The sequence below is a fragment of the Myotis davidii genome, unplaced genomic scaffold, assembly GCF_000327345.1.
Source record: "Myotis davidii unplaced genomic scaffold, ASM32734v1 scaffold818, whole genome shotgun sequence".
NCBI lineage: Eukaryota > Metazoa > Chordata > Mammalia > Chiroptera > Vespertilionidae > Myotis > Myotis davidii.
The window spans coordinates 62,314-125,110 of record NW_006289814.1 but is presented as its reverse complement, the minus strand read 5'-3'; the positions used below and the strand labels follow the sequence as shown (position 1 = coordinate 125,110).

At 42.0% G+C, this 62,797-nt stretch overlaps 2 protein-coding genes across 2 annotated transcripts in view; both read left to right on the top strand.

The window, feature by feature from the left end:
• PATL1 (protein associated with topoisomerase II homolog 1 (yeast)) overlaps window positions 1-17,118 on the top strand; it is a 34,474-nt gene extending 17,356 nt beyond the window's left edge. Inside the window, exons 9-19 of the mRNA XM_006762514.2 lie at window positions 643-732; window positions 3,243-3,423; window positions 4,137-4,260; window positions 4,729-4,826; window positions 5,390-5,449; window positions 6,427-6,575; window positions 8,285-8,444; window positions 12,310-12,465; window positions 14,893-14,984; window positions 15,073-15,222; window positions 15,549-17,118. Of these exons, the coding sequence (XP_006762577.1) occupies window positions 643-732; window positions 3,243-3,423; window positions 4,137-4,260; window positions 4,729-4,826; window positions 5,390-5,449; window positions 6,427-6,575; window positions 8,285-8,444; window positions 12,310-12,465; window positions 14,893-14,984; window positions 15,073-15,222; window positions 15,549-15,570 (1,282 nt within the window). The 3' untranslated portion in view covers window positions 15,571-17,118. The remainder of the gene's footprint in view (window positions 1-642; window positions 733-3,242; window positions 3,424-4,136; window positions 4,261-4,728; window positions 4,827-5,389; window positions 5,450-6,426; window positions 6,576-8,284; window positions 8,445-12,309; window positions 12,466-14,892; window positions 14,985-15,072; window positions 15,223-15,548) is intronic.
• A 9,737-nt stretch (window positions 17,119-26,855) lies between these two features.
• Window positions 26,856-61,243, top strand: OSBP (oxysterol binding protein). Its single transcript, XM_006762513.2, has 14 exons — window positions 26,856-27,049; window positions 31,668-31,876; window positions 33,559-33,809; window positions 39,419-39,617; window positions 39,859-39,961; window positions 40,258-40,312; window positions 40,511-40,642; window positions 45,078-45,323; window positions 45,607-45,727; window positions 54,047-54,150; window positions 56,888-56,983; window positions 57,764-57,945; window positions 58,706-58,926; window positions 59,021-61,243. The coding sequence occupies exons 1-14, from the start codon at window positions 26,856-26,858 to the stop codon at window positions 59,161-59,163; spliced, it is 2,256 nt and encodes a 751-aa protein (XP_006762576.2). The 3' UTR covers window positions 59,164-61,243.
• The last annotated feature ends 1,554 nt before the right edge of the window (window positions 61,244-62,797 follow it).

Sequence of the window (62,797 nt, the reverse complement as noted above, 5' to 3'; positions counted from 1 at the left end):
GCAATTATAATCCATATGAACAACTGTAAACCTACTTTTGCCCCACCCTGTATATATCACTAAGGGTTCTTTAGAGAAACAGAACCAAGAAGTTGCCATATATACATATTACAAGGTGGAGCAAAGGCAGGTTTACAGTTGTGAGTATGTGAAACAGAGTTTATTCTTGTAGTACTATTTATTAGTTATTGTTTTACTTTCCATATGAACAACTGTAAAGCTACTTTTGCTCCACCTTGTATTTTCAGTGTCATTCCCAAGTGGTTGTAACTAAGTACATTAAATCTAAAGCAGCAGTCACCAACCTTTTGGACCTCATGGACTATCAGTGGTCCGTGGACCACCAGTTGGCGACTGCTGATTTAGAGACTTCTGTTTGACAGAAGCAAAGAGAAAAAGGATTATACTGCTTTACTGTTAATTCACTCAAATTTATGATCACCTGCTCAGGAGTTGAGAATTGGCCATTGTAGAAGACATAAGAACATATGGCTATCTTTTTCTTCTAAAAAGTCTCCTTAGAATAGACTTTAACATTCCCTTGGATGAACCTGTATGAAGTAATCTTGTACTAACAACATTCTTGAAAACTTCAAATCATAAGGACATCAATAATAAAAAACCTTTTCTGTTTTTTCTTAGATCTCAGGCCCCAATGTTTAGAGCAGACACCACTCATCTTCATCCACAGCACCGTCGACTTTTGCATCAGAGGCAGCAACAGAATAGAAAGTAAGTGCTCACCCTCCTCCTTTGCAATTTTTTAATTCAGCTGTTCATTTTGACAGTGTACATGGTGCTACTAGTTTATTTTTTTAAATATATATATATTTTTAAATTTTTTATTACAAAGGGTATGTCATATGTGTCCATTTCCCCCCTCCCCCCCCCCCCCCCAAATATATTTTTCTTGAGGGAGAGAGGGATAGAAACATCAAGGATGAGAGAGAATCATTCATCAGCTGTCTCCTGCACGCCCCCTAGTGAGGCTCAAGCTGCAACCCAGGCATGTTCCCTGACTGGGCATTGAACCGTGACCTCCTGGTTCATAGGTCAATGCTCAACCACTGAGCCAATGCTGGCTAGTCAAGGAGCTACTGATTAAGTTTACTTTTTAAGTAAATTTAAATAGTATTGAATTTATTTTACTGGTAAAGTCAACATATAAGCTGTCATTTTATGTTTGTGATACACTAGCTTCAAATGATAACATTATGTCAGCTAATTTCCAAGTTACTATAATTCTGTTGATCAGAAATACAGTTTAGATCTGATATTTTTTTCTTATAAGCCAACATTTTATACTCTTACCAAGTTCTTACCATATTCTTACCTACCTTTTGTCTACCATCTCAGCTCTGAGATAATCTTGAATTATAGTAGTTAGCTTTATATTTGGGTTTGATGTAATGCCAACAGTCACTCTTTAATCTTGGCTATAATTCTTTAATCCTCATCCAACAAATGCAAATACATATTGATATATGTGACCCCAGCTATATGTCAGGCACTGTCGGGATTGAAAGAACAAGGCATATAAAACCCTGCCTTAGTGGAGCTTATGTTATAATCATAAAATAAAAAATTAAACAAAACTTAGGTTTCTTCAACCTTCAGTTATAATGTTTTCTATGTGTAATCCATTCTCACATTCAAAGGAATTGTAGAATATTTTTTGCAAGAAAAAACTGTATGGGCTCTTAAAATATTAATTTTAAAAATACTGTATTAAAATATTAAATTCTAGTGCCTATTGTTAACTCTATGGGACTGTACACTTTAGAATTTGATAAGAGGGTAGATCTCATGATAACAAAAGACCACACTAACATGCAGTTCCCATGTTATATGGCTCATAAAAATGAAATCTCAAAAAGCTCACTTGTAATTAGAAAACTGCAGATTAAAATTAGATAACCATTTTACATCTCCACCTGGACAAAACTTGAAGTATCACTGCCTGTTATTATCGGCAAGATTGGAGTGTACAGCCTCTTAGGAGAGAATTTGGCAGTAAATAATAAGGTTGAAAATGTGAATACACACCACATCTTAGTAGATCTATTTTTAATAAATACCTGGGTATATTATCAACATGGATAAGTATGAAAAGCAGTGTTGAGTGAGAAGCATTTATATAAAATTGAAAGGCACACTGAATACTAATGTATAAAATTTAAAGATGTACACACAAGTAACCAAAGAACTAATGTGCATATATGTATAGCCCATGGACATAGAAAATAGTGCAGTGAAGGTCTGGGGAGTGGGGAAGAGGCTGTGTGGAGGGCGGCAAAGAAGGAAGGGAAATGAGGAACATCTGTAATACTTTCAACAATAAAAAATAAATTTAAAAAAGGGGAAAAGAGTAAAGAAACAATTCATGGAGGGTACATACCAAAGTCGTTCCTCTAGAAACTGGGCTGGGATCTATCCAGAGAAGTACAAGAGGGCCTTCAGCCTTAAATGTAATGCTTAATATTACTTTTTAAAAATCTGAGGCTGTGCCGAAACCGGTTTGGCTCAGTGGATAGAGCGTCGGCCTGCGGACTGAAAGGTCCCAGGTTCGATTCCGGTCAGGGGCATGTACCTGGGTTGCGGGCACTTCCCCAGTGGGGGATGTGCAGGAGGCAGCTGATCGATGTTTCTCTCTCATCGATGTTTCTAACTCTCTATCTCTCTCCCTTCCTCTCTGTAAAAAAAAAAAAAAAATCTGAGGCTAATTTGGCAAAAAATAGATTTTTTTTATTATGTCTAGGTGGAAGATAAATGAATGTTTATTATAGCATTTTCTGGATATTTCTCTACATTTGAATTATTTCATGATTTTCAACAGGTTTAAAATAAGTATATAGACTTATAATCAAATTGGCCTGTGTTCAGATCTCTTACTCTGACCAGTTGAGTGGCTTTGGACAAATTACCTGATCTTTTTCGGCCGTAGTTTATTGTCTTAAGTGGAAAAGTAAACCTACTACCTCATAGGGTTATTGTAGGGCTTATACAAAAGTCTGTAGATGAAAGTACTTAACATCTGGTAAGGAAGTCAGATCTTAGTTTTATTTCCTTAACTGTGTATTGCGTAGCTCTTGCCTCTCAAATTTTGTAAAGATTCAGCTCTCTTTCACTTCTCAGCAAAAGCAAAGGGGAATCTTTTTTTAATTGGCCTTGTTTATTCCTGTATTATTATTAGGCATAATAAATGCCGCTTGAAGTGAATGTGGTATATGTTCGTTTTTCAGTCAGCATCGGAATCTCAATGGTGCAGGAGATAGAGGAAGTCACCGGAGCAGTCACCAAGATAATCTCCGGAAGGATCCGTATGCCAATCTCATGTTGCAGCGAGAAAAGGACTGGGTCGCCAAAATCCAGATGATGCAACTGCAAAGCACTGATCCCTACCTGGATGATTTTTATTATCAGGTGAATACTCTGTGCTAGTTTTGAGGGTCATAGTTTAGTTCCCTCCTCTGGTGAAACACTCATTTAAATATTGGTAGAATTGGACATTGATAGAATTTTCTTTTGAAGTAGTCTTCAAGTGGATAAGAATGACTAAATTCTGTTCTCTTTTCAAGCTAGAGCGCCTCTCACTGTTCACTAAAAGGTTTTCATATATGCCATCTATTTTTTACACATAGAGGCTCTCAGACCAATATTTTCAAATCTCTTTGGCATCAGTAATCTGGTTCTTTCAATTAAGAATATTGGCAGTCTTTCTTGGCTGGTGTGGCTCAATTGGTTAGGTGTCATCCCATGCAGGTTGCAGGTTCGATTCGCCATCAGCCCAGGTTGCAGGCTCAATCTCTGGTAGGGGGTGGGCAGGAGGCAGTCAATTGATGTCTTGCTCTTACATTGATGTTTCTCTCTCTCCCTCCCTCTAAAAAGTCAATTTAAAAATCTTTAAGAAAAAAAATAAGAATATTGGCAGTCTAACTTTAAAGATATTTCCATTAATGATTACCTTTTTTTAAGGCTGGGATTTTATAAAGGAAATTTATAGCAGTTTAACAAAAATTAGAGACCAATACATTTACAGAAGGCAAGTTGTTGCAGTCACCAGTATAATTATTTAATGGTAAAGAGCTGCCATATTGTGTGCTTGTGTTGCAACTGAAATTCTTGTCACGGGGCAGAATTACTTTGAAAAACTGGAGAAACTGTCAGCTGCTGAAGAATTACAAGGTGATGGTCCTAAAAAGGAGCGCACCAAGCTCATTACCCCTCAGGTGGCCAAACTGGAGCACGCCTATAAGCCAGGTAAGCTCTTATCCCCTTAATGTAATAAGAGAAATTTGGCAGGCTACTGATATGATAAAATATAAGTAACTGCATAGGTGACTGGATAGAGATGTTTAAAACTGATTAATTAAGGTACTATTGTCCTTAGTAAATACCGAGATCAACCTTTGTTCAAGTGTGGAATAAATGGTTTGGTATGGACCTTTTAGGTCCTTTTCTACTTGAGATTCCATAACTTTGTAATGCCTTTTTAAATTCCTAATAGTGCTAAAATAGATAAGGGAGGAACATTTCAGATCTCAATTTGATTATTATTGCAACAAAAAAATGGAAAAGGGAAAATTTTGATAAGAGCTTGCTTTAGATAATACTTGGATTTTTATAGTAAATTATTAAACTATGAGTAAAGAACAGAGAATATAAAGATCTCAGAAAGCTGTCTGTCTGCACAGCTGAGTTTTTGTTGGAAATGTTTTGTCCTTGCAGTGCAGTTTGAGGGCTCTTTGGGAAAGCTTACCGTCTCTAGTGTGAATAATCCCCGGAAAATGATTGATGCTGTTGTGACATCTCGGAGTGAGGATGATGTAAGTGTCAGCAGAATTGTGTGTTTAAGAAATTCTGGGTTATCACTACTTCTCTTGGGGTCATTGTGGAATGGAATCAAGCATAATGGAGTTCTTTATAGTCTAACCTGAAGCTTCTGATCTGACCTATCATGGCATTCTGGTTTTCTTCAAATGTGCTGAGATTCTAACACCTTCATCTCTAAGGCAGCCAGGCAGGACCCGGGGTGGCAGGAATCTTTTCACTGGGTAACTGGCTGCAAATAGCATCAGCTATTTTTCTCCAGTATTTAAATTATCATTTTCTATGTGTTTTAAGATTTTTCTATAATATCTTCATCTTCTACTGCATTCTACAATTACCTTTTGCCTATCTATGAGTTCAGTTTAATGGTTTGTGTGTGGATTGATTCAATCAACTTTATAAACTTTGTCCACATCATTGTTTTTAGAATATTAACTTTCAAGGAGTCAAGATTGTCTTCTCAAAGTATTTTCACAAATGGAACTTACATATGCAGACTAAGAAACTTATTTTTAATAGCGGTAAACAGTCCACATTAAATAGTCTTGTCTTTTTTTAGGAAACAAAAGAAAAACAAGTTCGGGACAAGAGACGAAAAACCCTTGTCATAATTGAGAAAGTAAGTTTTAGAATTTGTTGCTATGGTTTCAAATAAGGAACTGTCAAATGTATGTACTATAAGTAGAAAAGCAATCAGTGCTCTGTAATTTTAATTAATGGATATATTCTTGTTAAGTACCTATTATGTGCCAAGCACACCAGAAAGGTGTTCTTACCTGTGGCCTCAAGGAAGGCTCTCATGATCACAAATACTGGGGTTTTGTCCAAACTTGTTCAGGTCACAGCTGAGTACTAGGGCAGGTCACCTTTCTAGGACAATTGGAATAAAAATGACATTGTTCCATATATGAAATAGTTGAATCAATTGAATCAGTTTACATATATTGGCACTCCCTGGGTGTTGGGTGCTAAGAAAAACAAGGTAACACACCAGCAGTTGTTTTGTGAAGTGTAAATACTACGTTGCAAGGCCATAGAGCATAGTGGTTAAGAGCACAGACTCTGGAACCAGGCTGCACATCATGCCTTTTTCACTTTTAATTAAGTCTGTGACTTGAGGCCAGTTATTTAACCTTTCTGTGCTGTCCTCAGTTTCTTCATCTATAAAAATGGAGATGATGATAGTCTCTTTCTGATTGGGCTGTAGTGAGTATTCGGTGAATGGGTACTTACATGCCAAGTGCTTAGAACAGTGTCCAGCACCCAGTATAAAAATGATTAATCCTTTTTTTCTTTTTTTTAAATCAATGTAAGGCTTAACTTGAAGCAGTGATACAGGTTGTTTATGTTACAGAGCTGTTGGAAATTTTAGAATGTGTAATCATTTCACTATCATTACCTTCTGGATTAGAGGTCAAGGAAACATGAAGAATGGTGTTTGAAGAAATTTTAAAAGTTATTTCACTGTGTTTTTCTGGATTTAAAAGAGCACTTTTGTTCTCTCAATTTTATTACAGTGAGCTTTTATTCCTAGATCTTTAATTGGTAGTCCTAAACTCTGAGGTGATTTATCTAATACTCTGACCCTGACTTAAGACCTACAGTTTGCTCCTGGATGTGGAAGATTATGAAAGGCGTTACCTCCTAAGTCTAGAAGAAGAGCGACCTGCCCTGATGGATGAAAGAAAGCACAAAATTTGCAGCATGTATGACAACTTAAGGGGAAAATTACCTGGACAAGAGAGGTAAGAATTGTGCACTTTGAGGAAGACATGAGACTAGCTGGACTTCCTACTCTGCTAAACTGAACTTTATACATTTCTACCTTTTCTCCTTTACCATCTCAGTAAGCTCCAAGTCTGTTCTTTTGGCCTAATTGAGATGCCACTTCATATAAAGCATTTCGTAATCCTTCCCAGCCAGGAAAAAAAAAATCTCTTTATCCTGAATTCATTTATTCAACAAATACTTATTAATATCTATTAGGGACTGCTGGGTGCTGGAGAGAAAGTGGGGAATATTATTTAGTTTCTATTTTTGAGCTTATGGATTGTACTTGGTTAATGCTTACTAGCATGCTCAACCTTGTAATCTTTATGGATTTTCTTTCCTACTAAGTTGAAAAGTATAAACATTTAAACTTCCTTGGGATTTTCATAGAGTACTCATACACTATGGAAACGTGTCAGTCTTTCAGTGAAGACTAAGCTCCTTAATATATCTTTTTTTTTTCTGTATCTCTATTATCTCTCTCCCACCCAGTATCTGGAACAGAATCTTGCTAATGGTAAATGTTCTATAAATCCCAAATATTTGTTTGATGAATGCAAGAGGACTGTCTAAGCCAGAACATACACCAAACAGAACATAAGAATAAGCACCTTCTTTTCTGGAGTTTGGGCTGACAGGGAACTGGTTGGATAAATGTAGGTTTATCCATGGATTGGAATGTTATGCAGCCATTAAAACGTATGTAGTTGAAGTATATTTATTGATGTGGAAAAGTGTTCACAAAAAGTTGTTGGGAAAAGTGAAGCAACAAAGCCATATGAATTCTATGAACCCAATTTTAGTTTTAATTATTTTTTTTGTTAATCCTCATCTGAGGATATTTTTCCATTGATTTTTAGAGAGAGTGGAAGGGAGTGGAGAGAGAAGCATCAATGTGAGAGTCACATCAATTGGTTGCCTCCCATACGTGCCTGGACCAGGACCTGCAACCGAGGTACGTGCCTTTGACTGGGACCTTTCAGTCTCCAGACCAACTCTCTATCCACTGAGCCAAACCAGCTAGGCCTGGACACATTTTTTTTTTTTCTTAATATATTTTTACTGATTTCAGAGAGGAAGGGGAGGAAGAGAGAAAGAGAAACATCAATGATGAGAGGGAATCATTGATCGGCTGCCTCCTGCACGCCCCCTACTGGGGACAGAACCCACAACCCGGGCATGTGCCCTTGACCAGAATCGAACTTGGGACCCTTGAGTCTGCAGGCCAATGCTCTATCCGCTGAGCCAAACCGGCCAGGGCTGGACCCATTTTTTTGTGAAAGATAAAAGTGTTATACCCAGCGAAAAATTTCTTCAAAATGTTAAAACTACCTCTCAGATTATGGAATTTTAATTTCCTTTTTGCTTATATAATTTTCAGATTTTGCTGATTAACTATGTTATTTTATAGTTAGTTAAAAGTTAATACAGGAAATTAATGCATATAGTTTGACCAAATTTTTTTAACATACAGTTTTTGAAATAATAGTCTACATTTGGGAAACTTGAAAAATTACTTTTTATTATTTGATTGAGAGTTGGAGAAGTAATTCTCACTATTTTGTAGTACAGATAATTGTATAGTGAAAATGAATGCAGTATATTAATTTAGTAACATGTAAGAGGGAAAAAGGTTTTTATATTGTTCTTGCTGACCTAAGTTAGCATTTTTCTTCCCCTGCAGGCCAAGTGATGACCTCTTTGTACAGATCATGTGTATCCGAAAAGGGAAGAGAATGGTTGCCCGCATTCTCCCTTTCCTCTCCACAGAGCAAGCAGCTGACATTCTCATGACAACAGCCAGGAACCTCCCATTCCTTATCAAGAAGGATGCACAAGATGAGGTGATCCTCATGTGGAAAGGAGGGATGTCTTTCTTTGGGTTTTCATAGTATGATTTCTAGAATCCAAATTTATTTTCCTCCCCATTCTTTTTGTGTTGCTTCTCTAACCTTTGGCAGTGTGACTTGATTATTTAAAACAAAACTTTACTCCAGACCTATTTTTTAATTCCGTGTTTCATCCCACGTACCATGTTTCTAAACATAAAACAGCAATTCCTTCTTATTTAACATAGTTATAAAGCTGTGATCTGTATCTGAATTACTTGGGAAGCAAATAATTTAGCCCTATCCCAAATATGCTGAATCAGAATTTACAGAGGAAAGATCAGGGACTCTGTATCTATAACAAGGTCCCAGCTGAATATGATGCTACTAAAGTTTGCAAACTTACGATCTTGGGTACTTTGCTAGATATAAAGTAGCACTCATTGGGATGTTGTCACCAGCTCAACATTTACCTGTAGACTGAGTTGAATGGCATCCTGCCCACAAGAATCAGGCCAGTACTTTTAAGTAACTTTTATCACAATCTAAACTAGGTTGGATATTGAAACATAATTATCAAGTTTACAAGTTAACTCTTCGTGAGAATTATTTTCTGCTTATTCCTGTCATAACACTTGAAAGATTAGCAGAATTTAGAACAGTCTTAGAAGTTCAAAACAAGAAATTAATAGGGTAGCACAAAGGGCTAATATTATTAACTGTGAGCTTCAGAAAAATAGAATTAATGATAGCGAACCTGTTAGAATAGACTACAGTTAAGTAACAACCATCTGGTAATAGTCCCAGGAAACATGATTTCAAGATACTTTATCAATGGTGTAACATGAAAGAGTTGAAAATTACTCCTTTTGAAATGAGTTGAAAAAATACCTTCTTGAAATTTTAGCATCTGCAGAAGAAATGAATGTGAAGTTTATGTCTCATCATTGGAAAAAGTGAATTGAGACAAGACAAGTACATTTTTTAAAGAATTCAAGAATGAAAAACGGGTTGGAAGTTAAGGATTTGAGGTTTATCCTAGAAAATAGAAGACAAGAATAAAAGTAACTGCAACTTTACAGCATATAAATTATAGGCAAGGAGACAGGCATTCATTCATCATAATCTCAGAGGAACCCATAAATAGAAACAAGTTGGGAAAGCAGAAACCAACTTGAAGGGGCTCCCATTGGTAAAAGTGGGATTATTTTTATCTTAAAGAAAAATTACAGAAGTGGGTTGAGGTAGACATATTTAATAAGCTTATAATGATACCAAGAAATATATCAATCATCCTCAGAGATTGCTAGGCCATCAACTTAATATTCTGAAAACTGATAAGTAAAGGAAAAGAAGCTTTCATTCTGCCTTTCCATTATAACCAGAGAGTCACCATATTATAATAGAAAGTTCTTTATAGAAGAACTAGAGGCCCGGTGCATGAAATTTGTGCACGGGAAGGGGGATGTCCCTCAACCTCACCTGTATCCTCTTGCAATCTGGAACCCCTTGGGATGTCGGGCCTAAACCGGCAGTCGGACATCCCTCTCACAATCCTGGACGCTGCATGCACCAGTGACCATACTTTTCATACAGGTCAAAGGCATCTTGCTATTATATGGGCAGCTACATCTTTTTGCCCTGATTATAAAAAGTAGTATATAACATGATCTTTCTGAGTTAGTAGTACCATTTTCCCTATCTTGTGGGTGGAAAAACTGAAGCAGAGAGAAGTAATTGACTTTGTCACACAGTTGTTTCAGAATCAGGGCTGACTACAAAATGTGCAAGCCAGAGTCCATGCATTTCATCACTGCATCATCGTGTTTTTCCAGTGTTAGAGTAGCCTTGCCAGGTTTTAATTTTTAAATTTAAGAGACTGTTCCCAATACATAGGGTAGGATCCCTACGCCTGGCCAGTGATCAGGGCCATCTGTGGGGCGATCGGCAGGCAGGGCGATCGGGGGCATTGGCCAGAGGCTTGGTGCCACCCACCGGCCAGCCCCACCCCCCAATCACTGCCGCCAGTCACCTCCCTCTCAGGGGGCAGACACTCAACACAGAATGCAGGAGCTGCGTGGAGGGCAGCTCCTGCGTTGGGCATCTGCCCCCTGGTGGTCAGTTTGCGTCATAGCAACCGGTCGTTCAACCGTTTGGTCAATTTGCACATTAGGGTTTTATTATATAGGATTCCAGCTACTAAATGCAAAAATATGATAACATTAGGAAATCATTTTACACCCCCAAATGGAAATGCAGTCAATCTGGACTGCAGTCATTACTGATACTAAAAGCATTAGGTAAATGGTGGATGGAGGACTTTACATGGGTTGGAGCGAGCTAACACCTGAACCCACTGGTCACTGTTCACAGCACTAAGAGGGAACTACCAGATGCTGTGTGCATCTTGACATGATGCAGTAGAAAGCACATAGTTCTACCAGCCCTCCATCAAACCTCCCCACCACCCCCTTTGAACCTGAATCTAATCAGACCTTTAATTCCGTTAGTTTATATGGGGAATATAGAAGATTCTGTTAAATGATACCACCCAGGTGCAAATAACCAGATCCAAAATATGGAACAAATGACCCAGTTTCTTCAACAAATAAATGATATGGGAAGAGGAGATGGGCAGTGACAGAGGACCTGTTGTTAACAGATTTTCAAAGCCTTACCAACCAACCAAGTGCTGTCAATGAGTGGATCTTATTTGAACTATGATTAGAATAATTCAGCTGCTAAAAGACATTTTTGAAATAATTGGAGAAATTTTAATTTGGAGTAGATATTAGATGATATTGAGGAATTAAATTTTGCTAGGTGCAATAATATCATGAGAGGTTTTGTTAGAGACACAAACTGAAGTATTTATAGATGAAATTTTAAAGGAGGAACAGATTGAATAAAATTCGGCAAAATGTTGGTTTAATTATTGAAGTTGCATGATGGGTAGGTACAAGGACTTCATTATACTGCTCTTTATACTTTTGTGTATATTTTTAAATGCTTTGATTTTTAAAGCTTTGTTTATTTAGAGTAGTGGATCACAAAAAAGTAGCCTACTCTCCATCCTTGGCTATTATATAAAGTAAAACCAGCCATCATTTTTTTATACCAGGGGCATTGAGTGCTGGAAGCACTTTTGATTTCCTTTCATGTGTTGTAACCTAGTTATGTTGGTAGCTCTGTATTTTAACTTTTCAGTTCAGGCTAATGACCAGAAGGAATGAATGGCTAGCAAGGTAGAATTCAACATCCTTGGGTTCTGTTTCAGGCTACTAGCTCTGTAACTCTGAACACTGAGCTTAGTCAATTAGCTTTTCTAATAATCTATAAAATTACTATATAATTTCTCTGTTTCCTCTTTGAGCTTTTATAAAGATAAACCAAAATAGAATTAAGTCTGAAAATACTTCTCAGTAATTCTGTAGTACTCCCTCTTAGACACAATATATTGAAATCGCCTAAATATTCATCTCTGTGTTTTTGATCCCTGAGGGTCTGTCTGTCCTTTTAACTTTTGTTCTTAGCCTATGTTCCTGGTACATTGTAGGAATTTAAATATTTGTGAGATAAATTAAAATACTGATGTTTTATCATGAATCTTTTGTGTTTGAGAAGTGATTTTATTCCCTGGGTTCACACAAGTCATGATATTTCATATGCAAATTGAATTGAAAAAGTTCTCAGTAGATACCTTAGAATACTTTGTTAGGATTCTAGTAGTATCTGCTAGACTTGTCAGCCCATATTTGTTAAATCTCGCCTCAGGCAGTTGAGTATGCAGCTGAGCAAGCACCCATCTATCCAGGCTCACCCACTGAGGGTGACTGAAGTAACAGTTGCCAGGATCTAATGTTTTATTTTTTCTCTGTAGGTGCTGCCGTGCTTATTGAATCCCTTTTCCCTCCTCCTCTATCATCTTCCGTCAGTGACTGTCACCAGCCTTCTGCAACAGCTAATGAACCTACCTCAGAGTGCAGCTGCACCAGCACCTTCTAATCCTCACCTCACTGCTGTTCTCCAGAACAAGGTGGTCTTGCCTTTTTCGTCCCTGAACTTTACAAGTCTTGTAAATTTGAGTTACAGATAACACTAATGGCCGCTGTGGGTATGGCAACTTGTTAAAAATGTTTCCTTCATCTGGATTTACATTAAGTTTCTAGTAACAGAAGTCAGAATTAACAGTGGTTTCAACAAAATAGGATTTTATGTATCTCATGTCAGTAAATCTGGTGTAGTGGCTCCATGCGTGGTCAGGGATGCAAGCTCATTCGGTTTGCCTTCTCTGCTATCTTAGTAGTGACTGCCATACTCATGACTCCTCTGGGTCCATGATGATTGTAGAATTCAAGGCTCCACTTTGCATCAGGAAGAGAGGTGGGTACAGATGGCTGAAACATGTGGATTAGCTGTCTGTCTTCCTTACGGGCCTTTTCCAGGAGTTTTTACCAACAATTACTTAAAATCTCAATGGACAGTCTCCGTCACATGCCACACCTAACTGCAGAAAGGGTGGAAACATCTTTTAGTTCACACCATTGTCATCACAAAATTAGAGTTCTCAAATAGGAGGAGAAAAGTATATTACAGTGGGCAAGTAGCAGCCTTTGTTACATGACTTTACATAGAAGAACATCCCATTTCATATTTCATTTACATCAAATTAAGTATCCAGAGACTCATAGGGGAAGCATAAACAGAAGAAGGAGCATGAGCTTTTAAACAGAGCAAGTTTTCATTCCTTGCCTGCCACTGTCTAGATTTGCGACTCTGAATAGATTATTTCATTTTGCTGAGCCATAGGTTCCTGGTCTGTGATGATGTCTACTTCAGTGTTGATGTCCACTTCAGGATTTTCCTATTACTGAGATGCGAGAACAGCTATGAACAGTTCATTGTAATGCCTCATTCATAGGCACTCATTAAGGGCCATCTGTTAGAGTAAAGTGAAAAAGTAGGCTCTTTCCTTGCCCCCCAAAACTGTCAAAGCATGTCTCTGGAGAGGGAGCAGTTGCAGTGCCTCAGGGACTTCAGATGGGGTTCTTGCATGATCAGTTATGTGCCCTCCATGTAATTTGGTTTCCTGGTACTAATTTTGATAAAGGCAGTAGAAAATTGTGAGAGCAGCTGAGATTGTATAGCCCAGTGTTGTTTTTCATAAATGAAGGGAACTTTTGGGGAAAGACAGTGTTATCCTCTATGAGAGGAACTCAGAAAGGTGGGATGGAATCTCAAAATATCCCCATCTTCTCTTTATGATCCATCATAACTGTGACTCAGACATTAACCCAGTACTTCTGGTCCCTATTGCATTTTCATTCTATGCCCCTTTAGACTGCATGTTTCCTGCTTTTACCACTACCCCATAAGTAAAACAGATCTTTATATATTTTAATTTCCAAAGCACGTTGTGGAAATCGTGATAATCCTAGATATGGTGAATATAAACTTCTTTTAATTTTTTTAGACTCTTACTAGCATCCTATCTATACCTTTATATTTCCAGATAGGTGTGTCCTTTTTTAAGAAAATCTTTTCTTGCCCTGACCGGTTTGGCTCAGTGGATAGAGCGTTGGCCTGCAGACTGAAAGGTCTCAGGTTCAATTCCGGTCAAGGGCATGTACCTTGGTTGCGGGCACATCCCCAATAGGGAGTGTGCAGGAGGCACTGGTCAATGTTTCTCTCTCATCGATGTTTCTAACTCTCTATCCCTCTCCCTTCCTCTCTGTAATAAACCAATAAAATATATTTTAAAAAAAAGAAAAGAAAATCTTTTCTTTGTGCCGAAACCGGTTTGGCTCAGTGGATAGAGCGTCGGCCTGCGGACTGAAAGGTCCCAGGTTCGATTCTGGTGAAGGGCATGTACCTGGGTTGCAGGCACATCCCCAGTAGGGGATGTGCAGGAGGCAGCTGATCGATGTCTCTCTCTCATCGATGTTTCTAACTTTCTATCTCTCTCCCTTCCTCTCTGTAAAAAATCAATAAAATATATTTAAAAAAAAAAAATCTTTTCTTTGTATCCTGATCATTTCAGTTATGCTTCTTTGTACATTTCCCACAGGTTTTACCACCTGTTTTTCTTAATTCAAAATATCTTGCTCTTTTTAATGTTTTTTATTTTGTCCATGAACTTTAATTTTCGGTATCAAAGTTTGTCTTCATTTAACTTCCCTTTTTAATTTATTTATCCATGGCAAGGAAAAGTTATCTTTTTATCACAGCGTGGGGTTGGGAGGCAGTGAGAACTGTAGGACACTGGGACTTTTGTTTCCATTGGTTATGTGTTTTGCTGCCATGCAAGGAGAAAGGCACAGCGTCTCCCCTCATGGTTGTCTGATCTTTGCCCAGTCTCACTGAAGAGCACAGCGGTAGTCATTTGATTTAGTGCATTTCCCCTGCGTGGTGGCGGAGAGGAGGAGATGCAGTATTGAACTTGATTCCCTTTCTCCTGTTGTAGTTTGGCCTGTCACTGCTCCTTGTTGTCCTGAGCCGTGGGGAAGACCTACAGAGTTCAGACCCTGCTACAGAATCAACAGAAAACAACCAGTGGTTAGTCTGCGCTGTATTTCTTTTAAATTCTTTTAGGTAATCTTTTCATTCTTTTTCTTACATTGTTATTATCGATTTTTCCTTTCAGGATACAAGTGATGTTCATGGCAACCCGAGAACTTCTGAGGATTCCCCAAGCAACCCTAGCCAAGCCAATCTCTATCCCCACAAACCTAGTATCCCTCTTTTCTCGCTATGTTGACCGACAGAAACTGAATTTGCTGGAGACAAAACTGCAGTAAGTTAGCAACAGGATAATTCCTATCTCACTAACGTTGGCACTTTAGAAGTTATGAGGAGGTTTGGGGGCGGGGTGGGCATAAATCTGAATTTGGTGGAAGAGATTAAAGACTTCTCCCAAATATATGAGTACCTGCTAGATATCAAACACTGTCCTGGGTGCAGTATCACCCTCATAGTTGACTGAATGCTAAGAGTAGAGACAAGACATCTTTGGTGTTTCGTTAAGATAATTTTTACAAGGATGTAATTTTATGAAAAACATTGCCTTCTGTTTTAACTCATTTATACAAACAAGTTTCCTTTCTTTCTTTATACCTGTAGGCTAGTTCAGGGGATACGATAAAAGATCTGCACATGTGTCCTGTACCTCTTTTTGGCTGTCACCTGCACTGCTGCCATCACCAATGGAGTGTTTGTAATGAGGGAGGGGAGGTAGCTCAAGCCTCAGAGCGTCTTATGTGGCCGAGTCCTGTTCACAAGGATTGTCTCTAAATGCCAGGTGTTTCCCCACTGCCCTGTGACATTCGGCTGAGTGATACTTCTGCTGGTTTCTTCTTACCTTCTCTGTTACAATTCTGCATGTCCTACTTTTACTCAATTCTTCTCAATTTTGCATTTTCTTTGCTCTAGAGACACAAAAATAATCTCTCCCTTTATCCCACCACTATTCCATTTCAGAGTAGATTATAGCCTGCCAAAGGATCCCTCCCGCATCTTATTGAAATCTTTTTCATTGCCCCATATTAATATGACTGTAGGAGAACCAATTAAGTAGAAATTAATATACGTGTGTGTACACACACCCCTCCACATGTGTTTCTGTGGCCTCCAGAGGATCCTTAAAGAATGAGTTTTAGAGGGAGAAATATTCAGTTGACATCCCTCCTCTAAACACAAACTAGCTGATATATTCTTAATCTGTTTCTAGTACTTATAATTAATTTGGTGAGTTCCCCTTGTTTTAATATAAATACAGAATATCCCAGCATATTAATAAAATCAGAACTCAATTGGCTGACACCCAGCTCTAGACTGAGAAGTCCTTTTTTTCTTCCCCACTTGAGTTTCCTTTGTTTCTGTTCACCTGAATGGAAACAGCATACGGTTTAAGCCTTTATCCTGCTACAGCGACAGTGTACTTGAGCCTGTCCTCCCAAGTGTGTGGAAGATTGCCCAAGGTGATTCTAACTTAGAGCCTGCTTCCACAGTGTAGCTTTTGTCTTCCTGAGACTACTTCAGTAAGCCATGCTTTTACCTCTCTCTTCCCCATTTTTATTTGGTGTCCTGGATAGAAACCTCCAAATGTAACCATGGAAGCTAAGTTGGGCTTGCTTTGTTCTTCATCCTCCATGCCATGGGCAGAACTGCTGTCCTTACTACTTCATCTCACTCAGGTCCCAACCCAGGACCTAGACATGAATCCTAGCAAGGACAGCCTTCCGTTACCTTTTCACTTGTCCCTCTCCCATTCAGCAGTCAACCAGGATAAGAGGTTTTGTTCCATGATGATTATAGCCCTCAAGAAAAATCTGAATCCATTTTAAATGTACTTTTTGTTCTCACCTTTCGAATGTAGTGGGGAAAGACAAGTTATGATGTTTAAAGAGAGTAAACATTTTGCACATAACATGTATTGTACAACAGTAAAATCCTCCATTATAACCAGTTGTCCTTGTCTCCATCTCCATTTCTTCTCATTCTGTAGCCCCAGGCTCCACCAGCTGTTCCCAGTGACATTACTAGCTTCCCTCTGCCATTATCAACTGACTTATTTCCTCTGGGCACCTTTCCTGCCTTTTCACTTCACAACCGATCAAGTGAATACTTGATTAGTATTTCTTCTCTGTGCTTTTTTGTTTGGTTCTAATAAAGATTAAAGTTTCTAAATTTACATTTTTATAGGGAATTGTAAATAAATACAAATTGTATACTTGAAAAAATGTGTGCCAGCATTTCTCCTTTCTTGTTACTTCTTAGCATGATTTTTAATTTGTTTCTAGCATACTTAGGTAGACTGGCAAGTCTCGGTGTTGGAAATTGGTAAGGATATTACCTAATGTTTTTACTTTTTTAATGTTATTGTAATGTTTACATGGTAACTTTCCTTTAAAAACCTAGAGTGCTTTCCGTCCTCCCTCTCCATTTTAACTACAAAATGGAATTATGAATTGTAGATATATTGTAGTTCATCTTTTTCATGCCATCTATCTCTAGGCACATGTGATTTTTAAGAGATTCATTTAACCCAGTTTGGCCTTAAGCTGCCCTCACAATTCATCTTCTCAAAGGAGATGGGGGAAATTTTCCAATTTGTTAGAGTAAATTTGTTATTTCAGATAAAAAGGTTCTAATCCCTTTCTCTGCCATTGTGGTGTGTGCAGTTAAGTCTTTTCCTCGCCATATCTTCTCACAAGACTTTGAGAGTCAGGCAATTCTTAACCAACAAACAAAAGCAGAATCATCCCATTCCCCAATGGATTTGGCTGAAGACTGGTAATAAAATCTGGTACAACTCCAAGAGGAGACACTAGAGCAGCGGTCCTCAACCTGTGGATCGCGACCCTTTTGGCGGTCGAACAATCCTTTCAGAGGGGTCGCCTAAGACCATCCTGCATATCAGATATTTACATTATGATTCATAACAGCAACATTATAATTATGAAGTAGCAACGAAAATAATTTTATGGTTGGGTCACAACATGAGGAACTCTATTTAAAAAGCCAGAAGGTTGAGAACCACTGCACTAGAGTAAGACCAAGGTGAATCTGTAAGGAATTGCATGTAAGATGGCACACATACTTGTGCTGTGTCACAGTCACTAGCCTCTACCATATCTAGCTGGGAACATCACCTCTCTGGACAGTTGGGTATATTCCACTGAGACAATCATTTTTCTCTTTGTTTCTTTTTCTCCTGCAGTAGTTGATTGGTTCAATAATAAATGTGAGATACTTTGTTTGAAAAAAAAGATTCAGCAAACAAGTAGAGAAAGAGAAAAAAATTAAAAATTATAAAGAGGGAGGGAGACATTGGCTGCCTACCTACTTGAAGCTTATTTTCCCCCTCATGAGTAGACGGACTCCTTGAGATAAACTGTTTGCCCAAGGTGACAGCTGAGCAGCAGAGCATGGGACTCCTGCAGGATGTTCTTATTGCTGTGAAGGAGTAAAACTATCTTGTAGTGGATCTGTTCTCAACCCTAAGTGAAAGAAAAAGTCTTATTAGATAGTGAGGTTTGGTTAGAGAGGAACTGGCCCAGAAGTGTCCTCGAAACCCAAAAGCATGGATTCAGAATGTCAGAGTGAGGAAGACCTTAGTGGTTGGTCTATAAGCCAGGGAGCTGAAGCTGAGGGGACAGGGGCTAGTTCAGGTCCCTGGGCTGGAACGCCAGTTTGAATGCTCTTGTCCTCTCTAGGTTACAGTTCATAGCCTGGGAAATGCTGGGCCTGCTCCAGAAAATGTTATCTATAATAACTAAAGTGTAATATACTAATTAGACCAGACGTCCTTCCACCCAGCCGGAGGGAAGCCTGGGTCCCAGGTGCCTGGCGGCAGCCACAGGAAAACCCAGGTCCCAGGTGCCAGAGGGAAGCCGGTGTCAGTAGCTGGGGGAAGGAAGGCATACTCTTGCACGAATTTCGTGCATTGGACCTGCAGTAGTATTGTTTCTTGTGAGAAAAAGCCCGAGTTTAAGAAGTAAGTGCTTTGGCCCTGGCTGGGTTGCTCTGTTGGTTAGAATGTCATCCAAATACACTAAGATTGCAGGTTCAGTCCCTGGTCAGGGCACATATAAGAATCAATGACTGAATGAATGAATGGAACAAATAGATGTTTCTCCTAACTAAATAAGTGCTTCTACTTTATGAATGTAACACTAGCTTACAATAACCACCAACTGATTTTGAGTCATGTAGTATATTCAAGATATTTTTTGTTCTAGGCACTTTAAAAGCCACTTAAGACTCTAACTAATGAGAGCAATATTAACCTCCCTGCTAATGTATGTCAAAAATAATCAAATTAGGTGAGGCCTAAAATAGTTTACAACAGTGTGTCACAGTTAAAAACTGACATCAATGCATGTAATCTTAACCTATCCTATCTAATAAAAGAGAAACATGGTAATTAGCCGTACCTCCGCTATGCTTCCCATTGGCTAATCAGGGTGATATGCAAATTAACTGCCAGCCAAGATGGCGGCCGGCAGCCAGGCAGCTTGAAGCGAACATGAGGCTTGCTTGCTTCAGTGACGGCGGACTCCAACGTTCCCCGCCTGCAGCTGCCGGCCTCTGAGCTTGCAGTCTGAAACCATGTTGCAATTATAGAAGCTAAACCACCCCAGAAACCTGCTTTCAGCCAGCTGGGATCTCGGGAGCTTCAGTCACCCGCCAGCCTGAAAACAGCCCTCATCCCCTCATCCAGGCTGCCCAGGCACCCCAGTGGGGACCCCCACCCTGATCCAGGACACCCTTCAGGGCAAACCCGTGCACCCAGGCCCCCACCCGTGCACCAGGCCTGTATCCTATATAGTAAAAGGGTACTATGCCTCCCACACCGGGATCAGCATGACGGGGCAGTGCCCCAACCCCCTGATCGGCCCTGCTCTGTGCATGACGGGGGGGCACCGCAACCTCCCCATCGACCCTGCCTTGAGTGTGACAGGGGGCGGGGCCCCAATCCCCCAATCAGCCCTACCCTGAGCGTGACTGAGAGTGGCATCGCAGCCCCCCGATCTGCCCTGCTCTGGGTTTGACGGGGTGGTGCCCCAACCCCCCCCCCCCTCATGGGCCCTGGTCTGTGTGACAGGGTAGAGCCATAACCTCCCCATCAGCCCTGCCCTGAGTGTGACAGGATGCGGCACCCCAACCCCCTGATCGGCCCTGCTCTGTGCATGACGGGGTGGCACCGCAACCTCCCCATCGACCCTGCCTTGAGTGTGACAGGGGGCGGGGCCCCAATCCCCCAATCAGCCCTACCCTGAGCGTGACTGAGAGTGGCATCGCCGCCTCCTGATCTGCCCTGCTCTGTGCATGACAGGGGGCTGCCCCTAGGGATTGGGCCCGCCCTCTGCCACCCGGGAGCAGGCCTAAGCCAGCAGGGCATTATCTCCCAAGGGGTCCCAGACTGGGAGAGGGCACAGGCCAGCCTGAGGGATCCCCCCTCCCCACCGAGTGCACAAATTTTTGTGCACCGGGCCTCTAGTATAAAATAAAGAGGTAATATGCAAATTGACCCTCACGCCCTCACAAGATGGCTGCCTACGACCAGGCTGTCTAGGGGGTTAGTGAGGGACAACCAGACAACTGAAAAGCAAGCTGCATGGGGCGGCCAGGCTGGCAAGGGGTTAGTGAGGGGTGACCAGGCTGGTGGGGTAGTGGGGGCCAGTTGGGTGCGACCAGGCCAGTGGAGGGGGGGTAGTTGGGGGTGACCAGACCAGTGGCAGAGGGCAGTTGTGTAGACCAGGCCAGCAGGGGCAGCAGTTAGGGGTGACCAGGCAGGCAGATGAACGATTAGGAGCCAGCGGTCCAGGATTGTGAGAGGGATCCCAGATTAGAGAGGGTGCAGGCTGGACTGAGGGGACTCCCCCCCACCCCACTCCTGTGCACGAATTTCATGCACTGGGCCTCTAGTACTAGTATAATAAAAAGAAGTCCTTGATAAGTAATAGGTAACAGACTTGTGAATAATGACTTTCACACATGAAAATGAAAGTAATATTAAGTTCACCCCACTAGTAATCAGAGATATAAAATATTTTTTTCACTTATCAATCTAACAAAGTTTTTAGAAATAATACTAGTGAACCCAGCCAGTGTAGTTCAGTGTTGACCTCAGAACCAGGAGGCTATGGTTTGATTCCCAGTCAGGGCACATGCTCAAGGTTGCCAGCTTGATCCCCAGTAGGGAGCATGCAGGAGGCAGCAGATCAATATTAACCTAAATCAAACCTGAAAGCTGAGAAACATCTATAAGGGAGCTAGGTAATCAGTAATGTGTGTACTTAGCCAGTTGTGAATAGAATATATTTTTTAATGTATTTTATTGATTTTAGACAGGAAGGGAGAGAGAGGAAAATATCAATGATGAGAGAGAACCATTGATTGGCTGCCTCCTGCACACCCACTACTGGGGATTGAGCCCACAACCTTGGGAATATGCCCTTGACTGGAATGGAACCCGGGACTCTTCAGTCCACAGGCTGACGCTCTATCCACAGAGGCAAACCAGGTAGAGCAGAATATTTTAAATTGCTTAGATTTTGTACCAATCTAAAGAACCAGAGAGAAATCTGCATATAACTTGCAAAGGGAAAGGATCTCAAGTTCCACCTCCCCCCCCCAAAAAAACAAAACACAGTTAACAGTTTAGTGTATTGTCCTCCAAGTAATTTCTATATGCATATGCAATCATAGTTAGAATTATAGGCATTTTTACTTTTTTTCTCAGAATCATGATGCATCTTTTCTATGTCACTATATAGAGAGCTACCCTGTTTTTTTAAATGTCTGTTTAATGTCCCACTGTGACATTGTGCCATAATTCATTTAACTGCTTATTAATAAGATTCAGTTTTCAAGGACTTTTTGTCTGTCAATGTTCATCCAACAGTGAACAAAGGTAAATCCACAATGTCATCTTACAGCTCTTTCATAGTGTACAAAGAACATTCATTTTCTAATTCAGTCTTCTCTATAACTTTAAAAAATAGGATGGACAATTATAATTGTACAGTACAGAAACTGTAGATCAGCTAGACCATCCAGCTAGTAAGGGCTAAACTGTAATGTTAAGCTCCACATCTAGTGTCCTGGATACAAAAAGGCCCTGGCCCTTGCATCCATGTTTCATATAGGAGCAGCAGAAAAGCTACAAGCATTTAAGGACATATCTGCAAACTCTTCTGATTGTACTTTAATGCCTTCATTTTCAGTGGACAAATTGCCTCCCATAAATATCCAAAAAGGAACAATTCAGGTTATAATGTTCAAGTCCAATTGCAATGTGTAAGGATCAGGGTTAGAGGAAGGCCCTTGCGAGGCATCTGGTCCTTTTGGTTTACACATTTTTGAAAAGAAAAACAAATAAGACTCCTTGCTTTCACCCTTCTTTCTCTATTCCAGTTCTAAAATGCATTTTCTATTAGCTATATTCATTCACAGGTTAGTGATTCATTCATTAATTAATTGCACTACTACATGAGCTCTACAAACACATGAACTGTCTTATTCACAGCGGTACCCAAGACCCAGAGACAATACCTAGCAGGGATCAAATGCCTGTTCATTAAATAGTTATGCTATGAAGAAACACGATTATTCAGAGGACAGACCTTAATATAATAAATTAGCCTGTGTGTGCAAGGCCCATTTCAAAATAAGATTCAGTTTTCAAGGACTTTTTGTTACTATTCAAAAACTATTACTGTTTTATCACAGCAACCCCTAGGTCAGCAACAATTTGATAATATAAGGAAAGCACTTGTGTCCAGTGTTATTCCAGGTACAGTGATGACAAAGACAAAAGAAGTTTCTACTCTGGTGCAGCTTACGTTCTGAGGGCGGTACTTGTAAGAGCTAAAAAGAGAACAAAAGAGGATAATGGAATCGAGTGATAGGATGTGTACTTCAGACAATGTGGTCAGGAAATATCTTGAGATGTGACATTTAAGTAGGCATATGAATAATGAGAAGAAGACAGCCGTGCAAAGGTCTCAGAAGAGCCCAAGCAAGATGAAGAAGATAGCCAAGACCCTGAAATGAGAATGAGTGAGGAGTTGAAGGGGCCATGGCAGGTCAGTGTTGCTGGAGTGAAGGGAGTGGGATTGGGTGACCACATGGTGGTTTTGAAGGGACCTATTCTCATTGCATGGGAAGCTTTTGCAGAGTTTTTAAAGAAAAAGTACAAAACAACATATGTTCTGATTTATGAGCACTACAAACACAGAAACTGTATTATTCACAGCTGTACCCAAGACCTGGCACAGAGACGACACCTAGCAGGCATCAAAGAAATACTTTTAAAAATCACTTCGCCCTATGGAGATGAAAATAGACAAGAGAAGGGGACACTTAGTAGAGAGTCTCACAACACTATTCCTGGTCTACAGGATGAGGAGACTGAGCCTTTAAAAGGTAGTGACTGAGAATAAATTTTTTGAAAATAGACTTAAGACAGTGCTTAGCTTTGGGAGTGTTTAGGGGAATGGTATTGGCACAAAGATGTAGGAAACTGGTTAGTTTGTATTACGTTGAATGGTGGATTAATGGGTATTACTTTTGCTATTGTGTTTTATAACTTTCATATATCATATGCATCCTATGGATCTTATAGGTTGAATTGTGTCCCTCAAACCTCATGTTGAAGCCCTAGGCCCCAGAACCTCAGAATGTGACTGTTTTTGGAGAATGGGCCTTTAAAGAGGTATTAAAATAAGGTCATTAGTGTGGGTGGGCTCTAATCCAATAGGACTGGTGTCCTTATAAGAAAGATTAGGACACAGGCACAGAGAGGAGACCATGTGAAGACAAAGAGTAAAACAGCCATCTAAAAGTTGAGAGACCAGAAAGCCAACCCTGCCAACAGCTTGATCTCAGACTTCTAGCCCCCAAAATTGTAATAAAATAAATTTCCATTGTTTAAGTCATCCCACTTGTGGTATTTTGTTATGGCAGCCCTAGCAAACTAATAACTATAGGTGTCCAAATATTTCATTAAAATTTAAAATCCATATGATTATATACATATACATATACATATACATTCTTAAACTGTTAACAATGGTCATGCCTAAACATTTCTTCAAATTTTAAAGATGCTTTCCTTCATAGCCACTATACCAATATTACATTGGAACAAATGTGATAATTGCCTAACATCTAATACCAGCCAATTTTCAAATTTACCCAAATATCCCAAACATGTCTAAAAAGCTGTTTATTTTCCCAGAACCAGATTTCATTCAAGTATTTGGTTGTCTTTTAAGTTTTTGGAAACTTAGAACAATCACCCCGACTCTTTTTTTTTTTTTTAAATATATTTTATTGATTTATTTTACAGAGAAGAAGGGAGAGGGATAGAGAGCCAGAAACATCAATGAGAGAGATCGATCAGCTGCCTCCTGCACGCCCCCCAGTGGGGATGTGCCTGCAACCAAGGTACGTGCCCTTGACCAGAATCGAACCTGGGACCCCTGAGTCCGCAGGCTGACGCTTTATCCACTGAGCCAAACCGGTTCGGCACCCCGACTCTTTTTTATGCCATCAATTTTCTTTAATCTTTGTGATTTTATCTTCTATAAAACTGGTTGTCTTATAGAATGCCTACCATTCTTGATGTATCTGATTGTTTCCCATTGTTTCTCTGAGCGTGTCTAACTGGTTCCTCTAGCCCAGTGGTTCTCAACCTTGGCTGCACATTAGAATCACCTGGGAATCTTTTTAAAATCCTGATTTCTGGGCCCCATCCTCTGGAAATTTTGTTTCTTTGTTGCTAATGTGGCCTCACCCCATAACAAAGAAACAGAATTTCTGGAGGATGAGGCCCAGAAATCAAGATTTTAAAAAGATTCCCAGGTGATTCTAATGTGTAGCCAAGGTTGAGAACCACTGCTAGCCCCTGTAAGGGGAAGGTCAGATATAAAGGCTTGATTGGATTCAGGTTGAACATTTTAACAAAAAACCTTCATTAAGTGATGCTGTATAGTTCATGCTGCAGCACACCAGGGACCTCATAAAAATTTGATTGTTCCAGGATTAATGATGCTAAATTGAATAACTGAATTAAGATGGATACAGCCAGATTTCTCCATTACAAAAGTATGTCTTTCTGATTGGCAAATAATCTGAGAGGTGTATTTGACAACACACTGCACATTTGTGTAGTTATTTACAGTGTATCAAACATTTTCAGATGCACAACAGTATCCCTGTAGGGTTTTATTTCTACTTAACAGAAATGAAAATTGAGTCTTGGAGTGCTTAAATAAATGACTTTCCCTAAGTCCCAGAGCCAGTGAGTAGCAAAGGCAGGACTGAAGCATAAATGGGTTCATTTTAGTTCAGTTAAAAACTTTTTTTAATACCAAATAGCCTACATCTGCAGATTTTCAAAATGTATTCTGAATTCAGTAAGTCTCTTCTTATGGAAAACATGTCTTTACTTTCTTGATACCCGGAAGCATGTTACCAAGGAAAAGCAATTTGTTTTACAGCGTCTAACAGCCATTGCCTATCTAAACTAGCAAAATATAACAGATTGCCCAAAGCTCCATTTTAACAGTAGTTTACAGCATCTAAATGTTAAATGAAGTACTGAATATGTTACTTTCACAAATGTATGAACAAAATAAATTTATTTTAAAAAATTGGTGCGAAGTTATGCGCACAGAGGTGCGCTTGTGCTAAAATCAACAAGAGTCTTTAAGTCTGGAAGAGATATCACTGTGAAGTATGTATAAAGTCAGGTCCTTGTGAGTCTATTTTCTCGTCATTAACGTGGGCAACTCGTGGGACAGAATTAGAAACAAGAGAGCCCCTCGACCTGGCTCAGCGGTTGAGCATCTATGAACCAGGAGGTCAAGGTTCCATTCCTGGTCAGGGCACATGCCCTGGTTGTGGACTCGGTTCCGGTGGGGGGCGTGCAGGAGGCAGCCAATCAATGATTCTCATCATTGATGTTTGTCATATATATATATATGAAAAAGGATTAGAAACAAGAGATAAAGATGTGGTGCAGTAAGAAAACCAGGGAAGGTCATTAGGAGGATCGAGGATCCAGGAGGGAAGCTATTTCTGGGTTCCCCAGAAATTTGGGCTTCCAGATCCGAGCCAGCTGCTGGAAGAGTGCTCTAAAAGGGGAGACTGACTGCTCAGAATCACTCTTCCTAACAAAAAAGCTACAGAGGTCTTAGCTCAGCAAGAGGGATTCCAACATGGCACTTAACCCTTTAGTGAGACTGACTTGCTTTTACTCCCACCAATTTCCCCTAAAGCAATAAACAGGCGGACACGCCCCCCGGGCGCTCATCCCAGATTTTATTGGCTGTTCCGGCCTGCCCCTCTTCCAATACGTTTCTTTCATTGGCCAGAAGGTGAGTGCCATTTATAACAACCAATAAGGAATGAAAGTAAGGGATGTGACAATGAGACACCTCCCTTTTTCCCCAACTGATGCAGTCAATGGTAGAAGAGGTTGAGCAGCTGATACCAACCACCAATCCTTAGGGCGGAAGAGGGACGCTAGGAAGAATGATGGGAGCGGGTGACGTGGCAGTGACGGGAACATAAAATGAAATGAGTGGCGGAAACACTAGCCAATCCACGGTCAAATTGGCCGGGCACTCTGAATTCTCGAGTCCTCCATAAGTGCTGGAGACTTCAGGAAAGCACCAATGATTTCCTCCTTCCAGGCAGCCAGTCCCTCCTCCCCTGGCGGGCCCAGCAGGGCGGTGACCCTAGGCGCGGGTGGGACAGGGCAGCAGATGCTCTGGCTGTGTGCGGCTCTCCAGCGGCAACAGAGGCTCTCCTAGGCGGTTCTGGTTCTGTGTCTCCGGGCGGTGGCAGTTCAAGGCGGCGGCGGCACCAGTCCCCCAGTGGTGGGAAGCGGAGGCGGCTGTGGGCACTGTTGCCATGGCATCTGCGAGCAGCTGGGGCCCTGGGGCCAGGGCAGTGGCGGAGGTGAGCCCAGCCAGGGGCTGGGGCGGCTCTGGTGCTGGGGGTTCGGGCTCAGCTCTAGAAGGCTGGCTCTTCAAATGGACCAATTATGCCAAACGCTACCAGCCGCGTTGGTTTGTGCTGAGCAACGGGCTACTAAGCTACTACAGGTAACTGCTTCCGGGGCGCTGTCCCCCTACTGCAGCCCACCTTCCCTCGCCGTCGCCCTCTCCAGCCGGCCCCGCAGCCAAGGTCGCCCCGGGCCCCCTTTAGTCACCTGCGCGCATTGACAGCCCGCGACCCGAGCCCACCATCACGGAGAGAGCATGCCCCACGACGTACCCCTCTACCTGGGTTGCCCAGCCTCGGTGCCATACCTTACCCCTCGGCCCCTGGCCATTCCATTATGTTTCCACCAGCACGTGGGTGCAATGATTAATTCTGCACGAGGACGTTGTTGTAGGTGCCAGGGGACACATATAGAAGAGCAAAGCCCAGGCACTGCTCCCAAGGAACTTAGCATAAAAGTCCCAAGGTTTAGTTTTAGCTGTCCGTGCCCAGTCTCCAAATTTCAAGGTTATTAGCAGCCCTTGATGTACCCGCCGTTGCTCTCTCCACATTCAGGCACAAGGACCGGGTGGCCTCCATCTATCCCCTGTCTTCCTTATCTCTCCAAGACTTGGGTATGTTTTCTCCTAGTCAGACAGCTCAGAATGAAGATGTGCACTCCAGTACTGCTTTTATTTTTGCTTGCCCCACCTCCTCCCGTGAGAATGATTTAAGTTTTCCATCCAGTAATATTTCTGGGGTCTCTGGCTAGTTTGGTTTGTTTATTAAAAAAAGAATGTCTTTGGTATGGTTTATTTCTGTTCAACAATGTATGTCTTATATATTTATGGTGACAGACTTGCCATAACATAACATGTTTTTGGCTACTCATGTTACTATAGATAGAGGGGTTAAGATACCGGATTTGGGGACAGGGCGTAAACATTTTCTGAGGGCTAGACAGTTTTGATAGGTGTTTTATTTTTTTTTAAATATATTTTATTGATTTTTTACAGAGAAGAAGGGAGAGGGACAGAGAGTTAGAAACATCAATGAGAGAGATCGATCAGCTGCCTCCTGCACGCCCCCCACTGGGGATGTGCCCGCAACCAGGGTACATGCCCTTGACCGGAATCGAACCCGGGACCCTTGAGTCCGCAGGCCGACGCTCTATCCACTGAGCCAAACCGGTTCGGCTGATAGGTGTTTTAGGTACAACAACCTGGGAATTAGGAGATATTCCCATATTCCTGATGAGGAAACTGAGACTTAGCTTGGGCAACTTTCCCAAAGTCTTGAGGAGTCAGGATTTGAAACTAGTTCTGTTCACACCACCATAACCTAAAACCCAGGTTAGTATTACATGAATCAGATATAGAGGTAATTATCAATAGCAACTAAGTTTATAGCTCATGGTTACTGTGTTTATTATATTCAAAATGTATACAGGGAGACTTTGCTTAGTGTAATGGCGTTTCTAATTAAATATTTTTATGAAGACCATCATATTTGGGTCACAGAACGCTGCTGTTAAGAGCAGCTCACTCTATTTCTTTTCCTCTGCCAGTAGTCACTCTGCCACCAGAAGAGTTAGGGTAAAGAATCTCTTCCATTAACTCTATTTTATTGGCCCTTAGAAAATTTTTAGGAGAAATCAAATGTGCGAGTTGGAGGTTTAATTGGAGTTAGGAACAGTGGAAAATGCCTTAGTGCCTCCTCACTGCTTAAGCGACATTAATTGTAACCGGTTTTGTATATTATTTGCATTATTATATTCAGAATTAATTTTAATTTTAACCTCTTCTAATTACTTATCTAGGACTTTAAGGTTAGATAAAAAATAAGAAATTGTGTTTGCTCCAAAGCTTTTCCCCTACTCAACTTCATGTTTATCTATTAAGCTGACCATCAGCCCTGACCAGTGTGGCTCAGTTGGTTGAGTGTCGTCCCATGCACCGAGGGGTTACTGGTTCGATTTCCGGTCAGGGCACATACCCAGGTTGTGGGTTCCATCCCTGGTTGGGGTGCGACTTTGCAGGAGGCAACCAATCAATGTCTCTCTCTCTCTCTCCCTTTCTTTCTCTCTAAAGTGGATAAAAACATATTTAAAAAAATTAACGGACCATCATTCTAATGTTCAGTTGGTTCATATCTTAATTTGACTTGTAAGTCACTGTTAACACTGATTCCCCATTTTCAAAAGTGTGTACCAGCCAAGGGTCTTAGTGTATGATCATTTTTCCTCATCCAAGTTCTTACCAGATCCACTTTCCCAGCCAGTTGATTCTTTGATCAGTACCAGTCCTAATCAATATTGATTTTGATTGGACATTAATAACTTAATGTGTTTTCTTCAAGTACTTGTAACCATTTTTGACTTCTCTCTTACAAGAGCTAGTGGTACCTGTCTGACCACAGATAAAACTCCTTCCAAAACATACCAAACCACATGTTGGGAACTATGCCATGGGCCTGTCCTTGCCAGCTAAGATAGTACCACCCACAAATCAACCAAGCAACAGGATCCAGAGTTATCAAGTCTATGCATTACCCTCAAAATCACATTGAAATACATCCGGCCAACTATGTTGGTAGTCTATTCTACCTAATAGTTTTCTTCCGGTTCCCATCTTCCTAGAGTTGTTTGGCTAAGTTGTCATTCCTCTTGCTTTTCATGCCTCCAAAACCTGTCATTTCCTATACACATGCCTTTTAAAAATACTGTTTTCTTTTTAACTGAGATCCTGTTTTTCCTAGACCTGTCCTCTGATGAACTGTCCTAAGAGGCTTTGGCAACACCACTTGCCTCTTTTTATGTATCCTGTTCTTCCTTACATACTTAGTTACACAGATGGCCAGTTATTTAAAACCGAATGTAGAATCCCAGCTCTCCCAGACACATCATGACAGGCCCACGGTATTAGTTTTCCTGGCTAGCTTCTAGAGATGGAGTTACTGTTTCAACTGGCCTTTTCAGGGAAGAAATTTCTAGCTAGAAAATACCACCTAATATTGTAGTGCCTGAAGAACTTACTTTGTACCCTGGAAGTAATTTCTTTTTTTTAGCTTCAATAATCATGTATAGCCATTGGTGTATTTGCCCAAACCCAAGAGCCCTGAGGTCAAGGCAACCTTATTCCCAGGATTTCTTTGTATTTTTGAAACTGCTACAGACTTTATATAATTTGAGAAACTTTTTAGTTCATGAAGATGAACAGGCAGAGATTCCTAGGAAGTGATTTGTGAAAAGTACCAACACATTGTGAGGAATGAGGTAGAAGGTCCAAGAAGCACCTTAGGAGTAGAAAGCAAGGGTAAGCGGACAGTCAGCTGTGGGTCTGTAATTCGGCCTGCATTATTCATAATGTAACTGAAGCTTGGGGGAGGGGAGGGAAGAATAGAAAAAACAGGGATTCACATTACAGTGTGGCAGGTGCAGAGGATGGAAAGTGGCCCAGTCTGTTGAGACCCCCTGGCCATCCCATACAGCTCATTTGTGCATTTGAGGATGAAAAACCAGTTTCATGTGACAAACTGAACAATAGGGAATCTATCTTCCTAAGCACAGGAAACCAACTCTCTCAAACACACCTAGTTACTTTATGGGGACGGGCCTGTGTCATTTTTGGCTTGCAGAGATTCTGGATGTGCCAGGTGTGTTTGGCGCTTGGCTCCAGTGAAAGGGAAATGGCTCTGCTTTGCACTATGGCAGTTGGCAAAGGACTTTGACCTCTTTATGCTCCAAGTTGGTCAGGGAAAACTGCGGTCTCAACAGGCAGGTCCCTGGGCATAGCCAGCAGGTGATGGGGAAATTAGCACAGTTCACACTGTACACCCAGTTGTGCTAACAGCTTGATAGCTCATGTGAAGTCTCTTGTAGCTTGTTGTCACCAAGCGGTCCTGTAAAGTTCAAAAGTTAGTCTATGAATAGAATTGCCAGTAGCGATGGGGAAAAATTTTACACCCAGCCCTCTGAGAACAGATTTGCTGAATCTTTCCTAGCTATTAATAGGATGGCTTAGGAGTTGCCACCAGTAGAGGTCAGTGGGCCTTAGGGAAGAACCTGGCAGAGAAAGATTAGACACCTGATGATTCTTTTATGATTATTTTGTCTTTTCTCCCACAGAAAACTATTTATTCCTATTTCATATCATTTGAACTGTAGTCAGTATTTAATACTCTAATCATGTAAGTGTGCCTTATACTTCTGCAGTACAATTCTAAGCAGTGTGACAGGTCTCATTTGGGCTGAGTTACATTTGGGGGAGATTGTTCAGTACATGTAAAATGCATGAGTTTATAAAGCACTATTTTATAATTACAACTTTCTAAATAAAAAGTAATTCCTACTTGCAAAAGGGCATGAGGGAACTTCTTGAGGAGATGGAAATAGTCTATATTTTGATTGTGGAGGTGCTTACACAGTTATGTACGTTGTCAAAACTCACTGAATCATACCGTTAAAATTGCTGAATTTATAGTTTATCCTTATACTTCAATGGAGCCTCTTTTTAAACAGCTAAGGGTGAGAAGAACAGCAGAGCAATACAATCTGACTCAGAAACAATACTTGGGCTCTGAAAGGAAATCCCTACTGACTGGTTCTTGAATTTCAGGGAAATATTAGAATTTGCTCCTTAAGACTACTATGTTTTCAAAAGTTATGAAAAGAAATGGAATTGATCAAGGACAAACCACCCACAGCTTTCTACTTAGCATGTCTTTGCCTCGTTATTGCAGGTCAAAGGCAGAAATGAGACATACCTGCCGTGGTACCATCAACCTGGCCACAGCCAACATCACTGTGGAGGACTCCTGCAACTTCATCATCTCCAATGGGGGTGCTCAGACCTACCATCTGAAGGCCAGCTCAGAAGTGGAGCGGCAGCGCTGGGTGACGGCCCTGGAACTGGCCAAGGCCAAGGCTGTGAAGATGCTGGCAGAATCAGGTAGGGAGCAAAGAACACTGTCAGGGAAACTTTTCATTTGCTCCTCTTACGCACACATCTTATTTTATCCTTCGTTGTCATTTAATTATCAACTATCACCTAGATGTCTCAGGTACATCATGCAGTGTTTCACCTGGAGAGATGGTTTTCAAGTGAGGCCGGTTCTGCCTTACAGGGGACACTCAGCAATGTCTGGAGCCATTTACTTGTCCCAGATGAGAGGTGCTGGTGCTATTGGCTTGTAGTGAGTAGAGGCGAGGGAGGCCATGGAAGCTGTTGCAATGCAGAGGACAGCCACCCACAACAAAGAGTTAGCTATCTGGCCCAAATGCCAGGACTGCTGAGGTTGAGGTTTACGACATACAGGCATAAACAGTTATCCTTTGGGTTTTAATGCCAATTGACTATCTTACAATTATGAGAAATGATGATTTTATTGCTAGATCAGTCTTAGGATTATTACAACTCCCAATTTGTATTTATCTTACTTTTTAATTTTCTCCTGACTTCTCCTTAGCTATTTGTTAGTGGAGTTGAAACAATCTTCGTAGACTGCCAAAAACATTTTATGTGACATTTTCTGTGAAACAGCTTCATTTTGCTACCTTAGTTTCACTGAAAAAGAGCAATCTGATAATCTTTGTATTTTTCTTTAAGGAAAATGGTAGGATTTCCCCCGTAGATGTTGATAGTTTAAGCATACTGAGCTTGTTCACTTGGAGCTGACCACGATGGTCATCTGCTGACTTGTGTTCACCTGTTGTTTTTCTTGCCCCCTGTCATTTCCCATACCATATTTACTATCTACTAGGCAGTGAAAGGAAAGTTCACTGCTTTGTAAACATTCTGGTAACAGGCTATGTTTTCATTTTGGCCCTGCCTCTCTGCCTAGCAGTTGCGTTAGGTCTTTCCTTCTTTTCTTTTGATTTTAGTGCTGAGGTTTGGCTCCCTGCCCAAAAGAGGTGCCACTGCTGGAGAAACACTTTGCAGTTACAAAAGTATTAAGTACAGATCTGGTAGCGAGAGGTACAACATAGCTGTCTGCTTGACTTATTATTGGAGAGTCATTTAACAGAAGACCTTGCATTGATTTCAGTGCAATGTGGCTATAATGTCAGAAAAGATAATTTTTTTATTTTCTTCTCTTCAGAAAAGACAAATAAATTAATTAATCTTTTGTTTATAAGGAGCTAGACTGTGATTCTCAACCCATGTCATACAGGGCCTACCGAACACCTAACAAGTGATAGTGGATTTGCAGTAATAATCAGCTGGGGCTGGATTGGAACCCTCATGCTAAAGTGCAAAGGCTCAGTAATTCATACCTAACCCCAGGAGCCAGTTAGCTTTTCCATCCTGATCTCTAGGTTCTGAAACTTCAGTGTGCATCAGAATTACCTGGGGGGCTTATTCGAAATGCAAGTCTCTGGACGTTACCTCACACTAGCCAAATCAGAGTCCCTGGGGGTGGGGCCAGTGAGTACACCTATAAGGAGAACTCCAGGTGTTTGTGAGGCAGGTGGGCTGTGGACAACACTCTGGAGAAGTCTGGTAATGGCAAGCTGTCGGGTGGTCAGAACGCACAATGGGAGGAGTGTCAGTTTGGTTGTGGGCCGAGTTGGCAGGGTTCAGGCTCTCACTTCTGGACCTGGAATCATGTAAGTGACCTTTTGCTTCTGCAGATGAGTCAGGAGATGAAGAGTCTGTCTCACAAACTGACAAAACAGAGCTGCAGAATACCCTTCGGACCTTGTCCAGCAAAGTGGAGGACCTGAGCACATGCAATGACCTGATAGCCAAGCACGGCACCGCGCTGCAGCGCTCCCTCAGTGAGCTGGAGTCCCTGAGGCTGCCTGCCGAGAGCAACGAGAAGATCAAGCAGGTCAACGAACGGGCCACACTCTTCAGGATCACATCCAATGCCATGATCAACGTACGTGCAGATGGTGTCTGTGTGGCTTTCCTGTCCTTTCCCCCTTTCAAAATGTAATTCTTCCAAAATGCCAGGAAATTGTAATTGATAAAGTACAGGACATTAGGTCCTGCTTTGTGGCTCAAGGGATTTAAGTTACATTGTTTGTTGCATGAAATAGAATGGGGTGAACAGATGGAATGACTTTCCTGCTCTGTTCAAATGGTCAGGAGGATGCTGCTGGAGTTAGTTAGGAGCCCATAGTTCCAGCCCTGTTTCTGGTACCAGCAGAACATCTGATGGTGATGTTAATTGCATCCTGTAACTCTCCGAATTGTGGTTTTATTTATTTTGAGCTAGATCTATCTGTTGGAACTAGAAGATCTCATGGGCCCCTCCACTGTCAAGTTCTTTGAGCTTTAAGTTGGAGTCTGATCCCTATGTTGCTAATGCATTCTTACCCACATTGTGGTAAATGGGGGTTGGATCAAGTGAGAGCTTTATAATAGTAGTTATTCCATCTTTACTCCTTGATTTCAAGGGTAATTTTGGGTGGTAAGACAATAACACTCAGCTTTGGGCACTTTTCTTTAAAAAGAAGGGGCCACCTTTCTGCCTCCTCGTGACTTCTGTCTTAGTGGCTGTTGCTGGTTTGGGGTACTTCTGCTGCTTGGCTGCAAGGCTTTAGATGAAGCCAAAGCCCCATGGGCATTAGTGATATATTTCAGATCCTGGGCGATCGGTATGCAATGAATACTTGGTTTAAGCAGTGCTGTTTTTCCTCTATTGGTAACCGATTCTCACCTGGCAGGTTGTTTTAGCAGTTTCAACTTGAGAACAAACCCTAGAAGACATTTCATAATGTAAGTGAGAAGGGAACTCTGTGAGAAAAGGCTTATGTGGGGTTGTTGTTTATTTTCTTACCTTATTAAATAGGATGAAATTACTTCACTAGGGCCAGATTTTCCCTTGTTGGGGGAGTGGTAATAAGACATTTTAGAACTAGTGTGGCTCTTGCGTGGCTCCTAGAGATCAAAGGTCTTCCCAATGACAAAGGGGAAGTTTAATTTTTCTCATCTTCAGAGCTCTGACTCACAGAAGGTAGAAAGGACAGTTGTTTTGTCCACTGCAGGAAGGTCAGCTGTCTCCAGGACTCTGCTCATCAGCACTGATGCTGTGTTTCTCAGGTGTAGTCGTGTGCTCATTCTCCAAACTGTGGCACTTCTTAATGACACCTGCTCTGCTGGTCCTCATAAGTCATACAGTCCAATTAATGGTGAATAAGTAATAGAACAACTCAGACCCAAGTCTCCTGGTAGTGAATGTCACCTCTTATCCATGTCAGGTGAACACCCTACTCCATGACAATTTTTTTCTACTCTAGATGTGAAAAATTTGCTAAATAAAACACCTCTTGATTAAAAAATTTCTCATAAAACTGAAAGTTTAGTTTAGACTTTACTCTTGAAACTGTGCTCATCTTTGTTCCTCGGGGCAGTTCTTCCCTAAGTTGTGTTAAAGGGAATGATTGCTTGGGAGTCAGAGGGAAGTTGGGTTTTATTCTGTTCTCGCCTAGTGCACTGCCTGTACCCCTTTCATAGCTGGTTATTGCTTAAAATGTGTTTTTATCACTGTCTTTCCTTTATACCTTTTAGGTGATAGTGGCAAGGCCAATAGTGTAATATGCATGTTGGAAATTACAGTATTAGCACATCACATCCCTGAAGGGGCTTTAATCCCAAAGGAAGAATACATTTTACTCAGTTTCGTAGGCTGTAGCTTTTTTTACTACCAAAGTGAATCTAAGCAGGAGATTAAGTTTGACACTTAGTATATCCATTTGCTAATTAAGTGGAGATCTATTTCGTACCTTTTGTCTCCTAGGCACTATGCTAAGGAATATAAGACAGATGTGGGCATAAGTAAGACTTTAGACAATAAAAAAATAAATAAATAAAAAACACACAGCCCTAACCAGTTTTGCTCAGGGGATAGAGCATTGGCCTGCAGACTAAAGGGTTCCAGGTTAGATTCCTGTCAAGGGCATGTACCTTGGCTGCGGGCACATCCCCAGTGGGGAGTGTGCAGGAGGCAGCTGATCGATGTTTCTCTCTCATCGATGTTTCTAACTCTCTATCCCTCTCCCTTCCTTTCTGTAAAAAATCAATAAAATATATTAAAACAAAAACATAGATGTGGGTGTGGTCCCTGCCCTCAGGAACATTACTCTCTGATGAGGGGACAGAGAAGTTACCAGATCAGTAGGACTATGACAAGTCATGACAGAAATGAGCACAGGCTGCTGATATAGCGCATAGAATTAGAATTCAGCTGAATTCTGAAAGACCAAAGAGAGCCTGCCTATGAAAAAAGGCAGTTAGCCCAGCCAGCGTGGCTCAATGGTTGAGTGATGACCTATGAACCAGGAGGTCATGATTTGATTTTTGGTTAGGGCACATGCCTGGGTTGTGGGCTTGTTCTCCAATAGGGGTATGCAGGAGGCATTGGATCAGTGATTCTCTCTCATCATTGATATTTCTCTCTCTGTGTCCCTCTCCCTTCCTCTCTAAAGTCAATAAAAATATATATTTTTAAAAAAGAAAAAGGCAATTAAGTTCAGCTGCCTTGGTTAACTATATAGCCTTGGGCAACCTACTTCCTCTGTAACCTCAATTCCTTTTTGGTAAATGATGACTATACTAGTAAGCTTCTCACAAAGTTGTTGAAAGGCTTTTATTAGATAATTAGGGGCCCAGTGCATGAATTCGTGCACCTTGAAAGGAATTGTGAGTTGCGAGGCTGCGGTGGGCACAGGGGCGGGTCTCCGCGCCCCTGCCTCGTCCCTCCCACCACCACTCCCATGTGCTGACAGTGCCGGCCCTGCTCACCGTGTGTCGTCAGCGGGTGCAAGTGGGGCGATGCTGTCAGCAGGTTGCGAGCAGCAGCTGCTGCCCCGATTGCCCCTCAGGAGCAGGGGGAGGTGGAGAAGCTCTCAGGGGCAATCAGGGCCGGCTGCGGGTGCAAGCAGCAGCTCTGGCACTGGCAGCAGGTGCAAGCGGGGCCATCACTGGCAGTGGGTGTGAGAGGCAGCTGCCAGCCCCGATTGCTCCTCAGGAGCAGGGGAGGTGGAGAAGCCCTGAGGGGTGATTGGGACCAGCAGCCACCGCTTGCACCCGCTGACAGCACTGAGTAATTGGGGCTGGCGCTGGGCACTGGCAGGGGGTTGAGCAGCGACTCTGGTGCCGGCAGCAGGTGCAGGTGCAAGTGCCCAGCGGGACCGCAGCATGTAAGAGCAAAGAATTTTCAGTAATCACCAGAGGCTTGCCCCAATGACAGCGACCAGCTCCCCGCCTTGGTCTGGTGCCCCCACTCACCTGCTCCACCATCCCGCCGTGGCCGATGCCCTTCATGTTCTGCGTGTGCTCCTTGGTGTCAGTGCACATTATAGTGACCGGTTGTTGGGTTGTTCCGCAGTTCAGTCTATTTGCATATTAGGGTTTTATATATGTAGATTGATATAAAGTGTTCAGCAAATGTTTGATGTAATTGTGTCTCACTAAATATTAGTTGTGATCAATATTATTAAAAGGAAGTGAAAGAGAAGAGTTGATCCAGGTAGAGGCGTGGCCTAAACAGATTCCTTTTTCTCTCCAAAGTCTGGGAACTGCTGGTAATTGATTATTAGTAGAGCAAGTAGCAGTTAGAGATGAGACTGGAAAGAAATTGAGTGTGAAGAAGATGAGGTGCAGATCATACTAACTGGGTTTGGTAGTAGTGCATTAAAAGCGGTTAAGATCGATTTTGGTGCAGACTTAGTATAATACCTGACACCTTGTTGAATGCTTACTGTGAGCCATATTGGTTCTAAATGCTTTATATATAAAGCTGCAACTCTTTAACCAGTTAACTACCACAATATTTTGAATTCAATTAAAAAAGGTCTGCTGCTTGCATCTATAGATGCTTATGGCGTACAAATGGTTAAGGTAGTTACTGTTGTTACTTTTTGTTTACAGATGAGGAAGATGAAGCACAGAGAGGTTAAATTGCTTGCCTAGAGTTCCATTTAGCTAGATAGTGAGATGGAGCTGTGATTAGAGCCCCAACAACCCAACTCCAGTGTATGTACTGCCTCTGAGTATGGAGGATGGAAAGAAGTATGCAATTCCAGAAATATTAAAGAAGAATTGATAGGACTAGATAATTGGATGTGGGAGGGACTAAAAACTCAGAATCAAGGATGTGGCTTGGTTTTTTGCCTTGGGTACGTGAAAGGGCCCTGGAACTATTGTGCCATCGGGCACATCGAGGGAGAAGCAGAGTCAGAAAGGGAACATGGTGAGTTCACTTTGGGACCCACAGATTTTGAGATTACTTTGAGCCGCTGAATAGGCAACTGGATATTCTGGTCTGAAAGCTTCATGAGCACAGAGCTGGAATTACTGATTTCACAGTCATTTAGCCTAGAGGCAATAATCGAAACCATGGGTGGAGAAATTTTACTTACCTTATAGTTTCTCTAGAACAGGGCATTTACTTTTAAATGTACATTGCTTTATTTATTTATGAAGCAAACTTTATCAGGCTCCTACTATGTACAAAGCTACTAAGGAGCTGAAGATAAGTATATGAATTAACCATAAATTGTGTCTTCAAGTTGTGTATGATCCATCTGGATATACTGCACATCAGTCATGCGGCTGCTGTGGCTGGTATAGAATAGAGGTGTGTGCCATGTGCTGTGGAAATGTACAGAAGAGAATGAGTGCTTAAGTTACTGGGGGTCGGGGAGTGTCACAGAAGAAAAACATTTGCCATAGATCTGAAACAATGAAGAGGTCTTGGCCAAGTAGAGAAAAGGGGGAGGAGAGGGCATTCTAAGCACAGCGAATAGCATATGCTATGATACGTAGGCAGGCCTGACAGAAATATGTCGCTCCAGGAAATGGGAATCACCAGGAGCCTGGCGAGGAGGATAAAAAGCAGGTGATATCCTGTGAAGGGTCCTTTATATTCATAACCAGTGATTTTGATTTGGTCCCAGTACCAGCAGGGAGCCAATGATCTGATCAGATTTGTGTTTTGTCTCTAGAGCCTTCCTTTGATTCCTCAGGTAGGCTTCTAACTTTTAGGGTCAGTTGTTTCTCTTAGTGACCAAAATAAAAACAAAGTCAGTGTCCCCATATTTGATCAATTCAGTGCAGATTCTCTACTCTCAGTGCCTGAATTCTTCAGCTTTAGGTGACTTGGGTTTAGTGAAGAATTTATTGAAAACAGTCCTATGCTTTTCCTCCTCTTTCTTTCAGTCGATAGATTTTTTTTTTTCGGTGTAGTTCACATAGCTGCCCTCTGTGATGTTGCCACAAATACTTTGTCTAGGTTTATTGCTCCCTTGGCATTTGGTTAATCCTCATGACCAGGAAATATGAAAGAACCGTGACAACCATGCTCATTTTGTTTTCTGGAGTCGACCTTCATTGCCTCTTGGAGCTGGCTGTCCCTGCTACTGGGGATTAACAGGGAAAGTCTGCCTTTGTAATCTGCCTGTAAAGTTCCCAGAATGGGTTCACAGGGCCTGAGGGGTGTCTCTGATTAGTTGAGTGACACTTATTAACTCTTTTCACCTACAGGCTTGCAGAGATTTTCTTACGTTAGCCCAGACCCATAGTAAAAAATGGCAGAAGTCACTGCAGTATGAGCGAGACCAGAGGATCCGGCTGGAGGAGACCTTGGAGCAGTTGGCAAAGCAGCATAACCACCTGGAGAGGGCTTTCCGAGGAGCCACGGTGCTGCCGGCACACCCTTCTGGCAGTGCGGGTCCAGGCAAAGGTAAGAAGCTGGGCTTCTGGGTAGCCTGTTCTGAGTGGAGCCAGGGCGTTTTCTGCAGTTGGTAGAAGAACTCCAAGTTCTCCAGAATCAGTGACTCATGTGAAATGCAATTGGTGCCACGGATTTCTTCTGTCTTTTCCACTGCTTTCTACCACTTGTTGCTTTGTTTGTGACTCATATTTAAAATCCTGCTGAGCCACGTTTTGCCCAAAGTAAATAAACAAGGCTTTTCTCCTTGCAGATCAGTGCTGCTCTGGCAAAGGAGACATGAGTGATGAGGATGATGAGAATGAATTTTTTGATGCTCCTGAGATCATCACCATGCCTGAAAATTTGGGCCACAAGTAAGTTATCTTTGATCCTGATAAGAATGAACGTATCTGACGATCCACAGGTTAGAAATGCTTCAAGGGGAGTATCATACTGAGATCTAGGACCTTTTCCTGGAGTAAGTGGAAACTGTTAGCTTTTTTACCTGACCAGAGATGTTTTAAGTTCGGACATATTTTATTCTACGTGTCATTCGATCACCCATTAAGTTTGTGCAGCATGCTTAGCATTCTGCTTTGTAAAGAATGGCGAGGACCAAACTCTAGTTCTGGTCTTTGTTCTAATTCTCATACATTTCCCATCCGTGTAGACGTACTGGCAGCAACATCAGTGGAGCCAGCAGTGACATCAGCCTTGATGAACAGGTAACTCTTATTTGGGAGTTATCTGAAGTGAGGGACTTGAGGTGTGATTCTCAAGGATTTGCTTGTAACGCACCAAGAGAAGCAGAAAGTACTGATTGTTGTTTTTTTAGAAATACTTTTTAGCATGGGGGAAGGGAAGGTTATAATACTGGGTTTCTGTTCTTTGTGGGAGATTGAATGGCTTTGTTTTGTTCTTAGTACAAGCATCAACTGGAAGAGACCAAGAAGGAAAAGAGAACTAAAATACCATACAAACCCAACTATAGTCTCAATCTGTGGAGCATCATGAAGAACTGCATTGGAAAAGAACTCTCTAAGATCCCCATGCCGGTGAGTTTCTCACACCAGGCTTCAGTGGAAGGGAGCTGCTGTGACGGTCCCTCCCACGGCTGTGGCAATCTGTGCATGGTCTTTGTTACCCTTTATCCCTTACAGTGATCTCCTCCAGTGTGAGCTGTGGATCTGGTGTGTTCCAGATCACCTAGAATCAGATGCATTGTGTCAGTAGTTTATTTAAGAGCAGATTCCTATGCTAGCCATACATACAAAGATAATAGTCTCTATTTTCAAAAAGTATGCGGTTTAAAGGAGACAAACATGAAGATATTTCCTATGATAGTGTTGTTTGAAGTACTGTGCATACAAATGTTTGGGGAGCATAGAAACAAAAGCAGTTCAACCAAGCAGGTGAGGACCATTGCCATGATGTTTGGGCTGACTTCCCTGCCTCCAATTACGCCCGCTTCCAGTCTGTCCACACTGTTGTCAAAGTGATCTTTTTGTTGACTATGTGGTCATGTCACTCCTTAGCTGAAAGTCCTTCACTAGACCTCTATGGCTTTGAGAGTAGATCAGATTCCTTGGTGGGCTTGCTACTTCCTCCCTGGGGACAAGCTGTGCTCACACATCAGGTGTTCTGGTCATTGGGAATTCTCTTCAGGTACTCGGAGGCATCTTGTCTTTTCCCGTGGGGCATTTGCACACACTGCTCTTTCTGCTCGAAATTTCAACAGCTTCCCACCCACCCTTGTCACTTTTTTTTTTTTTTTAAATAAATACCCTTTTCTTCAGGATTCAGCACAGTTTCATCCATGCATCTGGTCAGGGTGAGATGTTACCTCTCCTGTGCTTCAGGTTCTATCGTTTATGTCTGGGCAGTGTATATCACTTGCTTGTTTAAATTTATTGGAATGACATTGGTTAATAAGATTATGCAAATTTCAGTTTTTAAATGATTGAAAAAATCAAAAGAAGGATAATTTTTCATAACGTGATAATTATATGAAATTTAGATGTTAGTGTCTATAAAGTTTTATAGGAACACAGTGACACTCATTCGATTGCTTCTTGTGGCTGCTTTTATCCTTCAAGAGCAGAATTGAATGATTGTGACAGAGACCATATGGCCCTCAAAGCTTAAATATTTATTATTTTACCTTTTTCAGAAAGAGCCTGGCCAACCCCTGCCTTAAACAAATATTAGCTTATCTCATGTCATGTGAAAGTCAGGAAGTAGGTGGCTCAGGGCTGGTACTGTGCTCTGCAGTGTCCAGACCAGGCTCTTTGTGTCCTCTTGCTCTGCCGCCTGTGGCCTCCGTTTCTAGGTCCTACATGACTGCTCCAATGTGGGCCTTCAGGGTCTCATTCCAGCCAGCAGGAAGGAAAGAAAAGAAGGGCTTGCTCCTGGAAATTGCATAAACCCTTGCACTTCAATCTCTTTGGCCAGAACTTAGTTATGTGGCCACAGCTAGCTGGGGAGGAGGCTGGCAATGAAGACTATTTTTGGTAGCAGAACCTAGTTAAAAATTGGGGGTTCTACTACTTGTAGAAGGAGGGAAGAATAGATAGTGGAGAGTGGCTGCAGGTTCTACCCATAGCCAGGCCCGGGGCATACAGAAATACAGAGAGCATTCTCCTCCCCTCGTGGGGCTTATGGACCAGTGACCATGGACTGTGTTCCTCATGGACAGAGACTCTTTCTTATTGTCTTTATAACCTTGATGCTTCCCCAGTACCTAGCACATACACCGTTTAGCAAATGTTGAAGTGGTTAGTTAACTGGGTCTTGGAAAACAAATAAATTTATATGTAAGTGTGTATGATTTCTGTTAGAAAAATGTTGATCTCCAGAAAAGGCCTTGAGTGAAACAAAATAACTGGTTCATTGGGGGCCTAAAAAGATGCCCCGCTTGTCTGGTGCCTTGAAGGAAGCGCCTTGGGAAGGTGCCCTGGAGAGGCAGGTCTCCACAGCCTTGGAAACGCAGACCCTGCTTTGAAACCACTTCCGAGTGCAGGTGACCTCCCCATCCTCCTTTACCATTAGTTCCTTGTTGACTTTGCCACTAGGAATGTGCAGTCCTGTACCTGTTTGCCTCCAGGTCTAGTCCTCGCCCTGCCCTGCCCTGTGCTGTGTCATAGGAAAGCTGGTCCCCCTAGGATGTTGCTCGGACTTCTGTGTCTGCTGGCAAGGAAGCTCCACCAGTGCCAGGCACCAGGAGGAGTTTGGAGTAGGGAGAAACTCCAAGGTACTTACAGGGATCTTAGCTTCTGCCTGATGCCTCAGGATCTGGACCACAGTAACACCACTGCTTTTCTCTGTCCCTGCTGTTACTCATCTCCAGCTTGTCTTTTTGGGCTGCCCAAGTGTCCATCAGCTATATAACCAATTCTCTGCTACCAGTTCTCTGCTTCCTTCCACTTAAAATTCACAGATGCGTTTGTTTTTCTATTAGGCCTCCAAGGGATAAAATGACTGATATCAAAAGCTTGGTACTTTTAGAGAAACTATGGTTCCAGGAACAGTTCAGGGCCAGGGTTGTATATGTGTGAAAAGCAATGATAGCTTAAGAATGCAATGATTCTAGTCTCAGGCAGTGCTCAGATGTCTTTTAGCCATTTGCAGAGGATACCACCCACCCCCAGTTCTGAATGTCGGGAAATATTACTTAGTGTCACCTGAAATTTTGCCAATGAGAAATTTTGTTGGCATAGTTAATCAGCACCTTGGAAGATGGAAGCTCTGTCAGTCTGTCCCCCTCTTGGTGTGCATGTTTCTTGTCACAGTGCTCTTCTGTCAGGGCCAAGAGGGTGACTTTGGAGAGTGGTACTATTTGTTGAGGGAGGGTAGATTCTACTTCCTATAAGAGCAGTGTTCTAATGTTGGTCCCATGGCTCTGTCTTCATTGGGAAATTTTCACAGAGAAATGCTTGGTATATTCCTCAGAGAAAAAGCAGGCTCTAGTATACTACCTAGACATGTACAAATACATAGAAACAACATAAAATATTAATGGTTATCTTTGGCTGATGGCATTTCAGGTAAATTTTTTCCTTCATATGTAATTTTTTAAAAATATATTTGTATTGATTTCAGAGAGGAAGGGAGAGGGAGAGAGATAGAAATATCAGTGATGAGAGAGAATCATTGATGCGCTGCCTCCTGCATGCCCCCTACTGGGGATTGAGCCCGAAACCTGGGTATGTGCCCTTGACTGGAATTGAACCCAGGACCTTTCAGTCCATAGGCTCACACTCTATCCACTGAGCCAAACCAGCTAAGGGCTTCATATGTAATTTTTAAATTACAGGATGTTTTATAATTGGGAGGACAGTAAATATGAGAGGAGTCTGATCAGGCTCAGGGATTGGCAGGTAGGAGGCTGGACAAAGATGAAAAAGAGATGGACCGTCGGAAAGAAGAGTATTTTGGTTTGGTTTAACAGAAATGTTGCTGTAGGCCAGCTCTATTCACTAGAAAGGAATTTTTTTTTCCTTCCTCTGTTCCCTGGACTCAGAACTCCAGCTAGTGATATCCAGGCCTATTCAGCTGTATTGCAGATTAAGTAAGCTTTATGGGCTAGCCTAGAAGCTGAAACGGTTTGTTTTTTTGTTTGTTTGTTTTTATATAGCATTTTAAAAAATAACTAATATCATCTTAAATCCCAGTCAATTTAGACAGTAATGCTATTTTTAAGGCGGATACTGGGGAGACAGTGTCTCTTTTGTTCCCTTCTCTATACCCAGTGAGTAGCATAGGGTCTGACACACATGAGGGCTCCATAAATACTTGTGGAATGAGTAAGTGAATGCTCAGGTGAATGAACATCTGTCTTCTCCCCAGCAGAAATACACAGATATTCAGTGGTTGAGTGCCCTAAGTTGGCTCTAAGCCCCATTAAGAGCACTCCAGGTCCAAGAAAACAACTGTCCAACCTCAGGGCTAAGAACTCAGAATCCTGGCCTGATGAAGAACTGAACCAATACTTAGAGATCATCTGGTCCAGGAGTAAAAGCTAACTTTTGTAATGTTTTCATTTCACTAGCCAGGACATGCCTGTACTTAAAAATTACTACTCTTTCTTTCCTCCCTCAACAATGTTAAATACCTAATTTCCTCTCTGGGTAGACTTGTGCTAAAATACATTTCCTCTTTTATTCATTCATTACCTATTTGATGATAGTCTCCTGTGTGAGGCACTGGTAACTGTATATGCAGTGATGAACAGGAAACATGGTTCCCATCGCAAAGAGTTTATAGTAAATGAAAAGGTGGTGTATACCACTCACTGACATGAACAGTTGACTAGGGAGAATGGATTGCTTCCAGGTTAGGTCTTACTTAGAGTTGCTCTACCGAGCAAAGGCCTCTTCCTAGTGATTTGCTTTATCACCATGACAACTCAGTATGTTTCTCCACCTGCAGAAAAATTAATCTGTCTCCGATAGATGTGTAGGCAAAGTTTTTATATCTGTTTTCTCCTGACAGGTAAACTTTAATGAACCCTTATCCATGCTTCAGCGCCTTACTGAAGATCTGGAATACCATGAGCTGTTAGATCGAGCTGCAAAATGTGAGAACTCTCTAGAACAGCTCTGTTATGTTGCAGCTTTCACTGTGTCTTCCTACTCCACTACTGTCTCCCGTACCAGCAAGCCATTCAACCCACTCCTTGGGGAGACTTTTGAACTAGACCGATTAGAAGAGAACGGGTTCCGATCCATCTGTGAGCAGGTAAAGGTGCCTCGGGGCGGTGATACGTTTTTTCTTTTTTAAGAAAGGCATGATTTGTTGGTTGCTCCTCCCGCCCCCCCTCCCACCACCACTCCCCTGGTGTTGTGTTTGCAGAAATTCCAGTCCCTGTCATCCCACACTGCCTTCTTTTCCTTCAGGCTTCTACGCTGGTATAAGTGTAAAAATGGCAAGTATGAATTTTGGGTGTTCGCCACCAGTTACTAGGCAGTACCTTCTCCTTTTCCTTCCTTTCTTCTTAATTTGAATCACTGATTTCTTCAAGGTGAGTCATCATCCCCCGGCTGCTGCACACCATGCTGAGTCAAAAAATGGCTGGACATTGCGTCAGGAAATCAAAATCACCAGCAAGTTTCGAGGCAAATACCTCTCCATTATGCCCCTTGGTAAGGCCACCGTCTTTGTAAGAACTAGTGCGCCCGGAATAAGGAACCTCTGGCATGGTAGAGTCAGGAGACTGAAAGTCTGATTTGGGCCCTGAACCTTATTGCTAGCTCTACACAAGTCATTTAACGTCTCAGCTGTTGATTGAGTGAGGAGGCATGAGGCTTTAAGGAGCTATCCAATTATACATTTTTTGTCTTCTTAGCTATATTTAATGCATCTTTAAGTACTATTTTAAAATATAAATTTTAACATACAAAAAGATTCTGTCTCTTAACTGGTGTTTCTATCATTACCCTAGCAATTGAGTTCTCTCTGTAAATAAAAAATATTGTGACTACAAGGTGAGGTTTCTCAGCTATCCCTCCCCCTTCTCCTTTCTACCCTCTCTTCCTCTATCAGATGGGTTAGATATCATTTATGTAAAGGTTGACTTCCAGGTAAGAGAAAACTTTATTTATTTTTGTTAATTCTCACCCAAGGATATTTTTCCATTGATTTTCAGAGAGTGGAAAGGAGGGGGAAAGACAGAGAAACATCAGTGTGAGAGAGACACATCAATTGGTTGCCTCTCCTCATACACTCCAACCAGGGCCAGGGATTAAGCCTGCAACCGCGGTACATGCCCTTTAGTGGTATCGAACCTGGGACTCTGCAGTCCTTGGCCTACGCTCTATTCACTGAGCCAAACCGACTAAGGCAGGAAATTTTATTTTAAAAGATCCATACCCTAGCTGGTTTGGCTCAGTAGGTGGAGTGCCAGCCTGCGGACTGAAGGGTCCCAGGTTTGATTCCCGTCAAGGGCACATACCTCCATTGCAGGCTCCTCCCCGGTCTGAGCCGTGGTTGGGGCTTGTGCAGGAGGTAACCAATTGATGTGTTTCTCTCACATCCAAATTTCTCTCTGTCTCTTCCCCTCCCTTCCACTCTCTCTAAAAACCAATGGAAAAATATCCTTGGGTGAAGATTTAAAAACAAACAAACACAAAACATGAAAGATCCTATTGGATGACAAGTTAATTTTGCACCAAGATCAGGAAGACCAGGCCTGAGAATAGGAATCCTAATAAACAATGTTAGAGAGTCTGTATTGTAGGGGAAATGTAGCAGAGATTCTCCATATTCTGTTGAACTAGAGCAACCCACGTTTGGCCATGTGTGTGCTGAAGAGCAAATGTCAATCTACATAAAAAGAAGCCCAAAGCCGAAACCGGTTTGGCTCAGTGGATAGAGCTTCGGCCTGCGGACTGAAAGGTCCCAGGTTCGATTCCGGTCAAGGGCATGTACCTTGGTTGCGGGCATATCCCCAGTGGGAGATGTGCAGGAGGCAGCTGATCGATGTTTCTCTCTCATCGATATTTCTAATTCTCTATCCCTCTCCCTTCTTCTCTGTAAAAAATCAATAAACTCGATTCCCAGCAGGGGGTGTGCAGGAGGCACAGCCAATCGATATTGATGTTTCTCTCTCATCGATGTGTCTATCTCTCTATCTCTCTCTCTTCCTCTCTGTAAAAAATCAATAAAATATATTTAAAAAAAAAAAAAAAAAAAAAAGAAGCCCAAAGCAGGCAGAGAGAAACCAAATAGCTCTATAGAGTCATCTGACAGCACCTGCCTGAGCTCCTACGGCTTTCTGTGTCCTGGTTCCATATTCCAGGAAGCCTGGCTGCAGTGTTTGATTAGTGCACTGCAATCATCTTTTTTTTAAAAAATATATTTTTATTTCAGAGAGGAAGGTGAGAGGGAGAGAGACATAGAAACATCAGTGATGAGAGAGAATCATTGATTGGCCGCCTCCTGCACACCCCCTACTGGGGATTGATCCCGTAACCCAAGCACATGCCCTTGACTGGAATTGAACCTGAGACCCTTCAGTCTGCAGGCGGAGTCCCTATCCACTGAGCCAAACCAGCTAGGGCAGCGCTCGTTTTTTTTGTTGTTGTTATGGGTTTTTTTTAAAATATATTTTATTGATTTTTTACAGAGAGGAAGGGAGAGAGATAGAGAGTTAGAAACATCAATGAGAGAGAAACATCGATCAGCCGCCTCCTGCACATCTCCTACTGGGGATGTGCCCTTAACCCAGGTACATGCTCTTGACCAGAATCGAACCCGGGACCCTTCAGTCCGCAGGCCGACACTCTACCCACCGAGCCAAACCAGTTTTAGCAGCACTCGTTTTTTTTTAATGAGTTCCCTTTCTCTCAGAAACAGAAAATATGGTAGTTTTAGTGAAAACTAGAAATTAGCCAGGAAAAAACCCAGGAATGTTTATAATTACAAAAAGAGAAAAAAAACTGGAGTGTTAATTCTGCTACTTCATGATTAATATGCAAAAGGCTCTTAGATGAAAAGGAGATCAAGCACTTTTGGTCTTGATCTTTTATGGGGACCTTTAAAAAGGTTCTAATTGTTTAATTATCTTTGAAGCTAATAATTTCAGAAGTATTAAGTTAATAGTAGTAAATACCTGGGGTGTTCACACCTAATTTTCAGAACTAGGGTCATATTGTAATATGATTTTTCACCTGCGAGGCCACCTGAGGACCTCTAAGAGGGTCGTGTGTACATTTAAAAAATAGGAATAGCCCTGCTGGTGTGGCTGAGTGATTGAGCATCGATCCATGAACCAGAGGGTCACAATTTAATTCCTGGTCAGGGTACATGCCTGGACTGGGGGCTCAATCCCCAGTGGGGGTATGTAGAAGGCAACCTATCAATACTCTCTCATCAATGATGTTTCTCTCTGTCTCGCCCTCTCCCTTCCTCTCTGAAATCAATAAAAATATCTTTTAAAAAATCCCTTCATATCCCCTTTTATCTGTTCTCCCAATTTCTAATTGTTTTTTTTATTAGAGTGTTTAACCAATTTACATTTATTATAAGTACTGATTAGGTAGGGATTACATCCACTATTTGGTATTTTTTGTACATCTTATGTCTTTTTTGTTCCTCTATTCCTCCATTAGTACCTTTTTTGTATTAAATAGATATTTTTTAAATTTACCATTTTAGTTCCCTTGCTATTTCTTTTACTGTATTTTTTTTTTGGTATAGTAAAGGTGGAATTTATTAAAGAACAAGTACAGACTCCCATGTGGGGAGGGGGAAAGCGTCCCCTTTTGCTGTATTTTTAAAGATATTTTCATAGTGGGTATCCTGCATATTACAGTTAACTTCTAATAATCTAATGCAGGTTAATACCAATTTAATTTTAATAGTGTACAAAAACTTTGCCACCTATATGGATCCATTACCTTTCCCCTCCTTTGTGCTTTTATTTTCATACAAACTGTATTTTTTTTACATATTAACATAGTTTTATAACTGTTCCTTTATGCAGTTGTCTTTTAACTCATATAGAAGAAAAAAGTTGCAAGCAAAAAATACATTTGTACCGTCTTTTATATAGTTTGATTGTAGTTTTCTTTACTGATCTCTTTTATTTCTCAATGTAGATTTAAGTTACTGTCTAGTGTCCTTTCATTTCAGCCTGAAGGACTAGTATTTCTTGAAGGGCAGACCTGCTAGCTAGGCATTCTTTTAGGTTTTGTTTAGCTGGGAATGTCTTATGTTCTTTGTTTAATAAGAATATGTTTGCTGGATATAGAATTTTTGGTTTGACAATTTTTTACCTTTAGCATTTTGAATGTACATCCTACTGCCTTCTGGCCACCATGGTTTCTGACAATCTTATTGAGGAGCACTTCTATGTAGTACATCACTTCTTAGATTCAAGATTTGTCTTGTCCTTGTCTTTTTTTAAAAAATATATTTTTATTGATTTAAGAGAGGAAGGGAGAGGGAGAGAGAGGTAGAAACATCAATGATGAGAGAAAATCATTGATCAGCTGCCTCCTGCATGCCCCACACTGGAGATTGAGCCTGCAATCTGGATATGTGCCCTTGACTGGAATCGAACCTGGCACCATTCAGTCTGCAGGCTGATGCTCTATCCACTGAGCTGAACCTACTGGATGTTGTCTTTGTCTTTTAATAGTTTATTATGATAGACTTCAGTGTGGTGCTCTTTGAGTTTATCCTACATGGAGTTCATTGAGCTTCTTGGCTGTGTAGGTTAAGGAGTTTGTCAATTTTGGGTGATTTCTGGCCTATATTTCTTCAACTACTCCAACTCTTATCACCATTTCAGGCAGCTCTTGTGTTAAAGCATCACTTGCCACTGATGGTTTTGATAATCACCCAGGGAAAAGGCTATTCAAGGTGACCAGGCGCTGAGTCAGGTCAAATAAAGATAAGCCCTGTGAATGGGAGTTTACCAGGAACCACCACAATGGTCAGGTAATGACAGTGTTTTGAAGATGGGGCTTTTAGGGAGCTTCATACTTACTGGTGAAGTGTGAGGCTCCCCAGAAATGTTTGCAAGGCTACTGTCAAGCTGGTGAGAGGAGGGTGGGAAGAGAGCAAGTTAAAATGCCTGCCTCGTAGCTCATTTTTCTTACTGAGGTTCAGCCATTTGTCTTGAATAAATGCTGCTTGAATTATTGTAAGTCTTTGTTTAATTTTCAGAGATCTAAAATATTTGATCCTGATAATGTTTGCTAGTACTCTTGTTGATTTTTTGAGCAGATACATGGAAGTCCTTACTCCACCATTCTGGAAGTGGCTATCTTTCCCTTCATACATTTGAAATGGCTCTGTGTTTATTTATATATTTTTTATTATATTTTAAGTTAAATCTTTGTTGTTGGAAGTATTACATATGTCCCTGCTTTTCCCCTATTGATCCCTTCTAGCCCGCTCCCACCTTGTAAGAGCATAAATTATGTTGTTTTAAGCCATTAAGTTGTGTCAATTGGTCGCAGCAGCCACAGGAAAGAAATAGTGTTTATAGCTGAAGTATCAACAGTTACCTGAGTATCACTATATGTCAGGAAATATTCTAAGTGCTATGGGTGCAGTGGTGAACAAAAGCCATTTTGCTCTCATTTAGCTTGCATTCTTTTCTTAAGTAGACAAAAAGTAAATGTATAAATAACTTTATATGTGGTAAATCTACGAAGAAAATAAAGTAGTCATAGGGATTAATGAGAAATATGTGTGTGTATGTGTGTGTGTGTGTGTGTGTGTGTGTGGTTCCTTGGATAGGGTGGTCAAGGAAATCCTCCCTGAAAAGGTTACATCAACCAAAAGATGATTTGGGGGAGAGCTTTCCAGGCAGAGTGAACCTGAAAGATAAAGGCCCTGAGTTGGGGGCAAGCATAGCCTATTTGAGAAGCAACAGGACTACAGTACGTAGTTCAGAGTGAGTGAGGAGGAACATGATGGATGAGTTGAGAGGGTTTTGTTCTAAATACAGTGGGAAGTCATTGAGAGATTTTTTCGCAGTGTTAAGTAGATATGCCATGTTTTAAACACATTATTTTGACTAGAGACTTTAAGGGGCAAAAGTGGAAGCTAGGAGACCAAAAAGAAGTTGTTACAGAGGTTCTGGCAAGGGGGGATGGTGTTTTAGTCTGCAGTGGTGGTGGAAGAGGTGTTGAGCAAGAGATTTGGATATATTTTTAAGATGGTTGTGAAGATGAAGTGAGATGAGATATGAGGAGAACCTAGCACCGTGTCTGGTTCACAGTAGTGCTCTCACAGAGTTGCTAGTATTATTGTCAATGTCATTGTCATCATCTGCTGCTGCTGCAGATACCAGGGATACTACTTTAACCTTTTGTGCAAGAAAGGCACACCAAGCCACATGTGTCCTTTTCACTAGTGGTTACAGAGGGAATTGACTGTTATTTTATATATATATATGATTCAAAATAATAAAAATATATGTACATATCTTTAAACTTTTTTATTATTTTGAATTTTCAGTCACCTCTGTTCAAACAACTAACTGATTTTGATTTGGTATTCATTGGAGATTAACGCATAGGAACAGGAGACTATATCCACTGAGTGCTTATTATGTGTCAAGCATGTTACTGAGTAAATAAACAGACATTTACTGCATAGGATATGATTACCTCAAATTTACAGATGGATGAAACTGAGGCCTAGGAAAGTTAAAAACATCCCCAGGGCCTTAGCCAGTTTGGCTCAGTGATAGAGCGTCGGCCTGTGGACAGAAGGGTCCCAAGTTCGATTCCGGCCAAGGGCACATGCCTGGGTTGCAGGCTCGATCCCCAGTAGGGCGTACAGGAGGCAGCCAATCAATGATTCTCTTATCATTGATGTTTCTGTCTCTCTCTCCCTCTTCCTTCCTCTCTGAAATCAATAAAAAAAATATTTAAAAAAAGAATCTTGGTCTCAGTTATGAGGTTAGGCAACTTGCCCAAGGCCACACAGCTAGAGCGCAACTGGAACACAAGAGCTGGGATTTTAACTCCAGAGTCTCTGCTCTAAACCATCACACTCGTCTGCTGCTTGGGGCCTGCCGGGAACAGACATACAGGTTTGCATGGGAACACCCACTCTCACACTCATATGCTCAGCCATGGCAGCTCCTAACTATACAGAGGGCGGTCCCCTGGACTAGGAGTGAAGAGGGCCACAGGCATACTCCTCCTGGCCCTGACACCACCCTCGGTCTGGCCATCTCAGGAGCCGTTCCCCTGGGGAAGGGAGAAGACTTCCCCTCTCACAGACCCCAGTGGCCAGGGAAGCAAACAGAATTTATGTGTGGGTGTGAGAGAAATTGTTATATGCAATTTAAAAAAAAAACCTTCCTCAGGGTGTAGTATTGTAATGCAGTTCTGACACTAACCAGCCAGGTTAATACCAACCACATAAGATAAGGGTACAGTCTCCGATAAGTCAGCCCTCACTTCAGATGTCAGCCACAAGTATGGAGGTCCCTAGGCCACTTGCACATCTGACTGACTATAAATTCAGGGGATCCCACGAATCCTTCAGGTTCAATAATTTGCTAGAATGACTTACAGGACTCAGGAAAATGTTATACTCATTATTACAGTTTTATTACAAAGGGTTCAGATCAGGACCAGACAAATGAAGACACACATAGGGTGAGGTCTGGGAGGGTCCTGAACATAGAGACTATGCCCTGTCCCCATGGAATCAGGGAGCATGACCCTCTTTGGCACGTTGATGTGTTTACCCACCAGGACGTGCCTCCAAGTTTCACTGTCCAGAGGTTTCATTTATATAGGCGTGGTTGACTGAATCATAGGCCTGGTGATTGAACTCAATGTCCAGACCCCCTTCCCTCCTGGAGGGAAGGGAATATCATTCCCAGGAGGTTGGGAGATCCAGCCTTTATCAGGTAACTCTCTGAGTCATGGTTAGTTTTTCTGGCCTGCCCTCATCCTGAACCATCTTGTTAGCATAGCTATCTGGGGCCCCACTGTGATGACTCTTTGACATAAACTTTCAGAATCCCCATGAATAACAAAATATTGCTATCACTTGGGAAATTCCAAGGTTGTAGAGGTTTCTTCCCAGGAACCATGGACAAAAAGCAGACAAATTCTTTATTATACAGCACAGGGTCACAAATCTAATGAGTAGTGGAGCCAGAACTTAAATTAGTTCTGATTCCAAAGCCACAGCTCTATCCGCTACTCCTTTTTTATTGTTAAGGGCCTTAGATAAGTGATTTGCTGAAAGTCACACAGCTAGTTACCAAAAAATAGGGCCTGGCCCCAGTACTACTTACCAATGTATGCTACTTTCCACAATGCAATTTTATTTTTACATGTTAGTTCAGATTTGACCTATTCCTAGACATTTTGCAGCTAGTATGGCGGTCACAGGTGGAGAAAAGATTGGGGGTTTTGCTTTCATTTTTTATTTCTACGCTTGTGCACTCTTGCTTCCTCGCTAAGTTGTATCAGTTGTCAGTATTTGTCATCAGTTATGTTTTATTCACAAATTTTAAAATCAAGTGAAAAAATTCAGTCAGTGCTTCCATCATTTAAGAAGATTATTAAAAAAAAAAAGATTATTAATTCTGCCCTAGCCTGTTTTGTTCAGTGGTTAGAGTGTCGGCCTGCAGACTGAAGAGTTGCAGGTTTGATTCTGGTCAAGGGCACATATCTCGGTTGCAGATTCGATCCCTGGCCCTCGGATGGGACAAGTTCAGGAGGCAACCAATTGATATGTCTCTCTCACATCAATTCTTTTCTCTCTGTCTCTCATCCTCCCTTCTACTCTCTCTAAAAATCAATGGAAAAAATAGGTGAGGATTAACAACAAAAGATTGTAAATTATTTTTTAACTTATTGTTTTCCTTTTAAAAGTAAGAAATATTGAAAGAAGAAAATCCATTGTTTTTCTAGCTAACATGGTGCTATTTTTTTTCTACGATTGGGCTTAATTCGTATATCTCTCTCTGCTTCCAGGTACCATCCACTGTATTTTCAAGGAAACTGGCCACCACTACACTTGGAAGAAAGTTACCACAACGGTGCACAACATTATCGTGGGCAAGTTGTGGATAGATCAGGTGAGCGAGCATGCCCAACATGTTCCTGAAGCCCAGACTGTTGTTACTGGCTCACCAGTTTCTCCTGAGGAATTTCTCTTAGGCAGTTGCCCCATCCTAACCTCCCTGAGTTTCTATACCACAAATTATATTATAAACTAGAGGCCCGGTGCACAAAAATTTGTGCACTTGGGGTAGTCCCTCAGGCAGGCCTGTGGCCCATTCACAGTCCAGGACCCCTTGGGGGATGTCCACCTGTCAACTTAGGCCCACTCCCTGGGGGATCAGGCCTAAGCTTGCAGTCAGACATCCTTCTGGCAGCCAGGGAGCCCTCGGGGGATGTCCGACTAAAGGCTTAGGCCCCCAAGGGATCAGGTCTAAACCGTTAGTTGGACATTCTTAGTGCTGTCACGGTGGGGGGAGAGGCTCCTGCCCCCACCACTGTGCTGCCCAGCCATGAGCCAGCTTCTGGCTGAGTGGCACTCCCCATATGGAAGTGCACTGACCCCCAGGGGGCAGCTCCTGCGTTGAGCATCTGCCCCCTGGTGGCCAGTGCGCATCATAGCAACCCGTCATTCTGCCGTTCAGTCAATGTACATATTAGCCTTTTATTATATAGGATGTCCCTATTTCCCCCCTTTTGCCCCCTCTACCCAGCTTTTGCCCCCCACTTCTCTCTGGCCATCACCATACTGTTGTCTGTGTCCATGGGTTGTGCATATATGTTCTTTGGCTAATCCCTTCTTTAAATTCATTTCTTTAAATTTTTATTTTCAGATAAGTGCTGATAACTGCACTATTATATATTTTCTATTATATCATTTAGAATTAAGATACTTTTTTTAAAAAATATTTTATTAATTTTTAATTTTTTAATATTTTAATTTGAAATAATCTCATACATGTAAAAAAAACTATAAAATACTACAGCATATTATATGTACCCTTCACCCAGTTTCTTAGGTGTTAATAATTTAAACATAACCATTATACAACTAACACAATTTGGAGTATATTTTTCTTATAATCTCTTTAATGTTACTTAATCCATTTACTTTGTTTTTGTTAATCTTCACCCAAGGATATTATTCCATTGAGTTTTAGAGCGAGTGAAGGGAAAGGGAGAGACACATTGATTGGTTGCCTCCTGCACATGCTTTGATAGGGACTGAGGATCAAGCCAGCAACTGAGGTACATGCCCTTGACTGGAATCGAACCTGGGACCCTTCAGTCCACGGCTAATGCTCTATCCACTGAGCAAAACAGGCTGCAGCTTAATTCATTTACTTTTAATGTATATGTGTCTTTATATTTAAAGTGGGTTTTGTTTTTGATTCACCCTCATAATCTGTCTTTTAATTGGTGCATTTATGCCATTGACTTTCAGAGAGCTTACTGATAGTTACTTACCATATCAGGCGGCTTCTGGGGTTTCTGGGGCTTCTGGGGCAAGGCAGGGGCGGGCCTGCCCTGGATGGCGGTGCTGTCCTGCCCTGCCTGCAGTATGCAAATTAGCCGCCATCATTGTTGGTGGTTAATTTGCATATCATGCTGATTAGCCAATGGGAGGGGTAGCGAAGGTACGGTTAATTACTATGTTTGTCTATTATTAGATAGGATGACCAACTTGTAACGTTCAGTGACTATTCGAACTATTGGGCACTGTGAAGGATACAAGAAAATAATAAAACACAACTCTCACTCTTCATTCTTTCATTATTCATTAGATGTTTACTACCAGGCAGAGTATCAGGTCCTAAGGATACAAAGTCAAATGAAACATTGTCCTTCAAAGAGTTATTGTATCATTGTATATGTGACTAATTTGTTTAGGTGGAAAATCTGACAAAATAATTCACCTATAAACAGATTTTGTCTGGAAAAAAAATATTTTTTAGGATACTCTATGGGAAGAGGTGTACTAATGTATGCTTAATTGTTGGTATGTGCTTAAGACAATGATTTTGCAGTAAATTCAGAAAAGAGAGGGAACGTTGTCTTAAGTGTCAGGAAAAGCTTCATGGCAGATGTGGGGAATAAAGTGTAGAAAGGCTTGCAACACGTAACTTTGAAATTGTGAGTCTAATACTTTTTTTTTTTATCTTCACCCAAGGTTATATTTTTATTGATTTTTATTTTTATTTGCCCTTGACCGGAATCGAAGCTGGGATCCTTCAGTCCACAGGCCGATGCTCTATCCACTGAGCCAAACCGGTTTCGGCTGATTTTTAGAGAGAGAGAGAAACATTGATGTGAGAGAGAAGCATTAATCAGTTGCCTCCTGTACACTCCCCAACCAGGGATTGAACTCAAAACCTAAGCATGTGCCCCAGCCAGGAACCTGCAACCTTTTGGTGTATGGATCGACCCTTCAACCGACTAGGCCACCCAGCCAGGACTAGAATACTTTGATTTAAGCACAGAGTTCCTGAAGGGTTCCAGTGAGGATTGGTTTGGAAAAACCAAATTATGACATGAATATCAGTATATGTACTGAAGGTCAAATCATGGCGCCTAACATGTGACACACAGCTCAAAGAAAACCAAAGCAAAGGTCATTCGGTCTTTATCCCAGGCTGGGATACCAAGGTTACAAAGGGATTCCATAGCATCTCAAGGTTGGCTGAGACCTGAGTCTAAAGCAACAGAGTGCTGGAATGTAAGATAGTAAAGTAAGAATTATGAGGCATGGAGTTGGCATATATTCAAATCATTCAGTATTAATAAAACTAATCCTTGATTCTTTTCATTTTATAGTCTGGTGAAATTGATATTATAAATCACAAGACAGGAGACAAGTGCAATCTTAAATTTGTTCCTTATAGCTACTTTTCTCGGGATGTAGCAAGAAAGGTAAGAGAAGTTGGAATTTAAATTTTTTCATTTAGTGTGTATCCCTTAGAAAGCCTACTCCTTTGGGGCTGGGATTGACGGTTGGATGAATGGATGGGGAGGGAAGGAGGGTGAGAGGGAGAAAGAGAGTGTGTGTGTGTGTCTAAATATATATATCTCCAAAACATACATATATACATATATATAAATAGATGTATCTATATCTATCTATCTATGATTAAATAAAAAATGAAGATGTAAAGGAGAAAGTTAGCAAGAAAGGAGACAACATTGCATTGCTAAACCAAATCCTTCTCTTTTCTGGGAAAGACTACAAGTAAAAAAAGTAAAACTCAAGAGCAATGAGAGACAACGTGGGAAACTAGAGGAAGGACTAATGAAAGGATTACAGGAAGAAGGCACAGGCACTTTGACCGTGGGAATGAGTCTGAGCGAGAGGTGTGTTTATTCCACAGTAGAAGAAGGGAGAGTGAAAAATAGTTAGGGATTTAAATTTGTTTGTGGCTCTCTGTGTATTCTGGAGAGAAGAAAATACCATAATTCTGAGTACCAGTCAGGCCCTTTTCCTACATAGTATTGTTGTAACAAAAATTCATCTAACTAATGCCTTGCTTATTTTAAGCAGCTTAAAAAATTTTAAGAAAATAATTTGGATGACTCCATGGTATTTTTCCTAATAGTTTTTAACCAGTATTTACCCTCGGACTTTGGTTTGCAGAAGAGCAGGTAAGCTGGGTGACTATGGTCTGTACTCCAAAGCCCTGCTTTCCATCCTTGCAGGTGACAGGAGAAGTGACAGATCCATCAGGGAAGGTTCACTTTATCCTGCTGGGGACATGGGATGAGAAAATGGATTGTTTCAAAGTCCAGCCTGTCGCTGGGGAAAATGGGGGTGATGCTCGACAGAGAAGCTGTGAAGCAGAGGAGAGCAGGGTCATGCTGTGGAAAAGGAACCCCTTGCCGTGAGTATCAGTCTGCCCAGGTACCTCTGTGATCTCAACATTGGGGTGATATTGATGACATATCTGTGTTGCTTCCCACTTCATTATGTGAGGGGCTGGGCGGAAGAAGTCAGAACCTTTGGAGAAATCACCAGAAGGTTGGCACTGGGTAACTGGAGTTGTAGCATGCCTTCCCCCAAGAAAGTTCAAACTAACCAAACCAAATCTGCCAAACCATATTTGGTGCTTTCTATAGGTCCTTTGGAATGTGGTTCAGAAGGACATTATTCTATAATTTAGAGCAAAACTCTTCAGAAGTGGCTGGAGGAGAGAGTGCCTACTACCTGTTTACAATTTAGCCTAAAGGCCCAGCACCAATGGAAACTTCCTGAGATAATGTTCAGGACTTTGGAAATAAATTAAGATGAAAGCCGTTTGCCTGTCAGGTTTAATATGTTCAGTTCATAGTAAGAGCCAAGATTATCCCAGAAAGAGGGTAAAAAGAAAGCAGAAGAAATAGGAATTTTCATTTAGTAGACTGTTTCCTTGTTCCTGATGAATTTCTCTCTACTTTCAGCCGAGCACAGCACAAGCCCAGAAAACTGGAATTGAGTGGTGCTGGGGGAAGCCAAGGGATGGTTCAGTTTGGGTGTCTCAATTCGGGGAGGGGGCCATGGTGTTCAAGTCTGCCCCTTACAGAACAGCCCCGTGCTGTTGTCTTCATCCAGCTGGGGTCTGGGCTCCAGCCTGACCCCTTTCCTTTCTCATCCTTTACTTTTAGGAAGAATGCAGAATACATGTACTACTTCTCAGAGCTTGCTCTGACTCTCAATGCCTGGGAAGCTGGCACTGCCCCCACAGACAGCCGATTGCGGCCGGACCAGAGGCTGATGGAAAATGGGCGCTGGGATGAAGCCAATGCTGAGAAGCAGCGCCTGGAAGAAAAGCAGAGACTCTCCAGAAAGAAGAGAGAAGCAGAAGCTGTGAAAGCCACGGAGGATGGTAACAAACCTGCCCTCTTCTCTGGTTCTTGATATGGGGAGGCTACCAGTGTGTTTGCGACTCTAATTGTGTTTTTCTTCACTCTCCTGTTTAGGCACACCCTACGATCCCTACAAGGCACTGTGGTTTAAGCGGGAGAAGGACCCCATTACCAAGGAGTTAACCCATACTTACAGGGGAGGATACTGGGAGTGTAAAGAAAAGCAGGAGTGGACCGCCTGCCCGGACATCTTCTGAACTGACAGTAACGAAAAGGAGGAGCAGTCAAAGGCCAAGAGGACAGAGGATGTGCGGGAAAGCTGGCTGCTGGGACCCTCTTACCCAGGGCTTTCCTCGAGTTTGTCTGTCTTAACCAATCATTTTTTTCCAAATCAATCACCAGAAGCAGACACCAGTGGTGGTGATTGGCTGGTTGCCTTAGCTGATTGAAACTGAAATCAACATACTAGATACCCATGTTCGTAAGGGAGAGGCTTAGTGGCTGAAAGGTAGTGTTATTCCACATCTGCAAAGTCAGGTATTCTTGGCTCTTCCTTCTCCCTCTGCCCCTGTGGAAGGTGACGTCATCCAGCCTCCCCTGTCGTGTCCTGCTCAGCCAAGATCTACACTCGATTATGATGCAGGGGCATTTTGGTGCTGCTCAGAGCAAGAGCTGGTTTAAGAAGTTCCTTTAAAAAGAAACACGTAAGACTCACCAGCAGAGGCATATGGCTGCGGAGGAGCTTAGGCATGACGATATGAAACGTTCACCAGGGGACCCCTCTCATGGGTGTCCGTGCGCAGACAACTGCATCTTGGAACACTCGCCAGGGGGATGGTTCTGTAAGGTTGGAACATTCGGCTACATTCTTGGAAGTTTCTATCTTCACTCACGTAAAACACCCTCTGCTGTTCTCCATCTTCTTTGTCAGCAACCGGAGGTCACTTCGGTGGTTGTCGGAGGGTTGCAGTGTCCTCGCGAGGGGTTTTATGGACTTGCTCAGGCGGAGAACTTCTGAGAACACAGGCAGCTGGAAGAAGACTGCCGCCACCTTTGCTTTCCCACTTCCTCCTCACCCCCGTCCTTCATTGCCTTGCTCACTTCTCTTCTCTCTTGGCACAGCACCAGTTTGGGTCTGTGCTCCAGAGTGGAGCAAAACATTGCCTGTCCCGTTCTGCTCTGCAGAACTTGAGAGAAGCAGTTCATCTGGAATAAAAGTCGTCACCATCTCTCAAACCCCACGGACTGGAGCCACCTATGGAATAATGTGTTAAATAACTGTATATTATATATATGTAGAGAAAAATCTAATTTTTTTGTTTGATTTTCCTTATTCCCATGAAGAATCTTGTTTTTGATATCTCTGGTCACCCTGGGATTATCTGTTGGACATGGGGATTTGGGTCAGACCCTCTTGCTTTCCATCCTGTAAGGACAGACAGGCAGAACCTGAGCAGGGCTGTGTCTGGCAGCTACCGAATAGGGACATTACCCCTGGCTTGTGCCCACTGGGGTGCCCACTGCTGTCTGAAGTCTGTTCTAATTACCTGACTCTTGAAAATGAAATCCTAACTTCTTTCCTGCCTTTTCCCATCTTTTATCAGGAAGAGTATGGGTCGAAAGTCAGGAGGGTAATTTCCCACTTAATTCTGCTTTTGTCCCAATCATAGCACCCACAGCTGACTCCCAAAAGAACTTCCTTCAGAGGACATGGGGCTGGAAGCAGCATCTCACGGGGTGGGTAAGAGAACCCCTGTTGGGCCCTGGCTTCCTCCATTTTTGTTCTGTTTTTGTTTGAGTTGTCTTGTTCAGAAATCTCACCCCGTGCAACCCACCCTTGGTTGAGGATCACAAATTGAGGTGCCTTCCTTGTATGCCTTTTGTTTGTGTTTTTTATTTCTGTTCCTTAACTGCTGAGCCTCAGCCAGTGTGGGTCCCAGGGGCCACTGTCATTCCAGAGGAAGCCAGCCCTCCGGGAAGCTGGATTTATACCATTTATACGGGGAAACGCACTCTTGGTCCCTTCCCACCGCCCTTCCTCCCTTCCCAGCTGTGATGAACTTGAGAGGGGCCACTGCTGGGGATTTTCCTATGAAGAGGCCAATGCCCAACATATACAAGGGGCTGTTCTGGGCTTCTTTCAGGGAGGCCCATAAAAGCAAAGGCGTGATGAATCAGGCTGTAGACAGCGGGAATCCCCGACTCAATGAACTTCTCTCTTCCTGCCCCCCTTCTCCCTCCACCACACTTCCAGCCTGGTCCCCAGTCAGATTCCTGCCAATGGAAGAAGCTTCCAGTCCTTCAGGTGAAATAAAATCACATGGAAACAAAACAAAACTATATATTTTTGGTTGTTTTGCCTTGTTTTTTTTTTCCAAGAAAACTACTAAATTAAATAATTTTTAAAAAGTCATATTGTTTGTCTGATTCACTTCTATTAGGTAGGAAATGGTGGTGAGAGCGGGCCCAGGGGTGATCTAGTCTCGGGGATCTGGGATGATGATCTTCACAAACTGAAAGAAAAATGGCTCAGATCTCCAGGTGTTTCAGCTGCTGAACAGCACGCTGGAGGCCCCCCCACCCCACCCCCGCTTCAGAGTAATGTCATCGTCGGTGTCCCACCTTGGTTATTGATTCCGGGCCTGTTTCACCTCAAACATAAAAACTTAATCTCTCTTCCTGTTTAGGTTCTTAAATTCTGAGCTGTTTCATACAGGAATTCAAATCTATATTTTGAAATGTAAGCAAGTAAGTATTGATTTAAAGACCTTGGGGAGAAGTAACAGTGAAAATGCTCGTTTAAGTTTTCTCTGTAGAGTTCAGGGACGGGAGGAGCGGGGCAGAGTAATCAAAGGGGCCTGGAGAGGCCTAGGGAGCAAGCTCAGTTCCCGCCCTGTGAGTTGTGGAGGCTTGCACACCTACTGAGCATCTGCGTGTGTGTGTGTGTGTGTGTGTGTGTGTGTGTGTGTGTGTGTGTATACTGAGATAGGAACTCCGCACTGGTTTACGCTTTAACAATCTGAAGAGGTTAATGTTACAATCACCATGTTGAATATGAAGAAAGGCACTGAAATGGCTAGCCTACAAATTCATTCAAGGTCACATAGCTGATTGGTTAGTCACATTGTTGGAATTCAAAGCCAGTTTGTTTAACCCCAGAATTTGTGACCCCTACAACCTTGTGTTCTGGGAGAAACTGGGTTGGAAAGCAGCTGATAGTTGTTTCCTCCTGGATTAGATCACATCATGCAGAAGTTCACATTTCTGTTTCCACGGACTTATTGTGGATAGTGCCATCTTGTGGGGGTGCGGGGGGAGGGGTCCACCTGTAGGAAGGAGCATTCTTGAAGTCCGGCCTCAGGCTCCTTAAGGTGTCATGGCTCTCATTGTCAGGGATGTTTTTCTAGCCTGGTTGTGGAGAGGCCATTTATCTGTTTAAGTCATTTGTCTGATTCCCAATGCTGGACCAGATGTTAAGTTTCAGCAGTGTTTTGTTTTTTTTTCCGGGGAGCTAAAAACCATCCCAGTAGACCCTCTACATTTGTTAGAGCTGCATCCTGCAATCTTGAATACCACTGTGGTATATACTAGTAATTTCCTCCACTAGCAGCACTCAAATATACCTGAAACATTTTAATACTCCCTTCTTTAATCCTTTAATGGGCTACTGTGACATGATGGGTTGGATATGGATCCTAAGGGGTTCAACCACACTCAAAATTTATGACTCAGCAAAATTACAAATTGCTATTCTTTTTTTTTAATTAAATCTTTATTGTTCAGATTTTTACAGTTGTTCCGCTTCCCCCACCTCATAGCTCCGCTTCACATGGTTACCACCCCACCCTCTGCCCTTAGTCCCCCCCCCCCCCACCCTCCCCCTCCCTAGAC

Bases quoted from the DNA above. Each gene is read 5' to 3' on its own strand.
- OSBP (XM_006762513.2), top strand. From the start codon at position 26,856: ATGGCATCTGCGAGCAGCTGGGGCCCTGGGGCCAGGGCAGTGGCGGAG. The intron at 33,810-39,418 runs GTACGTGCAGAT...TTTCACCTACAG, and splicing joins CATCCAATGCCATGATCAAC to GCTTGCAGAGATTTTCTTAC. The intron at 39,962-40,257 runs GTAAGTTATCTT...CCATCCGTGTAG, and splicing joins CCTGAAAATTTGGGCCACAA to ACGTACTGGCAGCAACATCA.